The 71,627-nt window shown below is 42.6% G+C and overlaps 5 protein-coding genes across 7 annotated transcripts in view; all 5 read right to left on the reverse strand.

Annotated features, from left to right (window-relative positions):
* Positions 1–6,082: 6,082 nt before the first annotated feature.
* Positions 6,083–12,790, reverse strand: LOC115537260 (C-C motif chemokine 4). Of its 2 annotated transcripts, XM_030349039.1 has the most exons (5): positions 12,599–12,790; positions 12,363–12,474; positions 12,113–12,190; positions 11,959–12,005; positions 6,083–6,190 (listed from the first exon to the last, which is right to left on the reverse strand). In XM_030349039.1, exons 1-5 carry the CDS (start codon positions 12,675–12,677, stop codon positions 6,114–6,116), a joined length of 393 nt encoding a protein of 130 aa, XP_030204899.1. In that variant the 5' UTR covers positions 12,678–12,790; the 3' UTR covers positions 6,083–6,113. The 2 variants fall into 2 exon arrangements, with proteins under 2 accessions (XP_030204899.1, XP_030204900.1); XM_030349040.1 differs by lacking the exon at positions 6,083–6,190 and having other exon boundaries at positions 11,394–12,005; positions 12,599–12,789.
* A 19,789-nt stretch (positions 12,791–32,579) lies between these two features.
* LOC115537265 (C-C motif chemokine 4-like) lies at positions 32,580–34,017 on the reverse strand. The gene is made up of 4 exons (XM_030349043.1): positions 33,827–34,017; positions 33,575–33,701; positions 33,325–33,402; positions 32,580–33,217 (listed from the first exon to the last, which is right to left on the reverse strand). Exons 1-4 carry the CDS (start codon positions 33,903–33,905, stop codon positions 33,175–33,177), a joined length of 327 nt encoding a protein of 108 aa, XP_030204903.1. The 5' UTR covers positions 33,906–34,017; the 3' UTR covers positions 32,580–33,174.
* Positions 34,018–35,905: 1,888 nt separating this feature from the next.
* On the reverse strand, positions 35,906–40,253 carry LOC115537252 (uncharacterized). 2 transcript variants are annotated; one of them, XM_030349026.1, is made up of 6 exons: positions 39,996–40,253; positions 39,044–39,186; positions 38,660–38,766; positions 38,364–38,575; positions 37,480–37,785; positions 35,906–36,763 (listed from the first exon to the last, which is right to left on the reverse strand). In XM_030349026.1, the coding sequence occupies exons 2-6, from the start codon at positions 39,161–39,163 to the stop codon at positions 36,216–36,218; spliced, it is 1,293 nt and encodes a 430-aa protein (XP_030204886.1). In that variant the 5' UTR covers positions 39,164–39,186; positions 39,996–40,253; the 3' UTR covers positions 35,906–36,215. The 2 variants fall into 2 exon arrangements, with proteins under 2 accessions (XP_030204886.1, XP_030204885.1); XM_030349025.1 differs by having other exon boundaries at positions 36,118–36,763; positions 38,660–38,772; positions 39,996–40,252.
* Positions 40,254–64,817: 24,564 nt separating this feature from the next.
* LOC115537254 (C-C motif chemokine 20) overlaps positions 64,818–71,627 on the reverse strand; it is a 25,479-nt gene continuing 18,669 nt past the window's right edge. The window contains exon 4 of the mRNA XM_030349034.1: positions 64,818–65,144. Within this exon, the coding sequence (XP_030204894.1) occupies positions 65,099–65,144 (46 nt within the window). The 3' untranslated portion in view covers positions 64,818–65,098. The remainder of the gene's footprint in view (positions 65,145–71,627) is intronic.
* LOC115537269 (C-C motif chemokine 4) overlaps positions 68,386–71,627 on the reverse strand; it is a 21,929-nt gene continuing 18,687 nt past the window's right edge. Inside the window, exons 2-5 of the mRNA XM_030349049.1 lie at positions 69,479–69,557; positions 69,242–69,353; positions 68,992–69,069; positions 68,386–68,886 (exon numbers count right to left, since the gene is read on the reverse strand). Coding sequence (XP_030204909.1) covers positions 68,844–68,886; positions 68,992–69,069; positions 69,242–69,353; positions 69,479–69,557 — 312 coding nt within the window. The 3' untranslated portion in view covers positions 68,386–68,843. The remainder of the gene's footprint in view (positions 68,887–68,991; positions 69,070–69,241; positions 69,354–69,478; positions 69,558–71,627) is intronic.

A 71,627-nucleotide genomic window follows, 5' to 3' on the forward strand; every position in this document is an offset into this window, starting at 1 on the left:
TCTGCCACTTAAAGTACACACTTTTTGTGTGTTGTATGTCCTTGCATTTAAGAATAGTACTTGGCATGGTGTAGCATCTTATCCTAGCTATCTTTGCTGTATACGGGGAATGGGTCAACCTAGCGATTGTTGGTGCTTGGCACTTGGTTCTATGATGAAGCTTACTGTACCGACAGCGATATATTGTTGTTTCTCTTTCTTCGGACAAATGTACATACTGCAAGTCACTCTGGATAAAAGTGTCTGCCAAATGCCTTGAATGTAAAATGAAAATGTAAAACAAAGGACAGAATGAAGGAAACTAATGGTTGATTTGGAGGCAGTTACTGAGGTTATTTTCAAAGATTGGTGTGAAGATTCCAAAAACAAAATCATGAAATAATGGAGATAGAGAGTCAACTTATAGAATAGGACATATTTTATTTATATTCACACACAAAATACATTTGAATATTAAAATGCTAAAAACGTATAAATTAATAAATAGCTAGAACCTTCATCAAATCCTGTTAGTTTACAACCCAGTCTCACGGAAATACGTGACTCTGTCACGTCATTTAATCTATTCATTCGTGATCTGGGACACGTAATTTCTAATTTTCGTGCCAAAAGCACAAGTTTCTAACATTATGACAGCTATTGGTCACCCGTTTCTACTTTCACCATTGATTCTGAGAAATTGTGACAATTCACGGATACATTTAATGCAGTTGTGTTGATCTGAAGGCAAACCACAAAAGAAAAATTCCCAGATCCCATTCCCAGATCACGAGTGAATAATTTAAATGACGTGACGTGACAGCGTCAAATATTTCCGTGAGACTGGGTTGTAACTTATAAACAATGATACAACATTGTATCATAATGCGCTGACATTGATAAATACAATTAATAAATAGGACTATCTTTTGAAAATACATTTAAATGTTGTGCTATATTATTATAATATAATAAATAACCTATAACGGGTTGACAATGTAGAGAAGAGGATTAGGGCAAAATGTGATTCTTTTTCTTGAGTTCTGAGTTCAGACTTAGAAATAATAAAATATCTGGAGTACTCTAAATTATTATTTTTTTTTAAATCGAGCAGTCCATTGTTTTCCTCTTCAAAAGTATCTGGTCAACCATCTTGGAGCTCATTGGCCGGCGCTGTATAAGAAGCATTTCTATTGGACGGTATAATGCGTTGAGGGCATGCCGGTGGTTCCCTCCAATGGTGGAGGAGAGGAGCTGGAGGTGATGAGCTTCAGGAGGGAGGGGGTGGAGGCCAATGCTGCTCTTTTTGTCCCCCTGTGAAACACGAACACAGAGACTTAGATTTTTTCTTTTTCATAAACTGTGTGTGAATGAATGAGTTTGTGAATGAATGAGTGTGTGAGTGAATGAATATGTGAATGAATGAGTGAGGGACACTTACCTAAGCTGCCTGAACTTCTTCATCACCCAGGGCTCATCATGTTTAAAGCAGTACAAACCACCACTCTCCGTTTGGAAACTACACAAAACACAGAGACACCGTGAGTAGTCTGAGCCATGATGACATCCTAAAACACACGTTTAAAAGAAGACCCATAACCGAACACACGTTCAAAGGTAGAAATGTTTCTGTTGAAGACCACATTCATCCCATATTGCTTGTCACTTACATTATGGCATTGACACAGTGATTGTTTCTCTTTTGCACCATGTAGTCCACGATGGTTTCAGTGATCTGCTGTGTGGACACCTTGGTGCAGCAATCAGAGAACTTCTCAACTGCTGAAGGAGAGACAGAAAGACGGTTAGTTTTCCCTAACTTTGACATTGTAAGATGGCAGTCCGTATCTTGGTTCTCGTGGCGTCCCCTGAGAGCCCAGGTCCCCGTCGGCCCCATCCTCCCCTCACCTGCAGATCCTTGTCCGGTCAGAGCGACCACCACAGCCAGCAGCAGCAGGCTCTTCGTCACGGTGCCACAGGTCGTCATCTTCACTGGTTCTGATTGGCTGCTTTTAACGATCAAGAGATAGACAGGAAGACGACCGTGAATATCAGGTGTTAATACTCGTGTACCGTTAGACCAGTGGACTGCCGTCTCTCAGCAGGACAGGGATATTTATATTGTGAAAAGGAGAAGTGCTGGAGTGACGTCTCTCGACCCTCCTTAGAGAAGCCCTTTTCCAACCGCTTTCTGATGCAATATCGGAACACTCTCTCAAGTCCCTTTGCTCTGGAAAAGGGAAGGAACCAAGAAAGGGACAAGATTGCAAACCTAGAAAGAATGTCTCCTACGCCTTTGTTTCCTGTAAGTTAATACCGGCCTTATTCACCTGTCGGCCATGTTGGTTCTGCTGCGTCTTGAAAGAAATGAACGTGGGATTAGAACCAAAATGGCCGCTAGGTGAACGACCATGTAATCTTTTGTTTATGTGACTGGTCCGAATTATTTCCATTCTCATTCTAGAATGACATTAGTCAGTTGAACCTGATGACATAAACATTCTCGTTTTCGTTTTGACATCATGGGGTGGGTGCGAGTAACGATGGCAAGACTGTCCTCCCATCTTTTTAACACTTTTGTCTATCAATTTTGTTCTAATCGTCCGTACACCATTGAACCCTGCTGGTAAAGGTACAATGTGGTTAACATGAGTCTGATGTTTCTAAGTATCAGCTTTGGTTTGAAGCCATATTGAAAGTAAAAAATTAATACAATTAGCTACCATATATGTCTACCCCAATATGTACACCTCTGGCTGTCCCAATAGCCACTCTGGTCGGCTCTCCGTCACGGTGTGTCTGCATAACTTGCTTGTTTGGAATGTGTTTGGTAACTCAACATATCAGAATCAGATCAGAATCAGAATCACTTTTACTACATCTTATAGTACAGTACTCAAGAGTAAAAATCTTAGGCTTGGTTCCTCAACATTCACATAGCAGCAACAGTAAAAGATAAAATAAATAAGAATAAGAAACCATATGAAAAGGAACAAAGTAAAAAAACAATATAGCATTGGTTGTATGTCTTCTTTCCTCTCATCCTCACCTGTATATCGTTTGGATGAAAACAGCATCTTCTAAATGTTTTTTTCGCCCCGTCTTTAGGATATGCTCCATGATTTACATTGCATGATTCAGAATTTTGGTCATGTGCTCATCGTTTTCACTCGATTAGTTCCTCATTTTCTCCCCAACGGCCTTTCCTCCGCATCACTATCTGTCTGAACGGACACTTGAGGTCATGATTCACTCCCTGTCCCTACGAGAGCGTTTCAATGAAGTTGGAAAAATTGGGCTCTTTTGAGAGAGAGAGAGAGAGAGAGAGAGAGAGAGAGAGAGAGAGAGAGAGAGAGAGAGAGAGAGAGAGAGAGAGAGAGAGAGAGAGAGAGAGAGAGAGAGAGAGAGAGAGAGAGAGAGAGAGAGAGAGAGAGAGAGAGAGAGAGAGGTGTCCTAATGATGATGATGATAAGAAAAGACACCTTTTGCCGGGACTCAAACCCAGATTGTAAGACTTTAAACCAGACAGAAATTTGTCTCAAACCCTTATCCTTTCTCTCTGGTATCAGATCATGTATCTTTCTGGAAAAATAACAAATAAGGGCAAAGTTAAAAAAGCATTTTAGAAAGTGTAACGTATTTAAGATTAAGCAGAACTAAAGCATACACAAAAGTCGTCAGTCTTGATTTAAAGGTGGTCAGAGTAAGCGTTAATCCCAGGAGCCACACCCCATTCTCATGCATCACGTGCATACCTTAGAGACTGACCAGGTTACCATGGGAACAACTAACAACCTCCATCACGTGCCTCCCTCACTCAGTAGACACAAGGTTCACATTCCCAGACATCACTCCCTCACACACTAGGTGCGTTTCCATCCTCCCTGATTTCATGCGAACTTTGAAGTATCGAGTCAGTAAACGGTGATGGAAACACCAAAATTCGCGTAAAAATCCTCTAATTCGCAAAAAAGGTTTTCCGCTCGCTTGAGGTGGTTTTTGAGAAATGCGAACGAGAGTAAATTTGCAAAATGGGAGATGGAAACACACTTTTCGAAACAGCTGTGACGTAGCGAACTTTGAACACACAGGACTGACAGTCTTTCAGATTTCCGCATAACGACCGGCCATAGCAACCCTGCCGACATCAACGTGTAACGTCAGCATCCTATTGTGCTCTCCCATACGTAAGGCACTCAACGTCGTCCTCGTATTTCCCTTGCTACCGCTGTGTACATTGTAATTTCTCTATTTCTTCGTCTACGGATTGAAGTTAAAATAGCCAATGATAACTTAACTGAAAGAACAGTTATGACTTGCCCAAGGGAAACCAATTGCTGCTGAATTCCTCTCTCCATGTTTGTTGTTTGTTGTTACTCCTCTCTATTGGCGGACTTACCGCTTTTTGTTACATTTGTTACAGCTTTTCTATTTCTACCATTTATTACAGCCACGTATCGGCATACATTTTTTGCCTACAGCGCCACTTTCAGGCAGAACTAGGGTAGTTACCCGCTCCCACTACCCGAAACACACCTAATTCAATTTACTTTTTTGCGAACTTTCTAAAGATTCCCATCACCTCTTTAGATGGAAACGCAGCTAGTGACTCACTCAATCGCTTTAATAGAATGGATGTCATGTAAAACAGATCCCATTTGTGAACTTGCTTGTTCATGCTGACTCAAGATCTCTTGACTGCTCTCCAGTGGCCAGAGTGAAAAGAGTTCAGACAAATTACTGTAGATTAGAAAGATAAACCAAATTTATGAAGATATATAAGGATGCAAGTGATCCGGCCGTGGTATATTTAGATAATTTATTCGTACAGAATATATTTGGTGTTCGCAGAAAATAGATGGGCTTAAGGTAATCTAAGGTTATAATTTAGGCCTCACGAACCAAAACACAGGCTGTCCATTTTCATCTCATAAACTGGAGAATGGAATTCTTATCGCACAATCACATGATTTACCACGACTCCCTTAAAAGATATTCATTATTGGTGCTTATTAATATGCATCGTATCATGGATGACGACAGCAATATATTGTTGTCTCTCTTTCTTCTGATAAATGTTCATGTTGTAAGTCGCTTTGGATAAAACAATCTGCTAAATGCCCTTGATGTAAAATGAAAATGTAAAACAAGGACAGAACGAAGGAAACCAATGATCCATAACTTAAGGAGCAGAGTTACCCTTCTGAGAGGCTCTGAGGCTGACCTGTCCATATTCTCAGCTAAGCGTTTATGTTTAGATATTTTACAAGTAGTAAAGTAATGGTTGATTTGGAGGCAGTTACTGAGTTTATTTTGAAAGATTGAGGTGAAGATGCCAAAAGTCAAAATCTTTAAATAATGAGTCAGGTTAAAGAATAGGACACATTTTATTTATATTCAAACACACCAAATACTTTTGATTATTAAAATGCTAAAAACGTATAAATCAATAAATGGCTCGAACCTTCATAAAATCCAGTGAATTTATAGAATAACAATGACATATGGGCGGCAGTAGCTCAGGAGGTAGAGCGGGTTGGCTGGTAACCTGAAGGTTGCTGGTTCAATGTCGAGGTGTCCTTGAGCAAGGCACCTAACCCTGACTGTTAGCTCCCGACGGGCTGGCTGTCGCCTTGCATGGTTGACTCCGCCGTCGGTGTGTGAATGTGTGCGTGAATGGTGAATGTGAGGCAACATTGTAAAGCGCTTTGGGTGGCCGATGGTCAGAAAAGCGCTATATAAATGCAGTCCATTTACATTTACATTTACATAACATTGTAACATAATGTGCCGACATTGATAAATACAATTTATAAATAGGACTCTCTTTTGAAAATACATTTAAATGTCATGCTATATTATCATAATTTAATAAATAACCTATAAGGGGTTGACAATGTAGAGAATAGGATTAGGGCCACATTTGATTCTCTTTTTTTGAGTTCTGACTACAAACTCAGAACTCATTAAAACAAAATCACATTGGCCCTTAACCCCTTCCGCAATAATGCTTTTATATCTGGAGTTCTCTAAATTAATAAAAAAAAAGTGCTAACAGTTCATTGTTTTCCTCTTCAAAAGTATCTGGTCAGCCATCTTGGTGCTCATTGGCCTGCGCTGAATAAGAAGCATTACTATTGGACGGTATAATGCGTTGAGGGCGTGGCGGTGGTTCCCTCCAATGGTGGAGGAGAGGAGCTGGAGGTGATGACCTTCAGGAGGAATGGGTGGAGGCCAATGCTGCTCTTTTTTTCGGCCTGGGAAACACAAACACAGAGACTCAGATTTTGTTTTTCATAAAATGTGTGTGAATGAATGAATGAGTGAGTGAGTGAATATGTGTGTGAATGAATATGTGAGTGAATGAGTGAGGGACACTTACCTAAGCTGCCTGACCTTCTTCATCACCCAGGGCTCATGTTTGCAGCAGTACAAACGACCACTCTCCGTTTGGAAACTACACAAAACACAGAGACACCGTGAGTAGTCTGAGCCATGGATGACACCCTGTATGAGGTTAACACATCCTAACACGCACGTTCAAACGAAGACACACATCCTAGCGCATGTTTAAAGCTAGAGATGTTCTTTTGAAGGACACATTCGTTCCATGTGGCTGGTCGCTTACATGATGGCATTGACACAGTGATTGTTTCTGTGTTGCACCATGAAGTCCACAATGGTTTCAGTGATCTGCTGTGTGGACACCTTGGTGCAGCATTCAGAGACCTTCCAATCTGCTGAAGGAGAAACAGAAAGACGGTTAGTTTTCCCTAACTTTCACATTGTAAGATGGCAGTCCGTTTATTGGTTCTCATGGCGTACCCTGAGAACCCAGGTCCCCGTCGGCCCCATCCTCCCCTCACCTGCAGATCCTTGTACGGTCAGAGCGACCACCACAGCCAGCAGCAGCATGCTCTTCGTCACGGGGCCACAGGTCGTCATCTTCACTGGTTCTGATTGGCTGCTTTTAAAGATCAAGAGATAGACAGGAAGACGGCAGAGAAGATCTGGTGTTAATGCTCTGCTATCGTTAGACCAGTGGACTGCCCTCTCTCAGCAGGACAGGGATATTTATATTGTGAAAAGGAGAAGTGCTGGAGTGATCTCTCTTTCTGTCTCTCTCCTCTCTCTCTCTCCTCTGTCTCTGTCTCTGTCTCTCTGTATCTGTAGATCTATATGTATATTTATATGTATCTCTCTCTGACTATCGATCTATCTAAAACATGTCCCGACTCTCACTAGGGAAGCCCTTTTCCGACCTTTTCCTGACGCAATATCGGCCATGTTGGTTCTGTTGCGTCTTGAAAGAAGTGCACGTGGGTTTAGAACCAAAATGGCCGCTAGATGAATGACCATGTAATCTTTTGTTTAGTTGACTGGCGCCAGACAGACGGAGAGACAGACAAACAGAGACACTTGTTAAATCTGCCTCTATCAGCAGTAACACTCCAGCACTGAAGTGGCAAACCCTTTGTTCGCCCTATTTATTCCTGAGGCAGAGGTAGTCCGACCCACATTTCTTGGGAAGCACGTATGAGGGCCTCCAATAGGCTCCAGGTAGAGTGTGACACACCTACTTCCATGGGTGACACAACGGACTAATCACCACGTCATCACAAAGTGCATAAATATACATGTGAAAGGAAATTTGATTAATATTTTATAAACTTTATACTTCATAACTCGTACTTTTAGCCTTAGACTCCAAATATATTTACTTAAAAATATTCAACACAAAAGACCTCTAAATGGCTCAAACAAGCACTTTACATCGGTTATCGTCCACCTCTCATCAAACGATCCGTTCACAGGAACACAGATGTTAGTATCCTCATTAGCATGGCCAATCCTTCAGACTGAGTTCAGGGTCACTCCACACCCCCTCTGATTGAGAGTTGCAGGAGTGACTCAGTCACACTGTGAGGATTCCCGGGAGAAGTTGGAAGTTTAGTGATTAGCATCTGGACCACATCAACCACACAAACACTCGCTGTGTTCCGAAACTAACGTTGGCACAAATAAGTGTGTACCATGTGTATTTTCTTGCATGAAAGTCGAATCGGGGGCAAAAGTGTAGGCTACAGTGTCCTACATGTAGGCATCCTCTAGCAAGAAGCCCAAACCTAAACCTCCTCCTCAAAGAGCATGTTGGGGTGCCATGCAAGTCCCTCCAGATAGAAGGATCTACGACAGGAGACGGTCTGAAAGCAGACCTAGAAAGAAGAAGTTCCGTTTGTGGGACAGGAAGGCAGGTATCACCTTCTGAGTTGTTCGTTCTTTTCACCGGTTGTATCACACAGAGTTTATTTAGTGTTCTACCGTCTCTTTCTGTGATGCTGAATCTCATTCCAATCAGGTCGTGTCATATTTTTTTTTTCTGTCTGTTTCCTGTCCTCCACTTTTATATAATCCTATCATAGTCAGAGCTGAGCTCCCTGAAAGACCTCTTCACTAACGGAGAAGAAACAGAACATTTTCATAACCTGACCTGTCGCCATATCTGACTTAGGTTTGGATTAATTACGAAAGTAAAGCTAGTCATAAAACGGTTGTGAAATAACGAAGACAGGCCGCAGCATTGTCATTGGAATGACAAGTGCTCATTTTTGTTTTGTAATCATCGGGTGGGGGCATGGGTGGCTGGGGCAAAGATTCAGCCCTGGCATTTTCTGTCCAGACCAGCCCCTTACATTATCAGCACTAGGGGTGGGACGAGACGAACGGGAAGAACCCTGTATGTACTTGATTAAAACAATTTAATCAAGTACATTCATCTGAATAATAGTACAGCACTGTAAATAGCAGTTGTTTATTTTTCAAGTTTGTGTCTCTTGTGCTGCTGAGAAGACAGTTGGAAACCCGAACAGGAAGTTAACAGTCCTCCTGTGGTCGCTGCATCTCCACCCCCCATATCTACATATCTACAAAACCCTTGTTAAATATCACACTTGATCCAACGCTAAATTCTCTCTTGCAGTTTTTAGTCTGTGACTGTGAAAATATTTTGGTGTAAGCCCAGCATTAGTTAAGACCAGACTCGGACCATAATAGCAAAATATCATGACAAATAATCTGAATGGAAACATATTACAGACAGTAGCAGCATTAGAGCTGAAACTCATTTGTTTTAACGTTGACTCAGTCATTATGAAACCATATATAGAGAATAGAAAAAGAAAAATGTATCTATAGCTGTGTGAAAAAGTCTGAGACATGAATTACAGGTCTGAATAGATATGCATTCTCATATACGTGTATGTGCACATGTCTGTGTACATGTTAACATGTGCACAATCTTTTTTTCAATTCTCTATTCATGGTTATATTTAGGGCAATATATATATATTGCTCTACTTCCTCGTCCGCAGCCAGCCAGCTACACTCCTCAACAAATTCATGACCTGCAAGAAACAGCAAACAGAACTTGTACTCAGTATCTGTGTACTTGCAAGTATATGTAGCCATGTAGCCTTTTTGTGATGTAAGGCAACTTTATTTATATAGCATACCCAAGGCATGCATACAAAAGGCAGACTCAAAGTGCTTCACATACAAACATTGTCATACATAAAATAAAATGATAGATAAGTAAAAGAAAACATATGCAAAGAAAAGAGTAAAATATAAAGTTACATAAAGTAACATATAAGTCTTCAGTCTTGTTTTAAAGGTGCTCCGAGTTGGGGCAAGTCTTAAATCCTCAGGGAGTTTATTCCAGCTATATGTTGCATAGTAACTAAATTCTGCTTTCCCGTGTTTCGTGTTTACTCTGGGGATAATTAACATATTGGTCTTAGAAGATCTTAGTGGTCTAGAAGGCTTATGTAGTGGAAGCATATCACTTAAATATTTTGGGCCTAAACCATGTAGGGATTTATAGGTTAGCAACATGATTTTAAAATCAATTATCTGATCTACAGGAAGCCAATGTAACGATTTATGAATTGGTGTAATATGTATTTTGTCTTTGTTAGAACTCGAGCAGCAGCATCAGCAGCAAGGTGTTGGGTTACTTTAAGCCTTTCCGTTTTAGAACCAAATACAATTATCTCTGTTTTATCGTCATTTAGTTGAAGGAAATTTTGGCATATCCAGTCTTTCACTTGCTCAATGCACTGGCAGAGCAGATCTATGGGCCGATTGTCATTTGGTGATAGCGATACATAGTTCTGCGTGTCATCGGCATTCCAATGATTGTCAATATTGTTATTTTGCATGATTTGCCCTAGTGGGAGCACGTAGATGTTGAATAAAGAGGGTCCTAAGATCTAACCTTGTGGGACTCCACATGTCAAGTTGGTTGATTCTGATAGAAAGTCGCCAATGGAAACAAAGTAGTTCCTATTTTGTAGGTAGGACCTGAACCAATTTAAGACTGTGCCTGAAAGCCCCACCCAGTTTTCTAACCTGTCCAGATGTATTGTATGGTCTACAGTGTCGTATGCAGCACTGAGGTCAAGTAGCATTAGTATTGAGGTTTTGCCAGAGTCTGTGTTAAGACGGATGTCGTTTACAACTTTAATAAGGGCGGTCTCAGTGCTGTGCAGGGGTCGAAATCCTGATTGGAAGGTGTCATAGCAACCAGTTGATGCCAGGAAATGATCAAGTTGCTGGAGGACAACTTTCTCAATGATTTTACTTATGAAGGGTAGATTTGATATTGGTCTGTAGTTGTTAATAATAGAGGCATCTAGGCTCCGCTTTTTTAAAAGGGGTTTAATAACTGCAGTTTTCAAAGCTTTTCGGAAATTGCCTGATTGGAGAGTCTGCACCGTCTGTCCGGACGCATGTCGGGGCTCAGGGGTGCACGGGTGGCCGTTACATGCGCAGCTCTCCTCCATGGCGACTGGTTCTTGTTCCGTCTCTGTCCGCACTGTCCGTCCGGACGCATCTCGGGGCTCAAGGGTGCATGGGTGTTAGGCACGTTCGTGGACTCTTGAAGAAGCAGGAAACGGTTCTTCAGCGGCAGGGTTAACTTCAGTGACGGGCTAATCCGGCTGATACATGCAACTTTAGCTTTGGGTAGCTTAGCATTTGGCGTTGAGTGAACTTGTTGATTCACTTTGGTATGTTGTTTTGGCTTAGCGCCGACTCTGTGCCAGGGAGATGCAGCTGGAACTGAAGTCGCTTTGGATAAAAGCGTCTGCTAAATGCCGTTAATGTAAAATTTAATTGTAAAGCAAGGACAGAGTAAAGGAGACCAATAATCCATAACTTAAAGAGCAGAGTGACACTTCTGAGAGGCTCTGAGGCTGACCTGTCCATATGCTCAGCTAAGCGTTTATGTTTAGATATTTTCACCATAAGTAAAGCAATGGTTGATTTGGAGGCAGTTACTGAGGTTATTTTCAAAGATTGGGGTAAAGATGCAAAAAGAAAAATCATAAAATAAAGAAGATAGAGAGCCGGGATATAGAATAGGACATATTTTATTTATATTCAAACACACAAAATACTGTTGAACATTAAAATTCTGGAAACGTATAAATTAATAAATAGCTAGAACCTTCATCAAATCCAGTGAACTTATAGATAAACAACGATTCAACATTGTAACATAATGCGCCGACATTGATGAATGCAATTAATAAATAGGACTCACTTTTCAAAAATACATTTAAATGTTGTGCTCAATTATCATAATTTAATAAATAACCCATTTCGGGTTGACAATGTAGAGAATATGTTTAGTGTGACATGTGATTCTCTTTTTTGGAGTTCTGACTTCAAACTCAGAACTCTCATCTGGCCCTTAAACTACTTCCGCAAAAATGCTTGTATATCTGGAGTTCTCTAAATTAATTTGAAAAAAGGTTCTAGCAGTTCATTGTTTTCCATTTCAAAAGTATCTGGTCGGCCATCTTGATGCTCATTGGCCTGCGCTGAATAAGAAGCATTTCTATTGGACGGTATAATGCGTTGAGGGCGTGGCGGTGGTTCTCTCCAATGGTGGAGGAGAGGAGCTGGAGGTGATGAGCTTCAGGAGGGAGGGGGTGGAGGCCAATGCTGCTCTTTTTTTCGCCCTGTGAAACACAAACAAAGAGACTTACATTTAATTGTTAATAAACTGTGTGAATGAATGAGTGTGCGAGTGAATGAATATGTGAGTGAATGAGTGAGGGGCACTTACCAAAGCTGCCTAACCTTCTTCATCACCCAGGGCTCATTATGTTTGCAGCAGTACAAACGACCACTCTCTGTTTGGAAACTACACAAAACACAGAGACACCGCGATTAGTCTGAGCCATGGATGACACCCTATATGAGGTTAACACATCCTAACACGCAAGTTTCAACAAAGACACACATCCTAGCGCACGTTCAAAGCTAGAGATGTTTCTTTTGAAGAACGCATTCATTTCATATGGCTGGTCACTTACATGATGGCATTGACACAGGGAAGGTTTTTCTTTTGCACCATGTAGTCCACGATGGTTTCAGTGATCTGCTTTGTGGACACCGTGGTGCAGCATTCAGAGACCTTCTCAGCTGCTGAAGGAGAGACAGAAAGACGGTTAGTTTCCCAGCTTTCTCATTGTAAGATGGCAGTCCGTATCTTGGTTCTCGTGGCGTCCCCTGAGAACCCAGGTCCCCGTCGGCCCCATCCTCCCCTCACCTGCAGATCCTTGTCCGGTCAGAGCGACCACCACAGCCAGAAGCAGCAGGCTCTTCGTCACCGGGCCACAGGTCGTCATCTTCGCTGGTTCTTATTGGCTGCTTTTAACGATCAAGAGGTAGACAGGAAGATGACAAAGAAGATCAGGTGTTAATGCTCTTCTACGGTTAGACCATTGGACTGCCCTCTCTCAGCAGGACAGGGATATTTATATTGTGAAAAGGAGAAGTGCTGGAGTGATCTCTCTCTCTCTCTCACACACACACACACACACACACACACACACACACACACACACACACACACACACACACACACACACACACACACACACACACACACACACACACACACACACACACACACACACAAACTCGCCCATTCAATCTCTCTGTCTGTAGATCTATATAGATCTACAGATGCTAGTATCCTCATTAGCATAGCCAGTGCATCAGACTGAGTTCAGGGTCTCTCCCCACCCTCTCTGATTTACAGTGGCGGGAGTTGCTCAGTCACTCTGTGATGATTCCCAGGAGAAGTTAGATGTTTGGTGATAACTGAGTTTTCAAAATTCTTAAACTACACAGTACACAAACTGTTAGTTTGTTATTTTCAATTTGAAAATGTTCAAATTGAAAATAATGTGCAAATAAATGTGTCCAGCTGTTCTGCAATTTCTATAAAACTTTCAATGAATAAAATAAATATACTAGAAAATGTAATAAGACAGAACACATTAAACAAACTTAAAAGTAACTTTCTCGTTTTTAGTGCACTGACACATTTTTAATTTAACGTTAATCTAACGCCCATCATACTCGGAACTCACTGAAATGATCTTGTCTTGAACTTCAGAATCATTTTAGGTGAATATGGCACAGACTCAGGGCCGACGGACTGCGGGGACAAAGGGGACAGTTGTGGGGGGGCCCAAGGCAGAGGGGGGGCCCATGAAAAAAAAAACCGCCCCCAAGAATTTCTCTCTCACGCAGGAAAACAACAAACGCCAAGACCCGTTCAAAGCCCGGTAGGGCGTTTATTCATTAAATAACGTAAAACAACGTGTGGGTCTGTGCCCAACACGGGGAAACCAAAAATCATACAGGTGACTCCGTGAGTCACGGTAGAGTCCAGGGCATTGTCTTTCCGGCCGGGCCTGTCTCGTCCCTGGCGTCCCTGGCGAGGGAGTTCACTCCCGTTGGTGATGCCGTCCCCGTGGTGCGTGCCGTGTCGGCGCGCGTCACCCTGGCGTGCGGGTTCTCTCGTGGCCGCTTGGGAAAGTCCGTTAAATCAACGAGTCTACCTGTCCGTATCGGGTCCTGGAGGTACTCTGCTCCGCTTGGACTCCCGGTTCCCTCCCCTGGGAGAACATCAAACAGTCTTTTAAAGGGTACCTGATCTTCCTCGCCCTCTGCCGCAGTTGTTCTCCATTGCGTCGATTACAGTGACGCAATGGACGCTCTCTGTCTCCGGCTGGTGGATATCGGCGTTATACACCATCCACCACTCCTCCCTCGGGCCACCTGGCCTGAGGGTTTGGGACTGGGTTGCCACAACACACTTACATATTTCTCTCCAGAAAGTGCATCCGTGAATTCAACCAGGGGGCTAAGTGACTTATTGTCAGCTTCTAGCACATCAACATCCTGCCCGGAGAGGGTGAGATGTCTGAGTTTCCGTTCATTAGAGATCACCTGGGCAATGGCCTTCTGCTGCTCAAGGATCCTCTCGATCATGGCCTGCCTAGAACCCCATCTGGTTTGACATACTGTCTTCAGGACGGACTGGACGGTCTGGCATTCGGGCAGATGCCAGAGGGGCCGCGGCCTCTCGTGGGCCGTTTGGGCCGTTTGGGCCGGCCAATCACGGGGTGGCATGCTTGTCGGCTTCGCGCGGCCGCTTCGTCGCAACGCGGACCCACATTATCTCTTGGCACACTATCAAGCATCTATAGTGTTAAAAGCTTGAAATGAGCCATTTGTCTTTATACCAGATATGAGTGTCTATATACTACAGTCATGGTTGCCCTTAATATTTACATCGGTCTACATTATTTTGAAGCCTTATTCAATCAGATGTTTAAAACGTGCATTGTTTGAAATTGTAATACAGCAAATCTGCCTGTATTTTTAATTGTATTAGTTTACAAAAGTTAAAAACTTCTGGGAATTTCAAATCCGAATCAGACCGCGTCTGCGTATAGAGGGTTGTTGGATGTTGAAAGTTGGAAGCTACCAGAGTCTGCTGAGGTTACTATGAGTATGAACTATGAATCGAGGAATTAAGCGACAGAAGGAAAGAGCGGAGAAAAAGAGAGCGAAATCCAGGAAATTACTTTTGGCTGACAGTGAAAAATGCGCGAACACTAATGTTCAAGACACTGAGCAAACAGACCAGGGGCAGGGAGTAAGACAGGAGGACAGTGAGGACAGTCAGTCTTTATGCATATTAAAGTTAAAGAGTTCATCACCAAGGGGGCTACAAAAGTGGGTGTTATTTCCGTGCATGTGAAGTTATGTCTGTGTGTTGCGGGCACGCGCGTGCGTGCGCGTCCCCGTGTGGGCCGCTGGTGGGTGAAAATGGCAGGGCCGTTTTTTGATCCCAGTCTGTCACTCCTTCAGGGAGTGTTCAGGCAGATTCAACTGCGTCTGCACCACTTCAAGTTCCCTTTTTTTTTTGTAGAAAAAACTGCAGACCAACCTCTTGCAGACCCCCATCGCACGGCCGATCCTGCACCTTTGTTGAATTCTCTAAAATCAAAACACATTTAGTATCACATAGTATGACAGAAGAGCAATCATGCTATTATTTGGCTAGTAATGGGAAGGTTACACTATACCTGGGAAGTCATTCTGTTTGAAACAGATCCCCCATGAAAACCATGAAAACTGCCATCATAGTTAATTTACTGAGAGATAATGAATGCAGTTCTGGCCTGTTCTTCATCTCTGCCACACATTGAGCCAAGGTATTGTTTCCAAGCAATGTTTGCGAGTTAAGCTTGAGCTGAGATTAATAAAATATTATAATATAGGCATATAACATAATATATTTAGTAGGCTATGATGGCATAGTATGAAAAAGGGGCAGTGGCATGATATGGCATGATATTGTCATAATCATTTAATTATTTTGTTATCTGGTTCACTGAGCTGAGTACCATCACTTATCTAACCTTCATCGCTTTTTGTACACAAAAATTGCCGAAAGTGCAATTTAGGCAATTGCTTCCCTCAGTCCATGGGTGATGCTGCGTCCAGTATGGTCTTTGGACATGAACGCCGTTTGGAGACATCTCACTCTCAAAGTAAATTCGGTATCAATGAAGTGCACTGTCAGGCTAATATATGGCTCCATCGTGCGGCTTGACCATAGATCTGCCGTCGCTGTGAAGTTGTCCAATGTAGACACTTCTTCAACTTCTTTTCGACATTACTCATGCATATTTGGCGGAACCACTCTGCTGAAATGGTGCCGAGATGGCAACGCGGCCTTGCCCTCGACTTTACTGGTGCATATCTATAGCTAAAAAATACCCGATGGCAGCAGTGATTTTCGTGTGCTTATCTGAATTCGACGGATAGGGAGTCGCATTATACAGAGTGGTTGTAATCGACTTCTGTCCTGCTGTCGTCTGGGTTGTGGTCTTGTTTTTTTGTTTCGTTGCCAATTCATCGTAAGCAACATTGGGATTGCGCCTTAGGTGATTAAACAAGTTTGTCGTGTTTCCAACGGGTGCAGATATAACATTGTAGCACATTTTGCACATTATGTGGTCCTCTGCCTCGTCGGCTTCTTTGAATCCGTAGTGTTGCCATATTAGAGAACTTGTTTTACCCTTTTTATCGAGTAAACGCGGCTGTCCTCCCTCTGCCATCTCGCTCGCGTTGTTTTCTGAATAAGGTCACCACACACATACAGCTCGCGGGGCCGCGTTGAATGCTCTGGGGGAGGGACTGAATTGTGCATGCGCGTCTCTTTCACAAAACCTCATAGACAACGGAAAATTCCAAAAGAACCCTTCCATCTCGATTTTATTAATTTGGAGATCGTTAGACCCAAGAATTGAAATCGTGACCAAAATTTTGATTAATTGCGCAGCCCTAGTGTGTAACATGTGTTTTTTCATGAATGACAGTCAAATAGGGGACAAAAGTGTAGGGCTAGGGTGTCCTTCTACTCCAGGGCTATTCAACCTCCTTAACAAGTGGGCCGAAAAGGAAAACCACTGGGGGTTCATGGGCCACACAGAGTAAAACTACGTGAATGAATCGCTACAAATAAATCGTACTTAAAGTAGTGTGAACTTAATATATATAGTACTACTACATGGAATAAACTTGTCAGACGCATTCCTTCCTTCTTCATTTTTAATCGTATCATTATAAAAGATTTTGTTCTCACATATTTTGGACACGTATTTAGAATTAAACAATGTTGTTTGAATCATCACAAAACAGAACTGCTGTACATATGAGACATTTTGAGCCAGTGAGTCAGTGAGAAAGATTGCACTGCCTTGTTTGCCTAGTTTGGCTCATCCTGAGACACTCATGCAGCTTCTCATAGGTCATGGAGCAACGTGCCCTTGTTCTGATGGCATTCATATGAGAAAAGCTAGACTCACACGTATCAGTTGAGCCAATAATTGTCAGAATAAGTGATGCCAGTTCCTGATTGTGGGGTACTGATACTGGCTAGTATCACCGGCTACACACAGAAACCTGATTTGCATGCAACTATGTTTCTCCTTTATTTTATTTACTTTTTGCATGCAACCTCTTGCGGGCCAGGAAAAAATTAAGAGGGGCCGCATTTGGCCCATGGGCCGCTAGTTGAATAGGCCTGTTCTACTCCATAGCCTGCTTAGAGGTATCCTTGAGCAAGAGACCCAAACACAAACCTCCTCCTCCTCAATGAGCATGTTGGAGTTCCCTGCAAACCCTCCAGATAGAAGGATCTACGACATAAGACGGTCTGAATGCAGACCTAGAAAGAAGAAGTTCAGTTTGTGGAACAGGAAGGAAGTAATTGACCTTTTGAGTTGTTCTTTTCCCCTGTTGCATCACCTTATCTTTCTGTGATGCTGAATCTAATTCCAATCAGGTGGTGTCATATCCTTTCTGTCTGTCCTTGTCTTGTCCTCCACTTTTATATATTCCTATCATAGTCAGCTCTGAGCTCCCTGAAAGACCTCTTCGCTAACAGAGCAGAGACCGGAACGTTTTCCTAACCTGACCTGTGGGGATATCTGTTTTACGTTTGAGATTTAATTTGAATGTTAAGCGAGTCTCGGTGGACCCCCCCCCCCTCCTAATGCACAATATGTTGTTCATCCTGGCACTTACTGTACACACTTATTGTATGTTTTACGTCCTGGCACTTACTGTACACACTTATTGTATGTTTTACGTCCTGGCACTTGCAAATAGTGCCTAGCATTATGTAGAATCTTATCCTAGCTATTTTTGTTTAACACAGGGAATGGGTTAAGCTAGCAATTATAAGTGCTTGGCACTTGGTTCCATGAACATCCTTATGGTACCGACAACCATATATTGTCGTTCCATTTTCTTCTGACAAATGTACTTATTGTAAGTCGTGTGAATGAAAATGTTAACATGTTGAAGTATGACAGACATGGTGTGGGTGTGAGGGAGGATGTGGTGGGGGAGGGGTGAGGTCATGAATCATAAGGAGACTCCTTGTCAAAGACGAATCACAGGCCCAGTAGGAAACAACTCGTTCCATGTTCCTCATTGCTACAGTGAATTTCTGTGTCCTACAAATTCAATGAACCTCATTGGTGCCACTTCATCCGATCTCGTCACTCAAGCAACCCCCTCTTTATTGATCTCTGTGCTGTGAAGAGGAGAAAGAATAAGGCAAATCAGTCACAGACCCATATGAGTGAAAAAGGGCAGCCTCGCTTTATCAGTGCTCCATGTACTCAGGACTCACAAGTTCACCTAGACTCTGCATCAAAGCGTCTGTTAAATGTCGTCATTGTGAAATGTGCTTTGCTCCACTTAAACTTTACTCCACTTTTTTCGGGTCGCACTACACACACTCTGCGTGAATCCGCACTCTGTGTGATGGGCATGACAGACATGCAGTTACAGTGTCGTTGCCAGGGTGTTGGACTCACAGACGAAAGCAGTGGGTTTCAGTCTCCAATGCCTTCAAGCTTCCGGTAGAACAAGATCCCCTAAACCCCCTTTAGGGAAGCCCTTCTATGTATGTATCGGACGTCTTTTTCAAGTCCCTTTGGGTGAAAAAGGGAAGGAACTCAGAAAGGAAAGAGGAAGGGGGATACCAAGAAATGACGTCGCCTATGTCGGTTTCATAGAAGTTAATACAGGCCCTGATTGACAGCAGTAATTCAACTTATTGTATGTTGTACGTTCTGGCACTTAAAGGTGCCATGACATGCTATTTTATGGATGCTTTAATATAGGTATTAGTGGGCCACCAACACAACATTCAAAGACGTTCCCGAAATTACATTACAGCCACTCCGAGCCAGTCGCACATTGAGCTTACCCCAAATGCGCTGTTTTGGTGTCTGTAGCTATAATGCAAATGAGGAGGAGCGAGGCGGGTCAAGGAGGAGGGTGGGGGTGTGGCCCTGAGCAGCTCAACCATGGCTGAGATAACCCCCACTACAGTCTCGTTGTGAAAATACAAGACGTCAAAGAACTGACAAGAAACACTTCCGTTACAGTGTGTATTCACACACACACACACACATGTTGCGCTCGCACGGTCGTGTCTCATTGGCGGGCCAAATTCTCTGGGCGGGCCAGGCAGAGTAAGGAGAAGAGCTTAGATGCTATGTGACGACATATGAAACCACATTCCAAATCAGCGCGCTTGAGCCTCCGTTTTTTCAAAGGCGGGCAGAACACCTACAGTGCTCGTTTTACACCGAATGCAAGTTTTAGCCGCTTGGGGACCATAGGCAGGCCTGTTGCCGAATACCTCATAAAGTGAGATTTTCATGCCATGGCACCTTTGTACACACTTTGTGTATGTTGTATGTCCTTGCATTTAAGAATAGTACTTAGCATGGTGTAGCATCTTATCCTAGCTCTCTTTAGTTCTTAGCATAGTGTAGCATCTTATCCTAGCTCTCTTTGTTGCGTACGGGGAATGGATTAACCTAGCGATTGTTAGTGCTTGGCACTTGGTTCTTTGATGAAGCTTACTGTACCGGAAGCGATATATTGTTGTTTCTCTTTCTTCTGACAAATGTACTGTAAGTCACTTTGGATGAAAGTGTCTTTCAAATGCCTTGAATGTAAAAGGAAAATGTAAAACAAGGACAGAATGAAGGAAACTAATGGTTGATTTGGAGGAAGTTACTGAGGTTATTTTAAAAGATTGGTGTAAAGATGCCAAAAACAAAATCATGAAATAATGAAGATAGAGTCATGTTATAGAATAGGACATATTTTATTTATATTCAAACAAAATACCTTTGAATATTAAAATGCTAAAAACTTATAAATTAATAAATAGCTAGAACTTTCATTAAATCCCTTTATCTTATAGATAAACAACGTACAGCATTGTAACATAATGTGCTGACATTGATAAATACAATTAATAAATAGGACTCTCTTTTGAAAATACATTTAAATGTTGTGCTATATTATTATAATTTAATAAATAACCTATAACGGGTTGACAATGTAGAGAAGATGATTAGGACAACATGTGATTCTTTTTCTTGAGTTCTGACTTCAGACAAAAAAAAAAACTACTGTAAAAATGCTTGTTTGCCTCTTCAAAAGTATCTGGTCAGCCATCTTGGAGCTCATTGGCCGACGCTGTATAAGAAGCATTTCTATTGGACGGTATAATGCGTTGAGGAGCTGGAGGTGATGAGCTTCAGGAGGGAGGGGTTGGAGGCCAATGCTGCTCTTTTTGTCGCCCTGTGAAACACGAACACAGAGACTTACATTTTGTTTTTCATAAACTGTTTGTGATGAATGAGTTTGTGAATGAATGAGTGTGAGTGAATGAATATGTGAATGAATGAGTGAGGGACACTTACCTAAGCTGCATGACCTTCTTCATCACCCAGGGCTCATCATGTTTAAAGCAGTACAAACCACCACTCTCCGTTTGGAAACTACACAAAACACAGAGACACTGTGAGTAGTCTGAGCCATGGATGACACCCTATATGAGGTTAACACATCCTAACACATGTTCAAAGGTACAGATGTTTCTGTTGAAGAACACATTCATTCCATATGGCTGGTCCCTTACATGATGGCATTGACACAGTGATTGTTTCTCTTTTGCACCATGTAGTCCACGATGGTTTCAGTGATCTGTTGTGTGGACACCTTGGTGCAGCATTCAGAGAACTTCTCATCTGCTGAAGGAGGGACAGAAAGACGGTTAGTTTCCCTAACTTTCACTTTGTAAGACGGCAGTCCGTACCTCGGTTCTCGTGGCGTACCCTGAGAACCCAGGTCCCCGTCGTCCCCATCCTCCCCTCACCTGCAGATCCTTGTCCGATCAGAGCGACCATCACAGCCAGCAGCAGCAGGCTCTTCGTCACGGTGCCACAGGTCGTCATCTTCACTGGTTCTGATTGGCTGCTTTTAACGATCAAGAGATAGACAGGAAGACGACAGAGAAGATCAGGTGTTAATACTATTCTACTGTTAGACCAGTGGAGTGCCGTCTCTCAGCAGGACAGGGATATTTATATTGTGAAAAGGAGAAGTGCTGGAGTGACGTCTCTCGCCCTCCATAGAGAAGCCCCTTTCCAACCTCTTTCTGATGCAATATCGGAACACTCTCTCAAGTCCCTTTGCTCTGGAAAAGGGAAGGAACCAAGAAAGGGAAGAGGACGGAGGATTGCAAACCTAGAAAGAATGTCTCCTACGCATTTGTTTCTTTGAAGTTAATACCGGCCTTATGAACCAAAATGGCTGCTAGGTGAACGACTATGTAATCTTTTGTTTATGTGACTGGTCCCAATGTTTTCCATTTTAGTTCAAACATTATGCTGGTAATGGTACAATGTGGTTTACATGAGTCTGCTGTTTCTACATATCGGCTTTGGTTTAAAGCCATCTTGAAAGAATCCTAAAGCAAAAAATATGAACTTATTAGCCTGACCGTGCACTTCACTGATACCAAACTGGTTGATTATTTCTCTGTGGTAACAATGGTTTTTGGCAATAAATCTGATTCCGTTGGAAAGCCTGTATAGTTCCCTTTCAAATGGGGCCCCATTTGTAAGGAACGTGCACTTGTGGGATGAGCAGCAAAGCTGAGTATGTGGGTTGTGCCCATGAAAGATTTGTCAAATCTTCTCTGCCAATGCCAAACATCTTATTCTGCCATTGACTCGTTTGGTGTTTGGTGGATTGGATGATTGAAGTTTGAAGAAAGAAGACAATATTGACAATTAAACAATTTATTCATTTCACAAACAGGAGCCTCAGTAGCTTGTGGAAGAACCATACACAGCCACAACAGCCTGGCACCTCCTCCTCATGCTGGTCACCAGCCTGGTAACACACTGCTGTGGGATTGCATCCCATTCTTCAACCAGCATTTGTCGCAAGTCAGCCAACGTGGTTGTGTTGGTCACTCTGGCACTAAAAGCACGCCCAAGCTGATCCCACAACTTTTCAATGGGGTTGAGGTCAGGACTGCTAGCAGGCCATTCCATCCTTTCCACTCCCACATTCTGGAGGTGGTCTCTCATAAACCCCGCCCTGTGGGTGCGAGCGTTGTCATCTTGGAGGATAGAGTTCGGTCCCAGACTGTGGAGATATGGGATTGCCACTGGTTGCAGAATCTCATCTCTATATCTCTCTGCATTGAGATTGCCTCCAATGATCACAAGCCTCGTTTTTCCACACCATCACGCTGCCTCCACCAAAAGATGTTATTCTATCGGTGCAGCAATCAGCATAGCGTTCTCCGCGTCTTCTCCACAATTTGACCCTACGATCCAACTGCCGCGGGCAGAATCTGGACTCATCACTGAACATGACGTTCCTCCACATGTTCAAGTTCCAGTGCACGTGTTGCCGACACCAGTGCAAACGGGCCTGTCGGTGATAGGCAGTCCTGGCAGGACTCCTGGCAGCCCTATGAGACCGGAGATTGGCTGCGTGTAGTCGGTTCCGGATTGTCTGGCCAGAGAGCCGTCGGCCATAGCGTCCAGCAATCCTTGACTGCAAATCTGTAGAAGACTGAGTGCTGACAGGGTGGTGAAACGGTCATCTTGTGGTGTCGTCTTCTTGGGACGCCCACTTCGCGGCCTGTCTTTGACATCCCGCGTTATATGGAATTTGGCCTTCAGTTTGGAGAGGGTACTAGGGATAACTCCAAATAATGCCGCAACTTTGGTTTAGCAGAACACCAGCTTGAAGTTGCACAATCAGGTGCCAATCGGGCACCTGATTGGCAGCACCTGGGGATACCAGAATCTCAAAACAAGTGTCAATAGCAACAGCAAAATAACCTGTTTGGCAATGGCAGAAAAGATTTGGCAAATTTTTCATGGGCGCCACCCACATACTCAGCGCTGCTGCTCATCCCACAAATGCATGTTCCTTACAAATGGTGCACCATTTGAAAGGGAACTAAACGGGCTTTCCAACGGTATAAGATTTATTGCCAAAATGCATCGTTACCACAGAGAAATAATCGAACAAACAAAAATTTGCGTTACTTTTTGTGCTAAATTTATATACAATTAGCTACCATATATGTCTACCCCAATATGTACACCTCTGGTTGTCCCAATAGCCACTCGTGTTGGCTCTCCGTCCAGGTGTTTCTTTAGAACTTGCTTGTTTGGAATGTGTTTAGTGTTTAGTTTAACTCTATATTTTATTGGTTGCATGTCTTAATTTCTCTCATCCACACCTGTAATTCGTTTGGATGAAAACAGCATCTTCTAAATGTTTATATTGCCCCATTTTAAGGATATGCTCCATCATTTACACTGCATGTTTCAGTATTTTGGTCATCTGCTCATCCTTTTCACTCGATTGTTTCCTCATTTCCACCCCAAAGGCGCTTTCTCAGTATCACTGTCCGTCTGAACAGACACTTGAGGTCATTGATTCACTTCCTCTACAACTAGTGCTCAAACTTGTGAATGGAGAGAGAGAGAGAGGGAGAGGGAGGGAGAGTGACTGACTGACTTTCAAAAAAATGAGCAAAACAGATCAGCATTTTAGAAAATGCTATGTATTTAAGATCAGATCCACAGTCTCTGGTACCCACGTCGGGACTCCAAACCGACCTAAAGGAACTCAGTCCTTTCTCTGGGACTAAAACCCGGATTCTAGGACTCTAACCCAGACAGAACTTGTTTCTCAAACCCTTATCCTTTCTCTCTGGTATCAGATCATGTATCTTTCTGGTAAAAATAGAAAATAAAGGCAAAGTTAAAAAAAAAAGGCCTTTGAGTAGTAAAATAGAAAATAAAGGCAAAGTTAAAAAATCATTTTAGAAGATTGAGCAGAAAGCTACAGCAAACATAAAAGTCTTCAGTCTTGATTTAAAAGTGGTCAGAGTAAGCGTTAATCCCAGGAGCCACACCCCATTCTCATGCATCACGTGCATTCCTTAGTGACTGACCAGGTTACCATGGGAACAACTAACAACCTCCATCACGTGCCTCCCTCACTCAGTAGACACAAGGTTCACATTCCCAGACATCACTCCCTCACACATTGACTCACTCAATCACTGTAATAGAATGGATGTCATGTAAAACAGATCCCATTTGTGAACTTGCTGGTTCATGCAGACTCAAGATCTCTCGACCGCCCTCTAATGGCCAGAGTGAAAAGAGTTCAGACAAATTACTGTAGATTAGAAAGATAAACCAAATTTATGAAGATGAATAAAGATGCAATTGAACCGGTCGTGGTACCAAATATGTTGGTTGGTTTCAAATAATAGAATTAAGGCTTAAGGTGATTTTTTTTTAATACAAGGTTATAATTTAGGCCTTCCACGAACCAAAAAACAGGCTGTCCATTTTCATTTCATAACCTGGAGAATGGCATTCTTATCGCACATCACATGGTTTACCACGAATCCCTTAAAAGATATTCATTATTGCTGCTTATTAATATGCATCGTATCATGGATGAGGACAGCAATATATTGTTGTTTCTCTTTCTTCTGATAAATGTACATGTTGTAGGTCGCTTTGGATAAAACAATCCCTGTGCCATTAATGCCCTTAATGTAAAATGAAAATGTAAAACAAGGACAGAATGAAGGAAACCAATGAACCATAACTTAAGGAGCAGAGTGACACTTCTGAGAGGCTCTGAGGCTGACCTGTCCATATGCTCAGCTAAACGTTTATGTTCAGATATGTTAGAAGTAGTAAAGTAATGATTGATTTGGAGGCATGAGGTTATTTTGAAAGATTGGGGTGAAGATGCCAAAAGACAAAATGATTAAATAATGAAGAGAGTCAGGTTATAGGCAAGACATATTTTATTTAAATTCAAACACACAAAATGCTTCTGAATATTAAAATGCTGAAAACGCATATAAATTAATAATTGGCTAGAACCTTCAACAAATCCAGGAAACTTATAAATAAAAAATTATTAAAGTTTGTAACATATTGCGCCGACATTGATAAACATAATAAATATATAGGATTCTCTTTTGAAAATACATTTAAATGTTGTGCTATATTATCATAATTTAATAAATAACAAATACGGAATGCAATGTAGAGAAGAGGATTATGGCCACATGTGATGCTTTTTTTTTTTGTTCTGACTTCACACTCAAAACTCATTCAAAAAAATTCACATGTGGCCATAATCAACTACAAGCAAAAGTGCTTGCATATCTGGAGCACGCTAAAATCATTCAAATAAATTCTAGCAGTTCATTTTTTCCTCTAAAGTATCTTGTCAGCCGTCGGAGCTCATGAGAAGCATTGGACGGTATAATGCGTTGAGGGCGTGGCGGTGGTTCCCTCCAATGGTGGAGGAGAGGAGCTGGAGGTGATGAGCTACAGGAGGGAGGGGGTGGAGGCCAATGCTGCTCTTTTTGTCGCCCTGTGAAACACAAACACAGAGACTTAGATTTTGTTTTTCAGAAACTGTGAATGAATGAGTTTGTGAATGAATGAGTGTGAGTGAATGAGTGAGGGACACTTACCTAAGCTGCCTGACCTTCCCCTTCACCCAGGGCTCATCATGTTTGCAGCAGTACAAACGACCATTCTCCGTTTTGAAACTACACAAAACACAGAGAGACCGTGAGTAGTCTGAGCCATGGACGACACCCTATCTGAGGTTAACACATCCTAGCACACAAGTTTCAACGAAGACACACATCCTAGCGCATGTTCAAAGCTAGAGATGTTCTTTTGAAGAACACATTCGTTCCATGGGGCTGGTCACTTACATGATGGCATTGACACAGTGATTGTTTCTGTGTTGCACCATGTAGTCCACGATGGTTTCAGTGATCTCCTTTCTGGCCACCGTGGTGCAGCATTCAGAGACCTTCCAATCTGCTGAAGGAGAGACAGAAAGACGGTTAGTTTTCCCTAACTTTCACATTGTAAGATGGCAGTCCGTACCTCGGTTCTCGTGGCGTCCCCTGAAAACCCAGGTCCCCGTCGGCCCCATCCTCCCCTCACCTGCAGATCCGTGACCGGTCAGAGCGACCACCACAGCCAGCAGCAGCAGGCTCTTCGTCACGGTGCCACAGGTCGTCATCTTCACTGGTTCTGATTGGCCGCTGCTAACGAGAAATCTAATCAAGAGATAGACAGGAGGACGGCGAAGAAGATCTGGTGTTAATGCTCTGCTATCGTTAGACCAGTGGACGGCCCTCTCCGAGCAGGACAGGGATATTTATATTGTGATAAAGGAGAAGTGCTGGAGTGGTATGTCTCTTCCGTCTCTCTCTCTCACTTTCTCTTTCTCTCAATCTCTTAGTCTGTAGATCTGTATGCATAGATCTATAAATATATTGATCTATATGTATAGATATAAATATATTGATTATATCTATATCTCTCTCTAACAATCGATTTACCTTGAACGTGTCCCGACCCTCTCTCGGGAAGCCCTTGTCCGACCTCATTCTGACTCAATATCAAAAGTCTCTCTCAAATCCCCTTTCTCTGGTAAATGGAACTAACCATGAAAGGGAAGCGAAAGAAGGATTGTAAGCCAAGAAAGAATGTCTCCTACGCATTTGTTTCTTGGAAGTTACTACAAGCCTTATTTACCTGTCGGCCATGTTGTTTGTGCTGCGTCTTGAAAGAAGTGCACGTGGGTTTAGAACCAAAATGGCCATTAAGTAAGCGACCATTTAATCCTTTGTTTAGTTGACTGGTCCCAATTATTTCCATTTTAGTTAAACATTATGCTGTTAAAGGTACAATGTGGTTTACATGAGTCTGCTGCTTGTATAGGCTCAGGTTTAAAGCCATAATGAAAGAACCTTAAGGAAAAAAAAATATATATACAATTTGCTACCGTATATGTCTACCCCTCTATGTGGACCTCTGGTTGTCCCAATTGCCACTCTGCTTATTTGGAATGTGTTTAGTATCTACATATAATATTGGTTGCATGTCTTCTTTCCTCTCATCCTCACCTGTAAATCATTTGGATGAAAACAGCATCTTCTAAATGTTTTTACCGCTTTTAGGGTATGCTCCATAATTTACGCTGCAAGATTCCGAATTTCGGTCAAGTCGTTTTCGTAGTATACACTTCCTCTTCCTTCGAGAGTGTTTACTGGGAGCAACTCTTGTTCGAGAGAGAGAGAGAGAGAGAGAGAGAGAGAGAGAGAGAGAGAGAGAGAGAGAGAGAATTACTGTAGATTAGAAAGATAAACCAAACAAATGAAGATGAATGAGGATGCAAGTTAACCGGGCGTGGTACCGAATATGTTTGTTGTTTTCAGACATTAGAATTAATGCTTAAGGTAATTAATCTTAATTTAAGGTTATAATTTAGGCCTTCCACAAACCAAACACACGCTGTCCATTTTCATCTCATGAACTAGAGAATGGCATTCTTATCGCACAATAGCATGATTTACCAAGATTCCCTTAAAAGATATTCATTATTAGTGCTTATTAATATGCATCGTATCATGGATGACGACAGCAATATATTGTTGTTTCTCTTTCTTCTGATAAATGTCCATGTTGTAAGTCGCTTTGGATAAAACAATCTGCTAAATGCCCTTAATGTAAAATGAAAATGTAAAACAAGGACAGAATGAATGAAACCAATAATCCATAACGTAAGGAGCAGAGTGACACTTCTGAGAGGCTCTGAGGCTGACCTGTCCATATGCTCAGCTAAGCGTTTATGTTTAGATATGTTGGAAGTAGTAAAGTAATGATTGATTTAGAGGCAGTTACTGAGGTTATTTTGAAAGATTGGGGTGAAGATGCCAACAGACAAAATCATTAAATAATGAAGAGTCAGGTTATAGAATAGGACATGTTTTATTTATATTGAAACACAGAAAATACTCTTGATCATTAAAATGCTAAAAACGTATAAATCAATAAAAGGCTCGCACCTTCAACAAATCATAGACAAACTCATAGATAAACAACGATAGAACTGCGCCGACATTGATGAATGCAATTAATTAATAGGACTTTCTTTTGAAAAAACATTTAAATGTCGCAATTTTATCATAATTTAATAAATATCCTATAAGGGGTTGACAATGTAGAGAGGAGGATAAGGGCAACATGTGATTCTCTTTTTTTGAGTTCTGAATTCAGACTCAGAACTTATTCAAAAAAATTCTCATCTGGCCCTAAACCACTTCAGCAAAAATTATAGTATATCTGGGGTACTCAAAATTAATAAAAAAAAGTTCTAAAAGTTCATTGTTTTCCTCTTCAAAAGTATCTGGTCAGCCATCTTGGAGCTCATTGGCCGGCACTGAATGAGATGCATTTCTATTGGACGGTATAATGCGTTGGGGGCGTGGCGGTGGTTCTCTCCAATGGTGGAGGAGAGGAGCTGGAGGTGATGACCTTCAGGAGGGAGGCCAGTGCTAATCTTTTGTTCAGCCTGTGAAACAAACACTTATATTACATTTTTCGTAAAACTTGTGTGAATGAATGTGTGTGAGTGAATGAGTGAGGGACACTGACTCAAGCTGCACGACCATCCTCATCACCTAGGACTCATCAAGTGTGCAGCAGTACAAACGACCACTCTCTGTTTGGAAACTCCACAAAACACAGAGACACCGTGAGTAGTCTGAGCCATGGATGACACCCTGTATGAGGTTAACACATCCTAACGCCTCGTTTCCACATACGTACATTCTCGTATACGATCCAACCGTCTCCGACCGAAAGTCCATTCATTCCTACGTGATTCTCCGTAATGTCAGTTTTTCCTCCGAGACTCCTCCCCTCCGTAAAATTTCTGTCCGGTATGTCCGTAATATACGTTCAAAAAATGTAACTTTCGCCGTCGTTTTACGGAGATACCGTATGAACGTTTTTATGTTTTTCACAAAACATGTAAGTACCTGGCAGGCCAAACTCCTCGCCGATCTCTTTCAAAGCCTGGTTGGTTTTGTTTTATCTCTGTATATGTCGATCCTCATGTTCCAAAGTACCGGTCTCGTAAAAACGGCCATTATCATACGCTCCCCCATCTTTTGTCCGTAAATAAATCCATGTCCGTACGTAAAACACTAGCGACTCCTTCCGTAAATTTACGGAAGCACGGATACGAAAAACATGTACTGTACGTGGAAACGAGGTGTAACACACACGTTCAAACGAAGACACACATTCTAACACATGGTCAAAGCTAGAGATGTTTCTGTTGATGAACACGTTCGTTCCATATGGCTGGTCACCTACATGACGGCATTGACACAGTGATAGTTTCTCTGTTGCACCATGTAGTCCACGATGGTTTCAGTGATCTCCTGTCTGGTCACCCTGGTGCAGCATACAGAGAACTTCTGAGGTACTGAAGAAGAGACTGAAAGACGGTTAGTTTCCCTGACATTCTCATTGTAAGATGGCAGTCCGTACCTTGGTTCTCATGGCGTCCCCTGAGAACCCAGGTCCCCGTCGGCCCCATCCTCCCCTTACCTGCAGATTCTTGTCCGGTCAGAGCGACCACCACAGCCAGCAGCAGCAGGCTCTTCGTCACAGGGCCACAGGTCGTCATCTTCACTGGTTCTGATTGGCTGCTTTTAACCATCAAGAGATATGCAGTAAGACGACAGAGAAGATCTGGTGTTAATGCTCGTCGACCGTTAGACCAGTGGACTGCCCTCTCTCAGCAGGACAGGTATATTTATGTTGTGAAAAAGAGAAGTGCTGGAGTGATGTCTCTCTCTCTCTCTCTCTCTCTCTCTCTCTCTCTTTCTCTTTGCACAAACTCGCTCACTCGCCCACTCAATCTCTGTCTGTAGATCTGTAGATCTATATGTATATATCTATATGTATATGCATCAATATATTGATCTTTATGTACCTTTCTCTCTATCTGTCTACCTCTAACATATCCCGACCCTCCCTAGGGAAGACCTTTTCCGACCTCTTCCTGACGCAATATCGGCCATGTTGGTTCTGCTGCGTCTTGAAAGAAGTGCACGTGGGTTTAGAACCAAAATGGCCACTCGGTGAACGACCATGTGATCTCTCGTTTAGTTGACTGGCGACAGACAGACGGAGAGACAGACAAACAGAGACACTTGTTTGTTCAGGCTCTTTCAACAATAACACTCCAGTACTTAACATCGCTTATCCTCCACCTCTCATCAAACGATCCGTTCACAGGAACACGGATGTTAGTATCCTCATTAGCATAGCCAGTCCTTCAGACTGAGTTCAGGGTCACTCCACACCCCCTCTGATTGAGAGTTGCAGGAGTTGCTCAGTCACACTGTGAGGATTCCCCGGGAGAAGTTGGATGTTTAGTGATTAGCATATGGACCACATCAACCACACAAACACCTGCTGTGTTCCGAAACTAACGTTGGCCAAAATAAGTGTGTAGGCTACCTGTTAAGAAACAGAACGTAGGGACCAAAGTGCTGGACACAGGGAGGCGGAGGGGCGTAAGGGCAACGGGATTTATTGGTACAAGCAAGGCGGGTAGTCAGGCAGGCGGGGGTCAGGTACCGGGCGGGCGATCGGGTAGGCAAGGGCTCGACGATGGACGGGTAGTCAGCCAGGCGGAAGTCCGATGACGGGTAGGCAGGCAGGCAGAAGGAGAACTAGAGAGGGGCAGAGGGGATTACTAAGGGAGCAGGGAATTGGAGCAAGACTTGACAAAGAGCTGGTAGGACGAACTTGTTGTAGTAAACGACGAACTGGCGCCGGCAGATTGGAAACCCCCGACTGAAGTAGGGAATGATGATTAGCATATTACAGGCAGGTGTGTCGGGGGGATGAGGACCAGAAACAACCAGCGGCCACTAGATGAGGGTGTTGGACCGCGTAGCAGGACGTAGCCCACCATGTGTATTTTCATGCATGAAAGCCGAATTGGGGGCAAAAGTCTAGGCTACGGTGTCCTTCATGTAGGCATCCTTTAGCAAGAGGACCAATCCTAAGCCTCCTCTTCAAGGAGCATGTTGGGGTGCCATGCAAGTCCCCGCAGATAGAATCTACGACATGGGACGGTCTGAAAGCAGACCTAGAAAGAAGAAGTTCCGTTAGTGGGACAGGAAGGCAGGTATCACCTTCTGAGTTGTTCGTTCTTTTCATCGGTTGTATCACACAGAGTTTATTTAGTGTTCTACCGTCTCTTTCTGTGATGCTGAATCTCATTCCAATCAGGTCGTGTCATATCCTTTTTTTCTGTCTGTTTCCTGTCCTCCACTTTCATATAATCCTATCATAGTCAGCGCTGAGCTCCCTGAAAGACCTCTTCACTAACGGAGAAGGGACGGAACATTTTCATGACCTGACCTGTCTTCATGTCTGACTTGGGTTTGGATTAACTTCAAAAGAAAAGCAAGTCATAAAACGGTTGTGAAATAACGAAGACAGGCCGCAGCACTTAATCAGAGTCATTGGAATGACATTGACAAGTGCTTGTTTTTGTGTTGAATTCATGGGGTGGGGGCGAGGAGCAATGGCAAGGCTGTTCCACCCATCGTTTTTACACACTTTTGTTCTGTTCGTCCAAACAGAGTTGAGCCTCATTGATTATTGAGTGAGCGACTAATGTTAGTGTTCATCTGGAAGGGGGGGCTGGTCTCAGTGGACCACCTCATGATTGAGCGTGTAGTTTAACTCGTTGACCCCCCCACCCCCCTTTTATACACTTGTTGTATGTTGTACGTCCTGGCACTTAATGTACCGGTACAAACTTATTGTATGATGTACGTCCTGGCACTTGCAAATAGTGCTTAGCATTATGTAGCATCTTATCCTAGCTATATTTGTTGCATACAGGGAATGGGTTAACCTAGAGATTGTTACTGGCACTTGGTTCTATAAATATCCTTACTGTAACAACAGCAATGAATTGTTGTTCCTCTTTCTTCTGACAAATGTACATATTGTAAGTCACTTTGGATTAAAGCGTCTGCTAAATTCCGTTAATAAAGTAAAGTAAAATGTTATTGTAAAGCAAGGACAGAATAAGGGAAACCAATAATCCATAACTTAAGGAGCAGAGTGACACTTCTGAGAGGCTCTGAGGCTGACCTGTCCATATGCTCAGCTAAGCGTCTGTGTTTAGATATTTTACCATAAGTAAAGTAATGGTTGATTAGGAGGCAGGTACTGAGCAGGCACGGCGTTATGGGTGGGCCTGATGGACCTAGGACCACCCATGTTTAAAAGGTCCACCCAAAACGTTACTTCTTCTTCAAAAAAAAAAAAAAAAAAAAAAGTTATATTTTAATCATTATTATTCTAACTTTTTGATTGGGGAATAGAGGCTAAATGACAAAATCATGAAATAATGAAGATGGAGAGTCAGGTTATAGAATAGGACTCATTTTATTTATATTCAGACACACAAAATACTTTTGAATATTAAAATGCTGAAAACGGGTATAATTAATGAATAGCTAGAACCTTCAAGAAATCCAGTGAACTTATAGATAAACAACGATACAACATTGTAACATAAAGCGTCGTTATATTATTATATTATATATATATATATATATATATATATATATATATATATATATATATATATATATATATATATATATATATATATATATATATATATATTAAATAACCTATAAGGGGTTCACAATGTAGAGAAGAGGATTAGGGCCACATGTGATTCTCTTTCTCTGAGTTCTGACTTCAGACTCAGAACTCATTCAAAAAGATTCTCATCTGGCCCTAAAACACTTCCGCAAAAATGCTAGTATATCTGGAGTACTGAAAATGTATCAAAAAAAAGTTCTAGCAGTTGATTGTTTTTCTCTTCAAAAGTATCTGGTCAGCCATCTTGAAGCTCATTGGCCGGCGCTGAATGAGATGCATTTCTATTGGACGTATAATGCGTTGAGGGCGTGGCGGTGGTTCCCTCCAATGGAGGAGGAGAGGAGCTTCAGGAGGAAGGGGTGGAGGCCAATGCAAATCTTTTGTGCAGCCTGTGAAACAAGCACAGAAACTTGTATTACATTTTTCATAAAATGTGTGTGAATGAATGAGTGTATGAATGAATGAGTGTGTGAGTGAATTAGTGAGGGACACTTACTCAAGCTCCGCGACCTTCATCTTTACCCAGGGCTCATCATGTTTGCAGCAGAACGACTTACCGCTCTCTGTTTTGAAACTACACAAAACACAGAGATACCTTTAGTAGTCTGAGCCATGGATGACACCCTATATGAGGTTAACACATCCTAAAACACAAGTTTAAATGAAGACACACATCGTAAGACACGTTCAAAGCTAGAGATGTTTCTTTTGAAGAACACATTCGTTCCATATGGCTGGTCGCTTACATGACGGCATTGACACATTGATAGTTTTTCTTTTGCATCGTGTAGTCCACGATGGTTTCAGTGATCTGCTTTATGGTCACCCTTTCGCAGCAATAAGAGACCTTCTCTGATCTTCTCTTCTGACGTGCTGAAGAAGAGACCGAAAGACAGTTAGTTTCCCTAACTTTCACATTGTAAGACGGCAGTCCGTACCTTGGTTCTCGTGGCGTACCCTGAGAACCCATGTCCCCGTCGTCCCCATCCTCCCCTCACCTGCAGATCCTTGTCCGGTCAGAGCGACCACCACAGCCAGCAGCAGCAGGCTCTTCGTCACGGGGCCACAGGTCGTCATCTTCACTGGTTCTGATTGGCTGCTTTTAAAGATCAAGAGATAGACAGGAAGACGACAGATACGATCAGGTGTTAATGCTCTTCTACAGTTAGACCAGTGGACTGCCGTCTCTCTGCAGGACAGGGATATTTATATTGTGATAAAGGAGAAGTGCTGAGCATTTAATCAGAGTCATTGGAATGACATTGAATGACATAAGTTATTTGAACCTTATGAAATAAAACGGTTGCGTAAAAGTGCTCCTTTTTGTGTTGAAATCATGCGGTGGGGGCGAGGGTTAGGGTTCGGTCTGTCCTAGCCATCGTTTTTGCACACTTTTGTTCTGTTCGTCCAAACACAGTTGAACCTCATTGATTATTGAGTGAGAGACCAATGTTAGTGTTGATCTGGAAGGGGTCTGTTGGGGTTCCGTTTCCGGTATAGAACCGCGAGGGTGGGGGCCTCAACAGCTGGTTTTTTTTGAGAGGGGGGCGTGTGTGTGTGTGTGTGTGTGTGTGTGTCTGTGTCTGTGTCTGTGTCTGTGTGTGCATTGGAGGGGGGGGTTGTGGTGTGTGTGTATATTTGGGGGGGGGGGGTTGTGGTGTGTGTGTGTGTATTGGGGGGGGGGGGGGGTTTGGGTGTGTGTGTGTGTGCGCGCCCTTGGGTAGTGCCTAGATTATGTTTTTTATTGGGGGTGATGCTATGTGTTTCATCTTTCGTGTTTTTATGATTGTCTATGTCAATTTTTTATGTATGCGTCGCCGATGCTCTCGGTGTGCCTAAAGCAAATTTCTCTTGTGAGAGAGACAATAAAATACTCTCTTACTCTCTCGCCTCTTCTCAATCACCCCTCTCTCTCTCACAGATAGTGTGTGTCCGGCCGTCTGTCTGTGGTTTCTTTCTACAACTGACACAGAGACACTGAGGCACCCCCGTATATCGTAAAAACAATTTTTTTATTTCTAATTTTTGATCAATATAATATTATTATTAAGGTGCATATGCAAGCATTATTTACTAATAAAACGAGAATGATCATCGGCTGAACACACACTGTTGGATCCACTGAGTTGCTTATTGCAATTATGCTTCATTAACAAATACACCAGAAAAATAGTCCCTTACATGGACACAATGAACACGAGGACTAAAACAATAGAAGCAGCAGACTTTACAAATCATCAACAGGTGTGCACGTACCTTTAATAACTGAACATCTTGTGCGGCCGTTTGGTTCCCAACAGAACAAAAGGAATTGAGATTCAGTTTAAAGTAATTTACAACATTATCCCTCAGAGCTCTTGGTCATTATGAATAAAATATAAAATCTGCTTTTAATCAGGTTCCTTTTTAAGATTATGACAAAAATAATGACATCATAATCCTCCAATCCAAAACTGTTCATGCCTGAAAATGTACAAATATTGTAGTATAAAAACCATGTGATTTACCATCAATAGGTATTTAATATACATGTCAACTACATTAAATATTAATAACTTGGCTAATCCTATGGAAGATCTTAAAAGTGTCTTCCTTTCATGGTTTATCATGATCAACTTTTCAGAAGCCCCGTAAAATGTAGCATTTGGAGTATAATTACTTACATGTCTTTGGTTTCTTTCTACAACCGACATAGACACTAAGGCACCCCCCCCCCAACCAAAACCCTGGGAGGGGGTCAGAGAATAATATCGGAAAAACATTGGTTGTTTTTGATTAATCTATCATTATTCTTAAGGCACTTATGTAAGCATTATTTACTAATAAAACTATAATGGTTCATTACAATTATGCTTCATTAACAAACACAATAGAGAAATAGTCCCTTACATGCACACAATAAACACGAGGACTAAAACAAAAGCAAAAAAAAGCAAAAGCAGCAGACTTTACAAATCATCAACAGGTGAGCACGTTTCTTTAATAACGGAACATGTTCTGCGGCCGCTTGGTTCCCAACAGAACACAAAAAAATCAAGATTCAGCTTAAAGTAATTTACAACATGCAACATTATCCCACAGACCTCTTGGTTATTATGAATAGAATATGAAATCTGCTTTAAATCAGGAATATGAAAAAAATGATCTCGGAGCCCTAAGACCAAAACTGGGGATGTCTGAAACATTTACCATCAATAGGTATTTTATGTACATTTCAAATAATAAATGTGCTTATATATCAGAGAGAGAGAGAGAGAGAGAGAGAGAGAGAGAGAGAGAGAGAGAGAGAGAGAGAGAGAGAGAGAGAGAGAGAGAGAGAGAGAGAGAGAGAGAGAGAGAGAGAGAGAGAGAGAGAGAGAGAGAGAGAGAGAGAGAGAGACCCTTTTTTTACAACTGATGCAAAGACGCTGAAGCACCCCCCGCTAACACAACCCCAGGGAGGAGGTCCTCCTGGGTGAAGGTGGACTGGAAGGTGTGGATGTGTGTGTCTGAGGACCCTCCTCCACCTGGGGACACTCTGTAGAAGGACAGAGTGCCAGCAGGCCGGTCCAGATACACTCCTACTCTGCTGGAGCCAGAGGGGGGGGGGAGACCTATGAATGTCTCTGTATTGTTGTACCAGGCATAGTAACCATGATCATAACAATCAAGACTCCACGACTTGTTGTTCGCTCCAAGCAGGCTGTCATAACCCCCTCCTCTCCTTGTGATTCCTCTGTAAGTCACTCCTATAAAAACATCTCCTTTCCTCTCTACCTCCCAGTAACAGCGGCCAGTCAGAGCCTCTCTACCCAACACCTGAGCCTGGGAGTCAAATCTCTCTGGGTGATCCGGATACGAATGGTCCCTTCCATCCCGCTTCACCTTCCTGTTGTCCTCAGACAGATAGAGTTCTCGGTTGGCCGTGTTGGGGTCCAATGTGAGTTCACAGGCATCTGACGGGAGAACAAGACATAATTAGATGCTGAACCATTCCTCATGGTCATCATCATCATCACGTGTACTGCTTTCCTGCATTCTTCTTCTTTTTATTCTCTTCCAGATTGTTTTTTTTGGTTGCTCTCGACTCTTCAGACATTAACATAGAAAGACAAAAAAATAGCATATAATAGGTACTATAGTGGAATCAGGTGCTGTCGATTTTCTAAGCAATAGTACACATTGTGATTAAGATAATTAAAGTTAAAGTTAATTAGAAATCCCATGTGTGTGTGAGTGAATGTCCCAATCAAAACATTGAAACGAAGACGGTAGAAGCTAAACATCAATGGACTTAAAAAACACCTATTTTACGTCATGACTTCCACAAGAACTAGGGAACCGTTGACAGAATTGGTGGTTCGGTTTTTGGTTCCCTACGTTTTGGGTAAAGCAGGCGATGACACAAGTGACAGAAAACTAACAAAACTAAAAAAAGTACACATATAAACATGTAGGCAAACCGCACGCACGCACGCACGCACACACACACACATATATAAACACATACACAAACACACATATATACACACATACATTTATAAATATATTAACAACGTTATGAAGATATCAAAAACAATGCTATGAATATATCAACGATAATGCTATGAATATATCAACAATACTTGGAATATATCAACAACAAACATCTCTCCTTGGATCCAGAACTTACCAAAGACAAGCAGCTCAGCGCTGTGATTGGCCGTGCCAGCGCTGTTGCTCGCCATGCAGCAGACCGTGTTCACACCAGACCTCACACCTCTTACGAAGAGGAACCCCCTCTCCACCCAGGCCTCTGATTGGTCGTCTGTGCCGTCCCTCTCCAGGGGCCTGCCGTTGTGGAGCCACTCGACAGTGGGCTCCGGCGTGCCGCCGGCGTGGCAGGTGTAGCGGGCCGTTTGGCCCAAGGGCAACACCTGGTCAGAGGAGTGGAACTCTGTGATGTTGGGGGCCTCCTCCTCCGTGGGCATCTCTGACCCTGAAGAAACCAGGGGGAGAGGAGTGAACGTTTACAACACGGATCTAGAGATGCAGCGTCAGACACTCCCTTCACTCTCTCCTAATACATGCCCACAGTAGACTACAATAGAAACCTGAATTTAATAGCCCACATTAGAAACATGGCTGTAGTAGACCACAATATAAACCTGACCTCAGTAGACCACACTAGAAACCTAGCCTTAGTATACCACAATAGAAACCTTACCTTAGTAGACCACAATAGAAACCTGACCTTGGTAGACCACAATATAAAACCTAGCCTTAGTAGACCACAATAGAAACATGGTCTAGGTCGACCACATTAGAAACATGGCATTAGTAGACCACAATAGAAACATGGTCTTACTAGAACACAATAGAAACATTGTCTTAGTAGACCACATAGAAACATGGCATTAGTAGACCTAAACACAACCAACCACCTTTCAACTCTTAAAGGGTATATTTACTGTATCTACGGCAAAGAGAACAGAAAGGAGGAACCGTTCTCCACTAATGAACACAAACAAAGTCTCGAATCACACACTACATGCTTTTCTTTGTAGCGGAGTTTACCTGTAAAATTGTTTGTCCCATCAAACTCTGTTTGATGGGAGGCCAAATTGTTGGCCTCTTTGTTTCGCCCAGCCTGCAGATGATCCAGGTGTATGGCCTTCTCACAGATCCAGTAGTGCTGTCTGTCACACGGTTCTTCGGACCAGCCGTCCTCCCCTGCTACGACACAGTATTTTGCTCCGCCGTCAACGCGTGGTTTACCGTGTCTCCAACTGAGAACCACGAGGAGGAAACAGTAGAGGTCAGTCCGTCACTCTCAGAGAAGAGATGCTGCTGAATAGAGACTTCAGCCTTACCTTGAGGTCATGGGGGTACCATCCACCCACTTGAAGGTCCCCTCTGTGTCTCGATCACTCAGTCCTAGCCAGGAAGTACCCATCAATCTGCTGACAAACCTGAAAACCTGTTCCTAAGGGTAAAAGCATCTGTTGTCAGGACAACAAAGCTGAACACATACACATGCACACAACTCTCTCTCTCACTCACTCACTCACTCACTCACTCACTCACTCACTCACTCACTCACTCACTCACTCACCCGCACAAACAATATGTCTCACTCACTCACTCACTCACTCACACATTGACACACACAATATGTCACACACACACACACACACACACACACACACACACACACACACACACACACACACACACACACACACACACACACACACCTGTTCTTCTCTGCTGTCAATAACCACCAGGTCTGCGTTTCTCTGCAGACAGTCTTCTCTGCTGGCCGTCCAGTTCTTCTTAGTAGTAGAAATAAGGTAGACACTCTCGTCGTGAAACATCCAGCCACGAAGTGCCAATTCATCTGTTGAATGTAAAAGAAAATCCTTAACAAACACAGAACTGCTTATCCTACCGTCTTCGTTACTGACACGCAACCCTGAGACCTTACCTTAACAGACCACAAGGAGGCATGACCTTAATAGACGACAATAGAAACCTGACTTTAGTAGACCACGATAGAAATCGGTCCATCTTTGTGGAAGTGCCTTAGAATTGTAAACCCAGCTTAATGGAGCGCATAGCGAAGAGCTATGGGGAAGGAGAATAACAAGCACCTGCACTACCACTGTGCTGCCAGAAGACATCCTTCATTTATTTTATTTGGTTGTAGTTTAACAAGTTGATACGGAAGAGGATTAGAGCCACACATAAAAAAAAAATTAAGTTCTGACTTTATTCTCAGAATTCTGAGAAAAAAATCAGAATTCTAATTTTATTATCAGAATTCTGACTTTTACCGTTAACTTTACCGTTAGCTTTTTCTTCTTCCTCCTACTGCATAAAGCAAAGTGTCTCTCCCACAGAGTTTGGTCCTTACAGGTATCCGTAGTTCTGACTTTAAAGTCAGAATTCAGACTTTTTTCTCAGAATTCTGAGATTAAAGTCAGAAATCTGAGATTAAAGTCAGAATTCTGACTTTAAAGTCAGAACTACAGGTACCTGTTTTTTCTTACATGTGGCCCTAATCCTCTTCCGTACCGTCTATGCTCTATTAGCTTGACAATATAAAATGTGAAGTTAAAAGAGGGGACGTTCAAATATAAATCACAAAACCAGAGGTTGTTTTTGAAAAAATAAATAATAACGCGTTTTCTTTGATAAAACCCTCACCGAGTTCATCCAGTAATTGCTCTCTCCCCTCCTTCCAAGGTGACGGTGAGTCTAGGACAGGCCAGAGGAATACAGAAGATATGAGCTCTAAAACAGAGCAACATCGTCTCTAAACATCATAGGACCCACAGCCACACAAAGTCCATCCCCCTTGAAAGAAAACATGTTATTATTAATATTCATACTAATTCAAAAAACAATAACTATAATTATCAGTAACACTTAATAATAAGGTGCCATAATAAATATCAAACTAGTCATTACCTAAACCTTTGTTAATATTAATTAATATTAATTGTTACTAAAATATCTATTTGGCACAAGTTAATATTTTTTTCATCATTAATTAAATATTAGTTCTTTGCATAACCCTAACCCAAGGTTGCCAATTGGCTACCTGACGTGAGAGTTTAAGATGTTTTTTTAAAAACCTGGCCAAGACAGACCGAAGTAGCCTACAGTCACACGTAGCATACACACAAAACATTCGAAAAATAAACCAACTAAAAGGGGGGTGGGGGGGGGGGGGAGGCTTAAGGAGGTGGGTAATATAAAAAAAAAGAAAGAAAGTTTTGCAAAAAAGTGTAGTCTATAATAGACATAACGTCTCCGCTGGGAGAGTGTGGCGACGGCGGGGCTGTTATCTCAATCTTGCCGTTGTCTTGTCTTGCTTGGCCACTGCGCACTGACCAAGTGTGCTGAGTAACTTGTCCGACAGGCCTGCTATTATATAGTAGTAAGATCATTCATATTATTAACACTAATTCTAACAAAAAACAATATTTATCATTATCATTGCTGTTATTACAAACATTAATATGATATAACTGTATTGTAATTCTATTGAGGATGATATGATTTAGACTCACTGAAGCGCAGGGAGATGAGGAGAATACTCAGCAGTCCGATGCTCACAATGACAGTGATGTGAAAGCATAGAGCTGTTCAGGAGGAGGACACACACACACACACACACACACACACACACACACACACACACACACACACACACACACACACACACACACACACACACACACACACACACACACACGGTCACTTTGGCTAAAAAATATTTTGTTGGACTGGGTTATTTCTTTTAAATTCTCTAAAAAAGGGACACCTAATTTCCTCTTCCTGGTCTCCTCCCGGTCCAAAGACGTGTCTTCAGGTTCCTCAGAGGCTCCAGGGTCCGGTTCAGAGATGGTGACCATGGTTACTCTCTGACGGCTTCTACGGCTTCGGAACTTAGCCTTCTTCTTTGCTCTATCAGCTGGAAAAACAACGTCACTTGTTTTAATTCTGACCATTTATCAGCTTGCAATCTGATACCATCAGTGTCAGGAAATGTTTTTCTTTAACTTTTATCAGATGCCTTCATTTGCCACACAGACTCACGGAGGCACTCAAGCACACACACACACGGACATACAGAGTAATGTACACACAGATATATTCATACTGCGTGTCTATCATTCACAGTCTAGACTCCCTACGGTCTGTAGAATCCCTCCCCGTCTTGAAGAAACACCTGAAGACCTCTACTGAGAACGCCTCAGTAAGTGATGACGGGTACTGTGGCTCTCGTGTTGAGTTTAGAATACACTTAAGCAGAACAAGTACTGGTATCAAGCATACATGTTATTATTACCACATTTTTGAAATATATACGCACACATAGTTATACAGTAATACAAACAGAAGTACACACAGAGTAATCGAGGGGGGACCACATGTGGCCTGCATGTCACCAGGGTCTTTCACATTGGGCCAGGCAGAAAATATGTTTTTTTTGTAAGTATTGTGTGATAATTTGAGATATGTTCATCATATTAATGACAAACGTATATAATTATGTTAAATTCATAAGTACACCTGATATCACTTCAATTAAATGAGCAGCCATTATTAAACCACAAAATTGTTGAGTAAATAAACCATTGTCACTCTAAAAACTAAACATTCTCAAATGTTCTGCTCCCTAAAGTTACTCTGCACTCTGTTCAACGTATTTAACCAACATATACCATGATACACAACTACTTCAGATGCCTATCAATAGTCCGTAACTCATTGGCGTAATCACAAGTCAAGTAAGTTAAATGTGAGCTTTTTGTCTCGAACACACACATGTCGTTATTTAGGAGAATAACTCTATGTCTATATATATGGTGGCTAGTTCATCTGGTTGGTCCCTTTGGCTAAAAACGTTTTCTAAAAGTATATTTTAAATGCATCAGATGATGGATTATTTCGTTTAAATCCTCTCAAAAGGGCACCTACCAAATCTTCTCTTTCTGGGTTCCCAAGGCGTGTCCTCAGGTTCCTCAGGTTCCTCAGAGAGTCCAGGGTCCGGTTCAGAAATGGTAACCATGGTTCAACAATGGTTCCTCTCTGACAGCTTCCAATCCTTCTGCTCTCAGGAGTCAGCTCTGATATATCTGCAGGAAAAACCACGTCACATGTTTTAATTCTGACGAAGACTGCAATCTGATATCAAGCGTCACGAAATGTTTTTCTTCAACTCTTATCAGATGTCCTCATTTGAATCGCGGACGCATGCAAACACAAACACACACACACACACACACACAAGATTATTTTTTTGTTTAATATAAAGATATACATAACTGAGGTAAAATATAGCAGATAGCGTAGTGGACATGTGTAGAAATCCACTACAGCAGGGTTGCCAACAGTCGTGACTGTCACGCTTTCACCATCAATCTCACGCTGTCACGCACACGCAAGAAATGTCACGCCAAAATAAAAAATCCTCCCGTTCATTTTCTGCGGGAGCAGACTAACAGCTGTAACATCTGCCTACCTACAACGTGATCACGGCAGTATTCTCTGATCGTTGATTCGCTGAAAACCACGCACCTGATACTAAGTTGCGTTTGAAAAGGTCAGAGAGAGTTCAGAGCCGGAGTCGGAGCCCACTGATGCGCGTTTGGGGATGGGTCGGTCGCGACCAATCCGTTCACAACCAACGAATCACGAACGTGAACGACAAGAACTTGTTCCCCAAAACAAGAAGAACTGGTTCTTTGATTCTTTTTTTTTTTAACATAAAACAAAAATAAGGTCACGTAAATAAAATATACAAACGAACAGAGCTTCGTCTCCCCGCCACCTTATATCGATTAAGTCTAAAACGTTCTCAAAGATTCAGCCAATGAGAGGTAGCAATGGTGTTGCCATGGCACCTGGGTAAACAAATGACAAGATGGTACCGTCGAATTTGCGCGCTTTCTCTGTCTGACGTATCTTGGGTCATACCATTCGACGTGGGGCCACTAATATATCCCCCTACATTTCCGAAAATAGACTTGACCTCCATCTGTTTATTGGATAACCGCATTTCCCAATCCCATGAGCCTTTTCTCCATTCTACGTCAATTCAAGAACAAACAAAGAAATTAAACTGCAGTTCGTATTTTTTATTTATGACCATGAAAGTTCTGTAATGCCTGACTTATGAAGAATTAAATGTAAAGTAAAATAAAAATTATAAATATAAAATAAATATAAAAAAAAAGGTGAAAAAAAAAAAAAAAAGACCTTTAGAGAGTAAGCAAGTGGTATAAATATTGATGGGACGTTTGCCTATACAAAATAGTATATCTTGTCGATTTTCACGGGGGGTAGAGCCTAGCCCAGGGTATATCTTGGAATACTTGAGAATCGGGCTAGTGGCACTTTTAAATTCCCCAAATGATTCAAGGTGGCCCAGATTGTACATTTTGAAAAAGCGTTTCCATTCTTTAACTTTTTTTCATAGATGAGGGTTTATACTAAACGAGGACTATTTTGTATAAAACATTTTTTTAGGGTTATGGGTCGTCCAAAAAATTAGCCGCTCACACTAATATTTAGAGTCTCACTCCAGCCAAAGTCCCAAAGTTGGCAACCCTGACTACAGTATTCATATTTTACTGCAACTCAACTCAGCCAATCTATTGAAACTTGTCCCAGAACACGATTGTCAGACTTTTTAGACTCTCTAGTTATATATATGTCAATATTTTCGGCCCATAACCTTATTTTTTATGTCGTTTTTGATATTATGAATATTTTAATAATGTCTGGTTATACCTGTACCACGCTTACAAATTGGTGGAAGTGGATTTTCAATAGTCAGGCTACAGATCTTGTTATAACGATAAAAAAAAATAGCGCGCGATTAACGTTCTATTGGCTTGGCAACCGTTGTAGTTTTTTCACCTGCTGTCTAGCAACAACTAGTCACCTTAGAAAAACTACAACACCCTACCGGATCTACACTGGAAACAAAACAACAAGCACGCCGCACAAACTTGTTGGGGAAAGCAAGGATACGGAGCGGGTGAAATACTCCTTAAAAGTGTGTGTGTGTGTGTGTGTGTGTGTGTGTGTGTGTGTGTGTGTGTGTGTGTGTGTGTGTGTGTGTGTGTGTGTGTGTGTGTGTGTGTGTGTGTGTGTGTGTGTGTGTGTGTGTGTGTGTGTGTGTGTGTGTGTGTGTGTGTGTGTGTGTGTCTCTCTCTGTTCGAGCCTGCACCAGAGTTCAATGTTGTCATTGTTCTTTTCAATGGACTCGCGTCCACGTCACGTGACTTTCATGGTTGCTATGGTGGTTGCCATCGACCGCCCCCCTCTGCTCCAAACCACGTTAACGAGGGCAGGCCTGCAGATTGACTCGGCTGCCAGATCGACTCGGGGTCCTAGATGTGCAATAATGATGCACTTCCTGTAAACGCTGTCCTTTAAATGCGCATGCGCGTTTCATTCATTTATTCCTTTTGATTTCTAATCTATGATAATAATCGAATGTACAAATTATTGTTGCCTATACTTGGGTAATGTATGAAAGAGGAATCGGTTAACTCCATTCACTGAACGGGGCGATCCACTTTATTTCCAGTGCTCCCAACAGAGTCAAAACAGTGACCCACACGCAGACACTTCCGTTCTACTCCTTCAGAATAAGAGTCCCTAACAGGAACTGGGTTACATATGCATTCATCAGTGCTTTTAGACGTGTTTCCAATGGCTTTCTTTGTGCGAAAAAACGGAATCAAAACCAAAACGGATTGAGCTTTCTTTTTATGTCCATGATTGAGCCCCTTTTATAGACAACCCTTCCGGGGTTTTGTCCGTTGGCTTGTGTGACTAGATATCAATCTAAGGCTCGTATTTATCTTTATGCCATGTAGATGTAGCCTACTAAAAAAAGTTTTCTCTTTTCAAAACGCCACCTCAAGCGTTTTATTAGCCGTTTCATGTTATTCTTTTTTGCTGGAGAAGGAGGGGTGGGCAGCTGAAAGGAGTCGTAGTGAAACAAATGTTGTTCGGCCCGGCATTCGAGAGGGCCTAGCGCACGGCTCCGTTAACTTCTGGTGTCCGAGGTTGTTCCTTTTACTTAACATGAATGACGTTGATGGTTTTTAGGCACTGTGGTGACTTTTTATCACAAAGTGTTTTAGCGATGAAGGGATTTTTAGCCTGGGTAGGCTGTTGCGCAATGACTCTCACGTTCCTCTGCTTGCGATCATTGCGACACCATTTGTTGATCCATGTATTCAAAAGATCCAAAGACAAAGAAGGGGTGCATTACGGTATCATTTATATAATATTGTTAATAGCCTAATAAACATTTCAGTTGTGTTAGCGTTTAATTTTTCATTTGCTTGTTTAGCTATGTATGACAGTTAACATTGTTGGTGTAGGCCTATTACAAAAAAGTAAGCCGTGTTTGGCTACTTTTGGAGGACGTGGAGGACGTGATGCTAGCTTTGGCGTTTTTCCGCTCTATTGGGCTACTTTTAATCACGCACCGGCATGCTATTCTCTTATAGACACACACACACACACACACACACACACACACACACACACACACACACACACACACACACACACACACACACACACACACACACACACACACACACACACATATACACACACACACCAGCAGTGCAGGGCAATACATCTGACCTTTCAGATTCTTCCGTTCGATACATTTTACATTTCTGCATTTTTAGCAATGCTTTGCACTTTTCATTCAGATGTCACTTTATTTGTTTCCAACCATTAACATTTTCACAAATGGTAGGCATGTTTACATTGTTTACTCCATTTACACCTTTTAACTTTTGTTCAAATCCCTTCACTTGATTTAAGCCATTTAACACTTCTTTATGTCTTAATATATGTGGCTTTATTGAAAAAAAATATTCTCAACCTCACTTTGTACTACATCACTCACCGCATTATCTGCAGGAAATGCATTTTCTAGTTTATCTTTTGATCTTCATTTCCTTTGCACCGCTGCGTCTCCAGATACGTAGAGCTGCAGGACTCTACATCCTGAGTCTTCTTGTGTGTGTGTGTGTGTGTGTGTGTGTGTGTGTGTGTAGTCTTGTGTTTTTTTTCCATGTCATCAGAATGATTATTGAGTGTATTTCACAATACATGCTCAGCCAGGGCACCATGTCTGTATTTGGCGCGATGGCTCCGTGGGGGACACTCCCCGGCCGTCCGAGCAGCCTTGAAACACCACATCCCCATCAGGTCAAACAGTTTAGAACGCCCTGGACCAGAGATCTGACGGGCTTCCCAGGCCGCTTCTCAAAGGAAGCCCCCTGACCCTAGCCCCCCAAAGGGCAGGGAAACCCCCCCTAATATCAGGGAAGGAACCTGGAGAAGGAACCCAGAAGAGGGATCCCTCTCCAGGAATGGTAGAAGTTCAATAGGCAACCAGGTATCACGCCAAAGCGTGAAATAGATACGTTGGTCCACCTTGCAAGGCGTGTTCAGTTTCATCTAAATGAATGGAGGCATAGCACCAACACGGGGCGCGACGTTTTCCCAGCATTTGTTGAAATGGTTACGTGGCCTTTATTAAACTTTATTATCTGAATGGGAAATGCAATATTTTAGGACAGATTCACGATTAAACGTGTTTCCAATAACATTTGTAGCGAGAAATATATTGCATAAGTCAGTGAATGTGTCTGATCTTTAGTTTGATTGTTATTAGGACGATTTTATGGTCACACACACACACACACACCTTTGCTGTTGTGCAAGCTGTGATGGACACTTGCAGACCAACACTATTCTCAATTCAGTTCATATTTATAATATTTACAAGCCAGGGCAACATGTTTGTGTTCGGCTGTATGGCTCTGTATGGGGAAACTGGAGTAGATCTCACCGAAACAGATAATCTGAACCAGATCTATTCAACAAGCTATTTTGTTTTGCAAGAGAATATCATCAAACTATCATCATTACCCTTTATAATAAGGCTCATATAGTTATAAGAACGAAGGATAATAAATAATGAAGCTGTTGAGAACTATTTTATAAAACCTTCATCAACCTTTATTATTAGGCTTATAGTGATGAAGAAACGTGTTTATCTTCTGATCTTCATTTCTTCCTTTGCACCGCTGCATCTCCAGATACGTAGAGCTACAGGATGCTACACCTTGTTATCTGTGGTCTGTGTGTGTGTGTTCTTGTTTTTGCTGCTTGGTGGGGGGGACTTGAACCTGATTGCACACCAAACCCGTGGGAACCTCGTGTGCGGTGAGGACCTGAGTCCAGGTCCCCAGAGACACAAGCATTGCAAATGACAGAAAACACAATTTTAACATGCTTGGCAATGTACCCCTCAAAATCCATATAGGTCCTCGTCGGGTAGGATCCGCCAGATTTAAAGTGTGTGTGTGTAACTGTGTGTACCTTCCCATATGGATATGGAGAATTGTTGCCACGTCCCAGTGGTGGTGGTGTCATATATATGAAAGACGGCATTCAAATATACTACAATGATGCATTAGCAGGCTGAAACCCTGAAGGTAGTGATGCAGTAGGTGACTGAGGAGAGGACATTACTGTAACACGTAAGCTATAGACCTGGGGTCTCTTTTATATCAAAGGGGGTCTCAAAGGACGCATACGATTATCAACTTGGGGAATCCAGCCTTACAGAGCATCATCAAATGCGCCATTGAAAGGAAGCGCGATTGAAGGAGTGAGTGGAGGATGGGGGTAATGTGCTCATGCTTGCGCACTCTCATCAGGATCCTAGCTGCAGGGTTTGGTATGTATTGAAGCCTCTGCAGGCTCTTGCTAGGGATCCCGATGAGTAGTGCGTTACAGTAGTCCAGTCTGGAGGAGATAAAGGCATGAACTCGTTTTTCAGAGTCTGAGAAGGATGCTGCACATTTTGAAAACGGCTTGTTTTGGCTAATCACACTCACACCTGGTGGTATGATATGTCCCCTTTAAGTTGCGGCCCTACTTCCCCTACCACACCCCTACTTCCAACGTCCCTCTATACCTTTATCTCCTCCAGACACGTGGTGAGTTTTGATGGGGATGACGGCGATGATGAAGGTGGGGTGGCAGCTGTGGCATTGACATAGAGCTGTGTGTCGTCGGCATAGCAGTGGAATGAAAATCCATGGCGTCTAATGACCTGACCAAGGGGGATGAGGTAGAGGATGACGAGGATGGGGCCAAGGACTGAACCCTGGGGGACACCGCAAGTGACTGTGTGTGGGTTCAAACCACGTTAACCTCGTTAACGTGGTTTGGAGCAGAGGGTGCGGTCCATGGCAATCACCATAGCAACCATGAGAGTCACGTGATGTGGACGCAGGCCCATTAAAAAAAAAAAGGTCAAAAAACGCAGGCATATCAAATGTATAGAGCTGTTATTGTAGAACTCTGGTGTAGGACAGGGTTTTAAGGACGTGGGTTTCAAAATCTAATAAATCGGATTGTTGTTTTGACAAATCCATAACTAGGGAGTGCACTGCGCAGCCCGGAGCACACCTTTTAGAAAAAAAGTCTCCCGATTGAAATGTAATTGGTTTACTAATTATTTAATTAAATATTAAAATACGTATTATGTATATACAAATATACAATTATTTAGTTGTAATATTATAAGTATACCATAGCTTTTATTCAATTATCGTTATAGAAAAGATCTGTATCTGACCATTGAAAATCCACTTGAACCAATGTGTCCAACCAGATGATATTAAAAATATTCATCTTCACCAAACATATGAAGATGAATAAGGATGCAAGTGAACCGGGCATGGTATATTTAGATAAATTATTCCTGCCGAATATATTTGATGTTTGCAGAAAATAGAACTAATTTACGGTAATTGATCTTAACTTAAGGTTATAATTGAGGCCTTCCACGAACCAAACACATACTGTTCATTTTCATCTGGAGAATGGCATTCTTATCGCAATAACATGATTTACCACCAATTCCCTTAAAAGATATTCATTATTGGTGCTTATTAATATGAATCGTATCATGGATGACGACAGCGATATATTGTTGTTTCTCTTTCTTCTGATAAATGTACATAATGTAAGTCTTCTTGGATAAAACAATCTGCTAAATGCCCTTAATGTAAAATGAAAATGTAAAACAAGGACAGAATGAAGGAAACCAATGATCCATAACTTTAGGAGCAGAGTGACACTTCCGAGAGGCTCTGAGGCAGACCTGTCCATATGCTCAGCTAAGCGTTTATGTTTAGATATTTTACCAGTAGTAAAGTAATGATTGATTTGGAAGCAGTTGCTGAGGTTATTTTCAAAGATCGGCAAAGATGCCAAAGGACAAATCATGAAATAATGAAGATAGAGAGTCAGGTTATAGAATAGGACATATTTTATTGATATTCAAACACACAAAATACTTTTGAATATTAAAATTCTAAAAACGATGAATGCAATTAATAATTAGGACTCTCTTTTGAAAATACATTTAAATGTTGTGCTATATTATCATAATTTAATAAATAACCTATAACGGGTTGACAATGTAGAGAAGAGGATTAGGGCAAAATGTGATTCTTTTTTTTGAGTTCTGACTTCAAACTCAGAACTCATTCAAAAAAATTGGCACGTGGCCCTAAACCAATTCTGCAAAAATCCTTGTATGTCTGGAGTTCCCTAAATTAATTTTAAAAAAAAATCTAGCAGTTCATTGTTTTCCTCTTCAAAAGTATCTGGTCAGCCATCTTGGAGCTCGTTGGCCGCCGCTGAATAAGAAGCATTTCTATTGGACGGTATAATGCGTTGAGGGCGTGCCGGTGGTTCCCTCCAATGGTGGAGGAGAGGAGCTGGAGGTGATGACCTTCAGGAAGGCAGTGGCGGAGGCCAATGCTAATCTTTTTTCTGCCGGGCTGTGAATCACAAAAACAGAGACTTAGATTTTGTCTTTCATAAACCATGCTGTGTGTGAATGAATGAGTGTGTGAATGAGTACGTGAAGGAATGAGGGTGTCGGTGAATTAGTGAGGGATACTTCACCTCTTGAATGCTGCTCTTTTTGTCTTCCTGTGGAACACAAACAGAGACTTTGTTTTTCAGAAACTGTGTGGGGATAATTAGGTGAGTGATTGAGTATGTGAATGAATGAGTGTGTGAGTGAATGAGGGAGGGACACTTACCTAAGCTGCCTGACCTTCGTCATCACCCAGGGCTCATCATATTTGCTGCAGTAGAAACTACCGCTCTCTGTTTGGAAACTACACAAAACACAAAGACACCGTGAGTAGTCTGAGCCATGGATGACACCCTATATGAGGTTAACACATCCTAACACACATGTTTAAACGAAGACCCACATCGTAGCACACGTTCAAAGCTAGAGATGTTTCTTTTGAAGAGCACATTCGTTCCATATGGCTGGTCACTTACATGATGGCATTGACACAGGGAAGGTTTTTCTCTTGCACCATGTAGTCCACGATGGTTTCAGTGATCTCCTGTCTGCCCACCCTGGTGCAGCATTCAGGGAACTTCGGAACTGCTGAAGGAGGGACAGAATGACTGTCAGTTTCCCCAACTATCACATTGTAAGATGGCAGTCCGTACCTCGGTTCTCGTGGCGTACCCTGAGAACCCAGGTCCCCGTCGGCCCCATCCTCCCCTCACCTGCAGATCCTTGTCCGATCAGAGCGACCACCACAGCCAGCAGCAGCAGGCTCTTCGTCACGATGCCACAGGTCGTCATCTTCACTGGTTCTGAAATAGACAGGAGGAGGGCAAAGAAGATCTGATGTTAATGCTCTTCTACCGTTAGACCAGTGGACTGCCCTCTCTCAGCAGGAAAAGTGCTGAGAGAGAAGTGCTGGAGTGGTTCTCTTCCGTCTCTTACTCTCTCTCTTTTGCACTCTCTCTCTTTTACTCTCTCTCTCTCTCTCTCTCTCTCTCTCTCTCTCTCTCTCTCTCTCTCTCTCTCTCTCTCTCTCTCTCTCTCTCTCTCTCTCTCTCTCTCTCTCTCTCTCTCTCTCTCTCTCTCTTTTACACTCTCTCTCTCTCTCTCTTTCGCTATCGCTCTCTCTCTCTCTCTTTTACACACTCTCTCTCTCTCGCTCTCTCTCTCTCCTTCGTTCTCGCTATCTCTCTCTCTCACTCAATCTCTAGATCGATATGTATATAGATATATAAATATATTGATTATATCATGGTTTCTCAACGGGGGAAGGTACCGCCACCTGGGGGGCGTTCGCACAACCTAGCGATCTGTTTTCGCGGTGCCCGTGGTTCCCGGGCCATTCATTCATTCGTTCACGGGGCACGGTGGGAGTCGCGGGAGACGCGGGAGTGCCATGGCCATGGTCGCGGTTCTCTCTCTCTCTCTCTCTCTCTCTCTCTCTCTCTCTCTCTCTCTCTCTCTCTCTCTCTCTCTCTCTCTCTCTCTCTCTCTCTCTCTGTACAATGATTTTTAGATTTCTTCTTTGTAAAACTTGAAAAATAAAGTAAGTTTTGGCTTTGGAAAAGTAATTATTTTACTCATTATACAAATAGGCTTTGCTGTTAAGGCTGTGACAGGTTACAGAGGCATTGGGCTTCTTTTGGGCTTGTTTTTGATGTGAGAGTTGCTTATTTGTCTGGCGAGAGTTGGCAACACTGCTTCAGACTGAGTTCAGGGTCACTCCACACCCCCTCTGATTGACAGTGGCGGGAGTTGCTCAGTCACACTGAGCAACTCACTGTGAGGATTCCCGGGAGAAGTTGGATGTTTGGTGATTAGCATCCGGACCACTTCTCCCAAACAAACACTCGCTGTGTTCCGAAACTAACGTTGGCCCAAATAAGTGTGTAGCTACCATGTGTATTTTCATGCATGAAACGAATTGGGGGCAAAAGTGTAGGCTACGGTGTCCTTCATGCAGACATCCTTTAGCAAGAGGCCCAAACGTAAACCTCCTCCTCAAGGAGCATGTTGGGGTTCCATGCAAGTCCCTCCAGATTGAAGGATCTACGACATGAGACGGTCTGAAAGCAGACCTAGAAAGAAGAAGTTCCGTTAGTGGGACAGGAAGGCAGGTATCACCTTCTGAGTTGTTCGTTCTTTTCACTGGTTGCATCACACAGAGTATATTTAGTGTTCTATCGTCTCTTTCTGTGATACTGAATCTAATTCCTATCGGGTGGTATCATATCCTTTTTGTCTGTCTGTATCCTGTTCTCCCTTTATAATTCTATCATAGTCAGCTCTGAGCTCCCTGAAAGACCTCTTCTCTAACAGAGCAGAGACCGGAACATTTTCATGACCTGACCTGTCGCCAAATCTGATTTAGGTTTGGATTCAATTCAAATGTAAAGCAAGTCATAAAACAGTTGTTGAATAATGAAGACAGGCCGAAGCATTTAATCAGAGTCATTAGAATGACATTGAATGACATAAGTCAGTTGAACCTGAGGTAATAAACATTCTTGTTTTAATTTTGAAATCATGGGGTGACGTTTATTTTGAGAAGTTCATTGTTTTCCTCTTCCAAAGCATCTGGTCAGGCGGTCATTCATCTTGGAGATCATTGGCCTGCGCTGAATAAGATGCATTTCTATTGGACGGTATAACGTGTTGAGGACGTGCCGGTGGCTCCCTCCAATGGTGGAGGAGAGGAGCTACAGGGACGAGGGGGTGGAGGCCAATGCTGCTCTTTTTTTCGCCCTGTGAAACACAAACACAGAGACTTACATTACATTTTTCATAAAATGTGTGTGAATGAATGAGTGTGTGAGTGAATGAATATGTGAGTGAATGAGTGAGGGACACTTACCTAAGCTGCCTGACCTTCCTCATCACCCAGGGCTCATCATGTTTAAAGCAGTACAAACCACCACTCTCCGTTTGGAAACTACATAAAACACAGAGAGACCGTGAGCAGTCTGAGCCATGGATGACACCCTATATGAAGTTAACACATCCTAAAACACATGTTTAAACGAAGACACACATCTTAACACACGTTCAAAGCTAGAGATGTTCTTTTGAAGAACACATTCGTTCCATATGGCTGGTCACTTACATGATGGCATTGACACAGTGATTGTTTCTCTGTTGCACCATGTAGTCCACGATGGTTTCAGTGATCTGCTGTGTGGACACCGTGGTGCAGCATTCAGAGACCGTCCGATCTGCTGAAGGAGAGACAGAAAGACGGTTAGTTTCCCTAACTTTCAAATTGTAAGACGGCAGTCCATACCTTGGTTCTCATTGCGTCCCCTCAGAACCCAGGTCCCCGTCGGCCCCATCCTCCCCTCACCTGCAGATCCTCGTCCGGTCAGAGCGACCACCACAGCCAGTAGCAGCAGGCTCTTCGTCACGATGCCACAGGTCGTCATCTTCACTGGTTCTGATTGGCCGCTGCTAACGGGAAATCTAATCAATAGATAGACAGGAAGACGACAGAGAAGATCTTGTGTTAATGCTCTGCTACCGTTAGACCAGTGGACTGCCCTCTCTCAGCAGGACAGGGATATTTATATTGTGATAAAGGAGAAGTGCTGGAGTGGTATGTCTCTTCTGTCACTTACTCTCTCTCTCTTTTACACTCTCTCTCTCTCTCTCTCTCACCCAATCTCTTAGTCTGTAGATCTATATGTATAGATCTATAAATATATCTACTATATGTATATATATAAATATATTGATCTATATGTATACACATAAATATATTGATTATATCTATCTCTCTCTCTAACAATCTGTCGACCTTGAACGTGTCCCGACCCTCCCTAGGGAAGCCCCTGTTTGACGTCTTTCTGACGCAATATCGAAAGTCTCTCTCAAGTCCCTTTGCTCTGGAAAAGGGAAGGAACCAAGAAAGGGAAGAGGAGGAAGGATTACAAGCCAAGAAAGAAAAAAGTCTCCCACGCATTTGTTTCTTGCAAGTTACTGCAAGCCTTATTTAAGTGTCGGCCATGTTGGTCGTGCTGCATCTTGAAAGATGTGCGCGTGGGTTTAGAACCAAAATTGCCACTAAGTGAACGACCATTTAATCCTTTGTTTAGTATACTGGTCCCAATTATTTCCATTTTAGTTAAACATTATGCTGTTAAAGGTACAATGTGGTTTACATGAGTCTGCTGTTTCTACATATCGGCTCTGGTTGTGCAGCATTCTTGGAAGAAAGTAGTCCAATCCAAAGTATTTCGGTATGGTAACTACGGAGCAAAAGGAGGGGAAGTGTGTCGAGCATGTGCTGAGCGACTCCCAGCTGATCAAAACTCTAACCCGCAAGTCTGAGCTACCAAGAGTTTCTGACCTCCAACCTCTCTGTCGAGATTGATCGGGTCAAGTGGGCGTGGCCTATGTGACGTATTAGCCTCGGCTTCTTCACCTATCTAAAGGTTCTGCCTTCTGTGGATGGAGCAGCCTTCAGTAAGGTCCTGCTCCCCTTGTGGCTATGTACAGTATTTACGGCTTATATGTTCGGTCCTGCTTCCTAATGGCTATGTGAGGGTAATACAGCTTGCGTGTTTGAATCTGCTTCCTAGAGGCTATGTGGGGGCAGCTTATGTTCTTAAAATACGTAACAGTTGAAATCCATATTGAAAAAACCTTAAAGAACAAATATATATAGACAATTTGCTACCATATATGCTTACCCCAATATGTGCACCTCTGGTTGTCCCAATAGCCACTCTGATCGGCTCTCTCTCCAGGTGTGTCAGTATAACTTGCTTGTTTTGAATGTGTTTAGTATCTACATATAATATTTGGTTAATGTCTTCTTTCCTCTCATCCTCACCTGTAAATCATTTGGATGAAACCAGCATCTTCTAAATGTTTTTTTCGCCCCGTTTTTAGGATACGCTCCATGATTTACGCTGCAAGATTCCAAATTTTGGTCAAAGTGTTTTCTTAGTATCACTGTCCGTGTGAACGGACACTTGAGGTTGTTGATTCACTTCACTTCCCACGAGAGTGTTGCAATGAAGTGGGAACAACTCTTGTTCGAACTTGTCAAAGAGACAAATATGATGACAAGCAATAAAGAGAGACAGTCATAAATATAGAAGGAAAGACAGACAGACAGACAGACAGACAGACAGACAGACAGACAGGGTCAGGTTATAGATAATACATATTTTATTTATTTTCAAACACACAAAATGCTTCTGAATATTAAAATGCTGAAAAAGTATAAATTAATAAATGTCAAGAACCTTCAACAAATCCAGTGAACTTATAGATAAAAAAATTATTAGTTTGTAACATAATGTGCCGACATTGATAAATGAATAGGATTTTCTTTTGAAAATGCATTTAAATGTCTTGCTATATTATCATAATTTAATAAATAACCAATACGGGTTGACAATGTAGAGAAGAGGATTATGGCCACATGTGATTCTTTTTTTTGAGTTCTGACTTCACACTCAGAACTCATTAAAAAAATTCAAAACTGTCCATAATCAACTTGTGCAAAAATGCTTGTATATCTATGGAGGTAGATTTGTGTCTTTATTATGCAATCAAAAAGAATAGGTTTGAGAGCAAAACTTTCCAAACTGCAATCAAAACATATGTTTGAGAGCAAAACTTTCCACACTGCAATCAAAAAATAGATTTGAGAGCAAAACTATCGACACTGCAATCAAAAAATGTTTTATTGCAAGATAAATTAATGTGATAAAAAAAATATTAATGGGAATCCAAAAGTTTTGTTTGCAAACCCAAAAGTTTTGTTTGCAAATCCAAAAGTTTTGTTTGCGAATCCAAAAGTTTTGTTTGAGAATCAAAAAGCTTTGTTTGCGAATCCTAAAGTTTTGCTTGCGAATCCAAAAGCTTTGCTTGCTGTTGAGCTGAATCTCATGGGCGGGACCTACGCCGAAAGATGTAAGACACGTACGTCTCTATTGGCCAGTCTCGATCGGAGTGACAGTTTGGCAACATCCACAGTTAGTAACGAGAGAGGGAGTTCTATTTCATGTAGGCTACGCCGTCTAGGCTTCGCCTTATGGGCTTGTCCCGTGCGCGCGCTTGCGCGCCCTGAAAATTCCGTAGGCCTCCCTGTCAGCCGACAAGGAGACCATGGCAGAGGAGAGCAGGGCGATGTTGTTGACCGCCGCCGCGGATTGAGAGGCACAAACGAACGCCCTGTCCGTCAGGCCGACAATCTGCTTCTGGAGGCGGTCGGGGGCTTTTCGGATGTTGCCAAGCTGTCACTCCGATCGAGACTGGCCAATAGAGACGTGTCTTACATCTTTCTGCGTAGGTCCCGCCCACGAGATTCAGCTCAACAGCAAGCAAAGCTTTTGGATTCGCAAGCAAAACTTTAGGATTCGCAAACAAAGCTTTTTGATTCGCAAACAAAACTTTTGGATTCGCAAACAAAACTTTTGGATTTGCAAACAAAACTTTTGGGGTTTGCAAACAAAACTTTTGGATTCCCATTAATATTTTTTTTATCACATTAATTTATCTTGCAATAAAACATTTTTTGATTGCAGTGTCGATAGATTTGCTCTCAAATCTATTTTTTGATTGCAGTGTGGAAAGTTTTGCTCTCAAACCTATTATTTTTGATTGCATAATAAAGACACAAATCTACCTCCATATATATCTGGAGTACTCTAAAATCATTCAAATAAATTCTAGCAGTTCATTTTTTCCTCTAAAGTATCTGGTCAGCCGTCTTGGAGCTCATGAGATGCATTTCTATTGGACGATATAATGCGTTGAGGGCGTGGCGGTGGTTCCCTCCAATGGTGGAGGAGAGGAGCTGGAGGTGATGAGCTACAGGAGGGAGGGGGTGGAGGCCAATGCTGCTCTTTTTGTCCCCCTGAGAGAACGCAGAGACTTAGATTTTGTTTTTCATAAAATGTGTGTGAATGAATGAATATGTGAGTGAAGGAGTGTGTGAGTGAATGAGTGAGGGACACTTACTCAAGCTGCCCGACCTTCCTCATCACCCAGCGCTCATCATGTTTGCAGCAGTACAACTACCGCTCTCTTGTTTGAAAACTACACAAAGAGACACCGTTAGTAGTCTCTTAGCCATGGATGACACCCTAAATGAGGTTAACACATCCTAACACACACGCTCAAATGAAGACAGACATCCTACTATGCGTTCAAACAAAGACATGCCTCGTCACCATGCTCCGGAGGCGGCAAAGAAGATCTCGTGTTCCTTTTCTACTACCGATAGACTACCAGTGGACTGCCTTCTCTCAGCAGGACAGGGATATTTATATTGTGAAAAAGAGAAGTGCTGGAGTGACGTCTCTCTCTCTCTCTCTCTACACAAATTCGCTCACTCAATCTCACTGTCTGTAGATCTATGTGTGTATCAATATATTTTGATATGTATTTAGAGATGTATCAATATATTGATCTTTATGTATCTCTCTCTCTATCTGTCTACCTCTAACATGTCCCCACCCTCCCTACGGAAGACCTTTTCCGAACTCTTCCTGACGCAATATCGGCCATTTTGGTTCTGCCGCTTCTTGAAAGAAGTGCTCGTGGGTTTAGAACCAAAATGGCCGCTAGGTGAACGACCACATAATCTTTTGTGTAGTTGACTGCCGACATTCAGACAGACGGAGAGACAGACAAACGTACGGACACGTGTTTAATCGGCCTCTTTCAGGAGTAACACTTCAGCACTTTACATCATTTATCGTCCACCTCTCGTCAAACGATCCGTTCACAGGAAGACGGATGCTAGTATCCTCATTAGAGTTCAGGGTCACTCCACACCCCCTCTGAATGACAGTGGCGGGAGTTGCTCAGTCACACTGAGCAACTCACTGTGAGGATTCCCGGGAGAAGTTGGATGTTTGGTGATTAGCTTCCGGACCACTTCTCCCAAACAAACACTCGCTGTGTTCCGAAACTAACGTTGGCCCAAATAAGTGTGTACCATGTGTATTTTCATGCATGAAAGCCGAATTTGCGGCAAAAGTGTAGGCTACGGTGTCCTTCATGCAGACATCCTTTAGCAAGAGGCCCAATCCTAAGCCTCCTCCTCAAGGAGCATGTTGGGGTTCCATGCAAGTCCCTCCAGATAGAAGGATCTCTGACATGAGACGGTCTGAAAGCAGACCTAGAAAGAAGAAGTTCCGTTAGTGGGACAGGAAGGCAGGTATCACCTTCTGAGTTGTTCGTTCTTTTCACCGGTTGTATCACACAGAGAATATTTAGCGTTCTATCGTCTCTTTCTATGATGCTGAATCTCATTCCAATCAGGTCATGACATATCCTTTGTGTCCGTCCGTTTCCTGTCCCACACTTTTATATTCCTATCATAGTCAGCTCTGAGCTCCCTGAAAGACTGAGCTCTTTACTAACAGAGCAGAGACCGGAACGTTTTCATAACCCGACCTCACGATATCTGACTGAGGTTTGGATTCAATTCGAATGTAAAGCAAGTCATAAAACAGTTGTGAAATAATGAAGACAGGCCGAAGCATTTAATCAGAGTCATTAGAATGACATTGAATGACATAAGTCAGTTGAACCTGATGTAATAAACATTCTTGTTTTAATTTTGTTGTTTGAGACGTTTTTTTTTGAGAAGTTCTTTGTTTTCCTCTTCCAATGCATCTGGTCAGGCGGTCAGCCATCTTGGAGATCATTGGCCGGCGCTGAATAAGATGCATTTCTATTGGACGGTATAACGTGTTGAGGACGTGCCGGTGGTTCCCTCCAATGGTGGAGGAGAGGAGCTACAGGGACGAGGGGGCGGAGGCCAATGCTGCTCTTTTTTTCGCCCTGTGAAACACAAACACAGAGACTTACATTACATTCTTCATAAAATGTGTGTGAATGAATGAGTGTGAGTGAATGAATATGTGAGTGAATGAGTGAGGGACACTTACATAAGCTGCCTGATCTTCCTCATCACCCAGGGCTCATTATGTTTGCAGCAGTACAAACCACCACTCTCCGTTTGGAAACTACACAAAACACAGAGAGACCGTGAGCAGTCTGAGCCATGGATGACACCCTATATGAAGTTAACACATCCTAAAACACATGTTTAAACGAAGACACACATCTTAACACACGTTCAAAGCTAGAGATGTTCTTTTGAAGAACACATTCGTTCCATATGGCTGGTCACTTACATGATGGCATTGACACAGTGATTGTTTCTCTGTTGCACCATGTAGTCCACGATGGTTTCAGTGATCTGCTGTCTGCTCACCCTGGTGCAGCATTCATAGACCTTCGGAACTGCCGAAGGAGGGACAGAATGACTGTCAGTTTCCCTAACTATCACATTGTAAGATGGCAATCCGTACCTCGGTTCTCATTGCGTCCCCTCAGAACCCAGGTCCCCGTCGGCCCCATCCTCCCCTCACCTGCAGATCCTCGTCCGGTCAGAGCGACCACCACAGCCAGCAGCAGCAGGCTCTTCGTCACGATGCCACAGGTCGTCATCTTCACTGGTTCTGATTGGCCGCTGCTAACGGGAAATCTAATCAATAGATAGACAGGAAGACGACAGAGAAGATCTTGTGTTAATGCTCTGCTACCGTTAGACCAGTGGACTGCCCTCTCTCAGCAGGACAGGGATATTTATATTGTGATAAAGGAGAAGTGCTGGAGTGGTATGTCTCTTCTGTCACTTACTCTCTCTCTCTTTTACACTCTCTCTCTCTCTCTCTCTCACCCAATCTCTTAGTCTGTAGATCTATATGTATAGATCTATAAATATATCTACTATATGTATATATATAAATATATTGATCTATATGTATACACATAAATATATTGATTATATCTATCTCTCTCTTTAACAATCTGTCGACCTCGAACGTGTCCCGACCCTCCCTAGGGAAGCCCCTGTTTGACGTCTTTCTGACACAATATCGAAAGTCTCTCTCAAGTCCCTTTTCTCTGGAAAACGGAAGGAACCAAGAAAGGGAAGAGGAGGAAGGATTACAAGCCAAGAAACAAAAAAGTCTCCCACGCATTTGTTTCTTGCAAGTTACTGCAAGCCTTATTTAAGTGTCGGCCATGTTGGTCGTGCTGCATCTTGAAAGATGTGCACGTGGGTTTAGAACCAAAATTGCCACTAAGTGAACGACCATTTAATCCTTTGTTTAGTATACTGGTCCCAATTATTTCCATTTTAGTTAAACATTATGCTGTTAAAGGTACAATGTGGTTTACATGAGTCTGCTGTTTCTACATATCGGCTCTGGTTGTGCAGCATTCTTGGAAGAAAGTAGTCCAATCCGAAGTTTTTCGGTATGGTAACTACGGAGCAAAAGGAGGGGAAGTGTGTCGAGCATGTGCTGAGCGACTCCCAGCTGATCAAAACTCTAACCCGCAAGTCTGAGCTACCAAGAGTTTCTGACCTCCAACCTCTCTGTCGAGATTGATCGGGTCAGGTGGGCGTGGCCTATATGAAGTGGGCGTGGCCTATGTGACGTATTAGCCTCGGCTTCTTCACCTATCTAAAGGTTCTGCCTTCTGTGGATGGAGCAGCCTTCAGTAAGGTCCTGCTCCCCTTGTGGCTATGTACAGTATTTACGGCTTATATGTTCGGTCCTGCTTCTTAATGGCTATGTGAGGGTAATACAGCTTGCGTGTTTGAATCTGCTTCCTAGAGGCTATGTGGGGGCAGCTTATGTTCTTAAAATACGTAACAGTTGAAATCCATATTGAAAAAACCTTAAAGAACAAATATATATAGACAATTTGCTACCATATATGCTTACCCCTATATGTGCACCTCTGGTTGTCCCAATAGCCACTCTGATCGGCTCTCTCTCCAGGTGTGTCAGTATAACTTGCTTGTTTTGAATGTGTTTAGTATCTACATATAATATTTGGTTAATGTCTTCTTTCCTCTCATCCTCACCTGTAAATCATTTGGATGAAACCAGCATCTTCTAAATGTTTTTTTCGCCCCGTTTTTAGGATACGCTCCATGATTTACGCTGCAAGATTCCAAATTTTGGTCAAAGTGTTTTCTTAGTATCACTGTCCGTGTGAACGGACACTTGAGGTTGTTGATTCACTTCACTTCCCACGAGAGTGTTGCAATGAAGTGGGAACAACTCTTGTTCGAACTTGTGAAAGAGACAAATATGATGACAAGCAATAAAGAGAGACAGTCATAAATATAGAAGGAAAGACAGACAGACAGACAGACAGACAGACAGACAGACAGACAGACAGACAGACAGACAGACAGACAGGGTCAGGTTATAGATAATACATATTTTATTTATTTTCAAACACACAAAATGCTTCTGAATATTAAAATGCTGAAAAAGTATAAATTAATAAATGTCAAGAACCTTCAACAAATCCAGTGAACTTATAGATAAAAAAATTATTAGTTTGTAACATAATGTGCCGACATTGATAAATGAATAGGATTTTCTTTTGAAAATGCATTTAAATGTCTTGCTATATTATCATAATTTAATAAATAACCAATACGGGTTGACAATGTAGAGAAGAGGATTATGGCCACATGTGATTCTTTTTTTTGAGTTCTGACTTCACACTCAGAACTCATTAAAAAAATTCAAAACTGTCCATAATCAACTTGTGCAAAAATGCTTGTATATCTATGGAGGTAGATTTGTGTCTTTATTATGCAATCAAAAAGAATAGGTTTGAGAGCAAAACTTTCCAAACTGCAATCAAAACATATGTTTGAGAGCAAAACTTTCCACACTGCAATCAAAAAATAGATTTGAGAGCAAAACTATCGACACTGCAATCAAAAAATGTTTTATTGCAAGATAAATTAATGTGATAAAAAAAATATTAATGGGAATCCAAAAGTTTTGTTTGCAAACCCAAAAGTTTTGTTTGCAAATCCAAAAGTTTTGTTTGCGAATCCAAAAGTTTTGTTTGAGAATCAAAAAGCTTTGTTTGCGAATCCTAAAGTTTTGCTTGCGAATCCAAAAGCTTTGCTTGCTGTTGAGCTGAATCTCATGGGCGGGACCTACGCCGAAAGATGTAAGACACGTACGTCTCTATTGGCCAGTCTCGATCGGAGTGACAGTTTGGCAACATCCACAGTTAGTAACGAGAGAGGGAGTTCTATTTCATGTAGGCTACGCCGTCTAGGCTTCGCCTTATGGGCTTGTCCCGTGCGCGCGCTTGCGCGCCCTGAAAATTCCGTAGGCCTCCCTGTCAGCCGACAAGGAGACCATGGCAGAGGAGAGCAGGGCGATGTTGTTGACCGCCGCCGCGGATTGAGAGGCACAAACGAACGCCCTGTCCGTCAGGCCGACAATCTGCTTCTGGAGGCGGTCGGGGGCTTTTCGGATGTTGCCAAGCTGTCACTCCGATCGAGACTGGCCAATAGAGACGTGTCTTACATCTTTCTGCGTAGGTCCCGCCCACGAGATTCAGCTCAACAGCAAGCAAAGCTTTTGGATTCGCAAGCAAAACTTTAGGATTCGCAAACAAAGCTTTTTGATTCGTAAACAAAACTTTTGGATTCGCAAACAAAACTTTTGGATTTGCAAACAAAACTTTTGGGGTTTGCAAACAAAACTTTTGGATTCCCATTAATATTTTTTTTATCACATTAATTTATCTTGCAATAAAACATTTTTTGATTGCAGTGTCGATAGATTTGCTCTCAAATCTATTTTTTGATTGCAGTGTGGAAAGTTTTGCTCTCAAACCTATTATTTTTGATTGCATAATAAAGACACAAATCTACCTCCATATATATCTGGAGTACTCTAAAATCATTCAAATAAATTCTAGCAGTTCATTTTTTCCTCTAAAGTATCTGGTCAGCCGTCTTGGAGCTCATGAGATGCATTTCTATTGGACGATATAATGCGTTGAGGGCGTGGCGGTGGTTCCCTCCAATGGTGGAGGAGAGGAGCTGGAGGTGATGACCTTCAGGAGGGAGGGGGTGGAGGCCAATGCTGCTCTTTTTGTCCCCCTGAGAGAACGCAGAGACTTAGATTTTGTTTTTCATAAAATGTGTGTGAATGAATGAATATGTGAGTGAAGGAGTGTGTGAGTGAATGAGTGAGGGACACTTACTCAAGCTGCCCGACCTTCCTCATCACCCAGCGCTCATCATGTTTGCAGCAGTACAACTACCGCTCTCTTGTTTGAAAACTACACAAAGAGACACCGTTAGTAGTCTCTTAGCCACGGATGACACCCTAAATGAGGTTAACACATCCTAACACACACGCTCAAATGAAGACAGACATCCTACTACGCGTTCAAACAAAGACATGCCTCGTCACCATGCTCCGGAGGCGGCAAAGAAGATCTCGTGTTCATTTTCTACTACCGATAGACTACCAGTGGACTGCCTTCTCTCAGCAGGACAGGGATATTTATATTGTGAAAAAGAGAAGTGCTGGAGTGACGTCTCTCTCTCTCTCTCTCTACACAAATTCGCTCACTCAATCTCACTGTCTGTAGATCTATGTGTGTATCAATATATTTTGATATGTATTTAGAGATGTATCAATATATTGATCTTTATGTATCTCTCTCTCTATCTGTCTACCTCTAACATGTCCCCACCCTCCCTACGGAAGACCTTTTCCGAACTCTTCCTGACGCAATATCGGCCATTTTGGTTCTGCCGCTTCTTGAAAGAAGTGCTCGTGGGTTTAGAACCAAAATGGCCGCTAGGTGAACGACCACATAATCTTTTGTGTAGTTGACTGCCGACATTCAGACAGACGGAGAGACAGACAAACGTACGGACACGTGTTTAATCGGCCTCTTTCAGGAGTAACACTTCAGCACTTTACATCATTTATCGTCCACCTCTCGTCAAACGATCCGTTCACAGGAAGACGGATGCTAGTATCCTCATTAGAGTTCAGGGTCACTCCACACCCCCTCTGAATGACAGTGGCGGGAGTTGCTCAGTCACACTGAGCAACTCACTGTGAGGATTCCCGGGAGAAGTTGGATGTTTGGTGATTAGTTTCCGGACCACTTCTCCCAAACAAACACTCGCTGTGTTCCGAAACTAACGTTGGCCCAAATAAGTGTGTACCATGTGTATTTTCATGCATGAAAGCCGAATTTGCGGCAAAAGTGTAGGCTACGGTGTCCTTCATGCAGACATCCTTTAGCAAGAGGCCCAATCCTAAGCCTCCTCCTCAAGGAGCATGTTGGGGTTCCATGCAAGTCCCTCCAGATAGAAGGATCTCTGACATGAGACGGTCTGAAAGCAGACCTAGAAAGAAGAAGTTCCGTTAGTGGGACAGGAAGGCAGGTATCACCTTCTGAGTTGTTCGTTCTTTTCACCGGTTGTATCACACAGAGAATATTTAGCGTTCTATCGTCTCTTTCTATGATGCTGAATCTCATTCCAATCAGGTCATGACATATCCTTTCTGTCCGTCCGTTTCCTGTCCCACACTTTTATATTCCTATCATAGTCAGCTCTGAGCTCCCTGAAAGACTGAGCTCTTTACTAACAGAGCAGAGACCGGAACGTTTTCATAACCCGACCTCACGATATCTGACTGAGGTTTGGATTCAATTCGAATGTAAAGCAAGTCATAAAACAGTTGTGAAATAATGAAGACAGGCCGAAGCATTTAATCAGAGTCATTAGAATGACATTGAATGACATAAGTCAGTTGAACCTGATGTAATAAACATTCTTGTTTTAATTTTGTTGTTTGAGACGTTTTTTTTGAGAAGTTCTTTGTTTTCCTCTTCCAATGCATCTGGTCAGGCGGTCAGCCATCTTGGAGATCATTGGCCGGCGCTGAATAAGATGCATTTCTATTGGACGGTATAACGTGTTGAGGACGTGCCGGTGGCTCCCTCCAATGGTGGAGGAGAGGAGCTACAGGGACGAGGGGGCGGAGGCCAATGCTGCTCTTTTTTTCGCCCTGTGAAACACAAACACAGAGACTTACATTACATTCTTCATAAAATGTGTGTGAATGAATGAGTGTGTGAGTGAATGAATATGTGAGTGAATGAGTGAGGGACACTTGCATAAGCTGCCTGATCTTCCTCATTACCCAGGGCTCATCATGTTTGCAGCAGTACAAACCACCACTCTCCGTTTGGAAACTACACAAAACACAGAGAGACCTTGAGTAGTCTGAGCCATGGATGACACCCTACCGGTCTCGTAAAAACGGCCATTATCATACGCTCCCCCATCTTTTGTCCGTAAATAAATCCATGTCCGTACGTAAAACACTAGCGACTCCTTCCGTAAATTTACGGAAGCACGGATACGAAAAACATGTACTGTACGTGGAAACGAGGTGTAACACACACGTTCAAACGAAGACACACATTCTAACACATGGTCAAAGCTTGAGATGTTTCTGTTGATGAACACATTCGTTCCATATGGCTGGTCACCTACATGACTGCATTGACACAGTGATAGTTTCTCTGTTGCACCATGTAGTCCACGATGGTTTCAGTGATCTCCTGTCTGGTCACCCTGGTGCAGCATACAGAGAACTTCTGAGGTACTGAAGAAGAGACTGAAAGACGGTTAGTTTCCCTGACTTTCTCATTGTAAGACGGCAGTCCGTACCTTGGTTCTCATGGCGTCCCCTGAGAACCCAGGTCCCCGTCGGCCCCATCCTCCCCTCACCTGCAGATTCTTGTCCGGTCAGAGCGACCACCACAGCCAGCAGCAGCAGGCTCTTCGTCACAGGGCCACAGGTCGTCACCTCACTGGTTCTGATTGGCTGCTTTTAACCATCAAGAGATATACAGTAAGACGACAGAGAAGATCAGGTGTTAATGCTCGTCTACCGTTAGACCAGTAAACTGCCCTCTCTCAGCAGGACAGGGATATTTATGTTGTGAAAAAGAGAAGTGCTGGAGTGATGTCTCTCTCTCTCTCTCTCTCTCTCTCTTTCTCTTTGCACAAACTCGCTCACTCGCCCACTCAATCTCTGTCTGTAGATCTGTAGATCTATATGTATATATCTATATGTATATGCATCAATATATTGATCTTTATGTACCTTTCTCTCTATCTGTCTACCTCTAACATATCCCGACCCTCCCTAGGGAAGACCTTTTCAGACCTCTTCCTGACGCAATATCGGCCAAGTTGGTTCTGCTGCGTCTTGAAAGAAGTGCACGTGGGTTAAGAACCAAAATGGCCACTAGGTGAACGACCATGTGATCTTTCGTTTAGTTGACTGGCGACAGACGGAGAGACAGACAAACAGAGACACTTGTTTGTTCAGGCTCTTTCAACAATAACACTCCAGTACTTAACATCGCTTATCCTCCACCTCTCATCAAACGATCCGTTCACAGGAACACGGATGTTAGTATCCTCATTAGCATAGCCAGTCCTTCAGACTGAGTTCAGGGTCACTCCACACCCCCTCTGATTGAGAGTTGCAGGAGTTGCTCAGTCACACTGTGAGGATTCCCCGGGAGAAGTTGGATGTTTAGTGATTAGCATCTGGACCACATCAACCACACAAACACCTGCTGTGTTCCGAACCTAACGTTGGCCAAAATAAGTGTGTAGGCTACCTGTTAAGAAACAGAACGTAGGGACCAAAGTGCTGGACACAGGGAGGCGGAGGGGCGTAAGGGCAACGGGATTTATTGGTACAAGCAAGGCGGGTAGTCAGGCAGGCGGGGGTCAGGTACCGGGCAGGCGATCGGGTAGGCAAGGGCTCGACGATGGACGGGTAGTCAGCCAGGCGGAAGTCCGATGACGGGTAGGCAGGCAGGCAGAAGGAGAACTAGAGAGGGGGAGAGGGGATTACTAGGGGAGCAGGGAATTGGAGCAAGACTTGACAAAGAGCTGGTAGGACGAACTTGTTGTAGTAAACGACGAACTGGCGCCGGCAGATTGGAAACCCCCGACTGAAGTAGGGAATGATGATCAGCATATTACAGGCAGGTGTGTCGGGGGGATGAGGACCAGAAACAACCAGCGGCCACTAGATGAGGGTGTTGGACCGCGTAGCAGGACGTAGCCCACCATGTGTATTTTCATGCATGAAAGCCGAATTGGGGGCAAAAGTGTAGGCTACGGTGTCCTTCATGCAGACATCCTTTAGCAAGAGGACCAATCCTAAGCCTCCTCCTCAAGGAGCATGTTGGGGTGCCATGCAAGTCCCTCCAGATAGAAGGATCTACGACATGAGACGGTCTGAAAGCAGACCTAGAAAGAAGAAGTTCCGTTAGTGGGACAGGAAGGCAGGTATCACCTTCTGAGTTGTTCGTTCTTTTCATCGGTTGTATCACACAGAGTTTATTCAGTGTTCTACCGTCTCTTTCTGTGATGCTGAATCTCATTCCAATCAGGTCCTGTCATATCCTCTTTTTCCGTCTGTTTCTTGTCCTCCACTTTTATAACCCTATCATAGTCAGCGCTGAGCTCCCTGAAAGACCTCTTCACTAACGGAGAAGAGACGGAACGTTTTCATAACCTGAAATGTCTTCATGTCTGACTTGGGTTTGGATTAACTTCAAAAGAAAAGCAAGTCATAAAACGGTTGTGAAATAACGAAGACAGGACGCAGCACTTAATCAGAGTCATTTGAATGACATTGACAAGTGCTCGTTTTTGTGTTGAATTCATGGGGTGGGGGCGAGGGGCAATGGCAAGGCTGTTCCACCCATCGTTTTTACACACTTTTGTTCTGTTCGTCCAAACAGAGTTGAGCCTCATTGATTATTGGGTGAGCGACTAATGTTAGTGTTGATCTGGAAGGGGGGGCTGGTCTCAGTGGACCACCTCATGATTGAGCGTGTAGTTTAACTCGTTGACCCCCCCAAAAGGTCCACCCAAAATGTTACTACTTCTTCTTCTTCAAAAAAAAAAAGTTATATTTTAATCATTATTATTATAACCTTTTGATTGGGGAATAGAGGCTAAATGACAAAATCATGAAATAATGAAGATGGAGAGTCAGGTTATAGAATAAGACTCATTTTATTTATATTCAGACACACAAAATACTTTTGAATATTAAAATGCTGAAAACGGGTATAATTAATGAATAGCTAGAACCTTCAAGAAATCCAGTGAACTTATAGATAAACAACGATACAACATTGTAACATAAAGCGTCGTTTTATTATTATATTATATATATATATATATATTTTTTTTTTTTTATTATTTTTTTTTTACCCCTTATAGGGGAAGTGAACCCCCCCTATAAGGGGTTCACTTCTCTACATTGTGAACCCCTTATAGGTTATTTAATATATATATATATATATATATATATATATATATTAAATAACCTATAAGGGGTTCACAATGTAGAGAAGAGGATTAGGGCCACATGTGATTCTCTTTCTCTGAGTTCTGACTTCAGACTCAGAACTCATTCAAAAAGATTCTCATCTGGCCCTAAAACACTTCCGCAAAAATGCTAGTATATCTGGAGTACTGAAAATGTATCAAAAAAAAGTTCTAGCAGTTGATTGTTTTTCTCTTCAAAAGTATCTGGTCAGCCATCTTGAAGCTCATTGGCCGGCACTGAATGAGATGCATTTCTATTGGACGGTATAATGCGTTGGGGGCGTGGCGGTGGTCCACTCCAATGGTGGAGGAGTGGAGCTGGACGTGATGAGCTTCAGGAGGGAGGGGGGGAGGCCAATGCGAATCTTTTGTGCAGCCTGTGAAACAAGCACAGAAACTTGTATTGCATTTTTCATAAAATGTGTGTGAATGAATGAGTGTGTGAATGAATGAGTGTGAGTGAATGAGTGAGGGACACTTACTCAAGCTCCCCGACCTTCCTCTTCACCCAGGGCTCATTATCTTTGCAGCAGAACAACTTACCGCTCTCTGTTTTGAAACTACACAAAACACAGAGATACCGTTAGTAGTCTGAGCCATGGATGACACCCTATATGAGGTTAACAAATCCTAACACACACGTTTAAACGAAGACACACATCTTAACACACTTTCAAAGCTAGAGATGTTTCTTTTGAAGAGCACATTCGTTCCATATGGCTGGTCCCTTACATGACGGCATTGACACAGTGATGGTTTCTCTTTTGCACCATGTAGGCCACGATGGTTTCAGTGATCTCCTGTTTGGTCACCCTGGTGCAGCATTCAGGGACCTTCTGAGGTACTGAAGAAGAGACAGAAAGACGGTTAGTTTCCCTAACTTTCTCATTGTAAGACGGCAGTCCGTACCTTGGTTCTCGTGGCGTACCCTGAGAACCCAGGTCCCCGTCGGCCCCATCCTCCCCTCACCTGCAGATCCTTGTCCGGTCAGAGCGACCACCACAGCCAGCAGCAGCAGGCTCTTCGTCACGGGGCCACAGGTCGTCATCTTCACTGGTTCTGATTGGCTGCTTTTAAAGATCAAGAGATAGACAGGAAGACGACAGATACGATCAGGTGTTAATGCTCTTCTACAGTTAGACCAGTGGACTGCCGTCTCTCAGCAGGACAGGGATATTTATATTGTGATAAAGGAGAAGTGCTGAGCATTTAATCAGAGTCATTGGAATGACATTGAATGACATAAGTTATTTGAACCTTATGAAATAAAACGGTTGCGTATAAGTGCTCCTTTTTGTGTTGAAATCAAGGGGTGGGGGCGAAGGTTGGGGTTAGGGCTGTCCTACCCATCGTTTTTACACACTTTTGTTCTGTTCGTCCAAACAGAGTTGAACCTCATTGATTATTGAGTGAGAGACCAATGTTAGTGTTGATCTGGAAGGGGGGGCTGGTCTCAGTGGACCACCTCATGATAGAGCGTGTAGCTCAGCTTGTTGACCCCCCCACCCCCCTCTTATACACTTGTTGTATGTTGTACGTCCTGGCACTTAATGTAGACACTTATTGTATGTTGTACGTCCTGGCACTTAATGCACACACTTATTGTATGATGTACGTCCTGGCACTTGCAAATAGTGCTTAGCATTATGTAGCATCTTATCCTAGCTATCTTTGTTGCATACAGTGTGTATTTGTGTTTAGATATTTTACCATAAGTAAAGTAATGGTTGATTAGGAGGCAGGTACTGAGCAGGCACGGCGTTATGGGTGGGCCTGATGGACCTAGGACCACCCATGTTTAAAAGGTCCACCCAAAACGTTTCTTCTTCTTCTTCAAAAAAAAAAGGAATGTTATATTTTAATCATTATTATTATAACTTTTTGATTGGGGAATAGAGGTTAAATGACAAAATCATGAAATAATGAAGATGGAGAGTCAGGTTATAGAATAGGACTCAATTTATTTATATTCAGACACACAAAATACTCTTGAATATTAAAATGCTGAAAACGGATCAATTAATGAATAGCTAGAACCTTCAAGAAATCCAGTGAACTTATAGATAAACAACGATACAACATTGTAACATAAAGCGCTGCCATTGATAAATACAACTAATTAATAGGACTCTTTCGAAAATACATTTAAATGTCCTGCTATCTTATCATAAGTTAATAAATAACCTATAAGGGGTTGACAATGTAGAGAAGAGGATTAGGGTAACATGTGATTCTCTTTTTTTGAGTTCTGACTTCAAACTCAGAACTCATTCAAAAAAATTATCATGTGGCCCTAAAACACTCCCGCAAAAATGCTTGTTTATCTGGAGTACTGAAAATTAATTAAAAAATATGTTCTAGCAGTTCATTGTTTCCCTCTTCAAAAGTATCTGGCCAGCCATCTTGAAGCTCATTGGCCGGCGCTGAATAAGATGCATTTCTATTGGACGGTATAATGCGTTGAGGGCGTGGCGTTGGTTCTCTCCAATGGTGGAGGAGAGAAGCTGGAGGTGATGAGCTACAGGAGGGAGGGGGTGGAGGCCAATGCTAATCTTTTGTTCAGCCTGTGAAACAAACGCAGGAACTTACATTACATTTTTCATAAAATGTGCGGAATGAATGAGTGTCGAAATGAATGAGTGTGTGAGTGAATGAGTGTGTGAGTGAATGAGTGAGGGACACTTACACAAACTGCCCGACCATCCTCATCACCCAGGGCTCATTATGTTTGCAGCAGTACAAACTACTACGCTCCGTTTGGAAACTACACAAAACGCAGAGAGACCGTGAGTAGTCTGAGCCATGGATGACACCCTATATGAGGTTAACACATCCTAACACACAAGTTTAAACGAAGACACACATCCTAGCGCACGTTCAAAGCTAGAGATGTTTCTGTTGAATGACACAATTCGTTCCATATGGCTGGTCCCTTACATGACGGCATTGACACAGGGATAGTTTCTCTTTTGCACCATGTAGTCCACGATGGTTTCAGTGATCTTTCCTCTGCTCACCCTGGTGCAGCATTCAGAGACCTTCTGAGGTACTGAACAAGAGACAGAAAGACGGTTATTTTTCCCTAACTTTCACATTGTAAGACGGCAATTCATACCTT

The sequence above is a fragment of the Gadus morhua genome, chromosome 23 (genome assembly GCF_902167405.1).
Source record: "Gadus morhua chromosome 23, gadMor3.0, whole genome shotgun sequence".
Taxonomy (NCBI): Eukaryota; Metazoa; Chordata; class Actinopteri; order Gadiformes; family Gadidae; genus Gadus; species Gadus morhua.

Coding starts and splice junctions, on each gene's coding strand:
- LOC115537252 (XM_030349025.1), bottom strand. CDS start 39,163: ATGTTTCACGACGAGAGTGTCTACCTTATTTCTACTACTAAGAAGAAC. Junction 38,773..39,043: donor TTGACAGCAGAGAAGAACAG/GTGTGTGTGTGT, acceptor TTTTACCCTTAG/GAACAGGTTTTCAGGTTTGT. Junction 38,576..38,659: donor GGTACCCCCATGACCTCAAG/GTAAGGCTGAAG, acceptor CGTGGTTCTCAG/TTGGAGACACGGTAAACCAC.
- LOC115537260 (XM_030349039.1), bottom strand. CDS start 12,677: ATGACGACCTGTGGCCCGGTGACGAAGAGCCTGCTGCTTCTGGCTGTG. Junction 12,475..12,598: donor GACCGGACAAGGATCTGCAG/GTGAGGGGAGGA, acceptor TCTCTCCTTCAG/CAGCTGAGAAGGTCTCTGAA. Junction 12,191..12,362: donor CCCTGTGTCAATGCCATCAT/GTAAGTGACCAG, acceptor TGTTTTGTGTAG/TTTCCAAACAGAGAGTGGTC.
- LOC115537265 (XM_030349043.1), bottom strand. CDS start 33,905: ATGACGACCTGTGGCCCCGTGACGAAGAGCCTGCTGCTGCTGGCTGTG. Junction 33,702..33,826: donor GACCGGACAAGGATCTGCAG/GTGAGGGGAGGA, acceptor TCTCTTCTTCAG/CACGTCAGAAGAGAAGATCA. Junction 33,403..33,574: donor CAATGTGTCAATGCCGTCAT/GTAAGCGACCAG, acceptor TGTTTTGTGTAG/TTTCAAAACAGAGAGCGGTA.